Raw genomic sequence first — 60,948 nt, forward strand, 5'->3', positions numbered from 1 at the left:
CTAAACCCTAACAATCTTAAAGTATTAAATTCTCCCTCCTTGATCGTGCATTACCTTTTTCCAAATCTTAATTCTGATTTATGTAATTGGTTTTGGAGAAGAATGATCCTTGATTTTTCGATCATGCGTACCTATTTGTGGAATTCAGATTCACGGTTAGGCTTCACCGTTCGTCTTCACGTTTTGGGTTTGCTCGTGTGATCGACAAAAGAATTCTGCGGGTATTTTTTTTTGTCAACAACTTGATTTGATTGTTTGATTCAAAGAAAACATAAGAAAAACGAAAGTCTCGTGCGTCACGGTTCTGTTCTTTGAAGAGATTGGTTTTGGTGCATTCATAGCATTTCCTTTTGATTAAAGAAAGTTGATTGTTTGATTAAGCAATTAAATAAAAGGACAAAACGATTCTGCAGCGACTCCTTATGTTGTGAGAAAACTCTTCTCAACAGGCTTTTGGCTAATTAAAAACACAAAAGAAGTCTGCAATCAGCTTTTGGCTTTTGCCTCTATTCACAAGAGTGAAAAAAAAACCGTTGTTGATTTGATTGATTATATAAAAATAGAGAAAGGAAGTTTGCATTGGCAGAGAAAACTTTAAGCTTTTGTTTGAAGGATAAAAAGTTACAAGGACTATGCTTTTGATTTTTGACAAAAAAAAAAAAAAAAAAAAAGAAGACAGAGAAGAAGATAGGAAAAAATCTTTTATCAATCTTTTGTCAAAGTCTTTTGACGTCTACACCTGCGTCAGCATCGATACCAGTACTTGTACCAGCCAGCACAAGCATGCACACCGTGAGCACGACACCATTGCACCAATTCATCGTTCCTTCGTCGCTTAATTTCAGGATTCTTCATCTCAGATGTGATTATTACTTGGAGTATTTAATTTTTATTTGAATTTTTTTCTTAAGCATATACACAAATCACATAATAATGGAGAAAACATGTTGTTCCAATCAAGGTTTTAAAACTTGGGTTTTGACAAGGTTTCGATCAGCCAAAAATCTAGTTTGTCTCGATTTTGATCATATCTCGATCAAAACCTGAGATTTTTTCCCAATAATGGGGAAACCAAGGTTTTGACCCTAAAACAAAACTTTTTAGGTCTAATTTTTTGGAGGTTGCATATTATTCATATTTTAAACATAATTACATTCACCAAAAAATCACTGAAAATGATACTTGTGGTTATTGACCCAAGTTAATAACTCACTCGTTGATACGATGCATTTTAGATTGATTTTATATCAATCTTATAATACAAAATCGACATAGAATGCATTTCAAGAATATATAACAAACATAGCCTATATGTACAGACGGTCATGTTGACTTGATGTCTCCTTAGACTAATAACTTGATAAATGAGGAGATGATGTCATACATAATATTCAAATCCCAATTAAATATCTTCTGCATACCATTAGATCAAGGACACCCAAATTGAGAACCAATTTTCTTTTCCAACCGTAAAACCCTAAAACAAATGAAGAAATAATAACTTAACACAACAGAACAGTTTCTTGTTCCGTTTTCTGATAAAATAACGATGTGCACTATGGTATATATAAAACAATATGATGATACTCTTGAAATGGAAGCAGAGAGATACTAGATATCATAAGCCACAAAAGTATATTAGTAGGGGTAACATGGTCAATTCACTATTGTTGACTTATATCACCACATCTATGTAGAACCGAACCCTCAAGAAACTTTCTAGGTTTTATTAATGGGGCCAAAAAAGGAGAAAGAAAGAGAAGTCACAGGTTTGTCTTGAAAACACCATCTTTTTTAATTTTTCTCATAATGGGGTCAAAAAAAGAACAAATTTCTGACTGCAGCGTTGCTGTACGCATCATGCGGTGCAGCAGTATCTATGTGTGCACAGTGGAGTATGTTATGCACACATGGTCGTTGCTGCACCGCACAATGCGCACACCCACACTACAGTTAGAGCAACGGATAAAAATTCCTTATGAAGTCTGATGATGAGCTCTTCTTCTTCTATGGAAATGTTGCCTCTCTTGATATCTAGTCTCAGGTAGTTCAACCATGAACCATTGTAGCCTGCAACTCCTCCCACATCGCTTCAAACCTACAAAACCATGACAATAAGCTTCATATATACATGTAGTGATGAAGATTAAAGAGGTGCAATAGAACAGAACAGAACAGAGAATAGAGAAATTAAACTTGCTTTTTGAGGGAGATTTCTCAATTTCCCTTCTCCATGAGTGTTAATGTAGGTAGTAAGTATTCGATCCTCGCGAACTGACCATGCTCCAAAACATAGGATTGAAGAAGAAGAAGCAAAAATACAGAATAGGAGAAGAAGATGAGGCTGACGTTGGTTTGAATGGGAAAAAGAAAGATAACAAAGTGTATTATGGTTTTGTGGTCTAAAGTAAAGATGCTTGGTCTGTGTATTGCTAAAACCAAGGAAAAAGCATATAAATTGGCCCTGGTTTTGATCGTTTCGAACAAAACCGTTAGTTTCGGTCGAAAGCTAACCGAAATGGTCGAAATCAGGTCGAGTTACAGGATTTTTAAAAGTTCCACTTCACCTCGTCTAGGAACCTGTCGAACCAAAGACAACTCAACGGTTTCGACAGGTTTCGATCGAGTTTACGACACATTCCTACAAGACTCGAGTGGGATTGGTGAAAGAGACACCACTGCTCACGGAGACAAAGTAGAGACAGCCATCGTCCTAGTCAGCGGCGACACTGGTTTCTCATGGCTCCCAACGTTTCAGGTGACCCCGACGTTTTGTGTGCAGAAATCCAAGGACTCCACTGCATCGACGTGGGATGTAGAGAATGACCCTTTAGCACCATTGCCTACCCAAACGGATCAAATTTTGGGTAGTTCCACCAGTCATTAGCAACACTTCTTACGTGAACAGCAGTTGTGGTTACAACACCAAAACAAAATCATAGCCAAGCATGCAAATGTAGTTTGATTGAATCCCACACCATTCAAACAAAATTAAGGATAAAGAAAACATTTATTAAATTTTTAAGCAAATATTAAGCTCGCAGGGCGAAAATTGAAGTACAATCTTGAAGAGATCCTTGGGAAAGAGGACTCTCACAATAGAGTGGGCAAAACACTTACAGAGTAGAAAAAAAGTTGTTGCCATACTTGTAATTTAGCCTGATCCTGATTGTCACTGATCTAATACTGCCTATTCACACTTACAGAGTAGAAAAAAAGTTGTTGCTACGAATTCGGCGTCGTCGGTAAAGCAGATGGATTGGGAACCTGGGGTTTTAGTAGAAACAGGGTTACATTCCTTGACTGTGACCCCATTAATTATTGTGTTTGCAGATTTCTTCATCCATCCGAGCATGTGATCGAAGGATCGGTTCTCCATGATGAGGACTACAATGGTTTTGATGGGTTGTTGAGCGGCAGAAGCAGAAGTGGAAATGGGGGGGCGGGAGGGGGGGGGGGAACGAGTTGCAGGGTTCAGATTTGGGATTTTTCCCCAATTTGAAACCCTAAATTGCCAAGGGCAATTTTGTCAGTTTACATTGTATTTTTAACGTTGTTAGTCATGAACTGACGGAATAGGTGTATTTGTTAACGTTTATAAATCTCAAGGGGATACGTAGAATTATCCAAAACTGGAGGATTAAATTATACTTTTGTTAAACCTCAGGGGTGGTATGTGTAAATTACCCTAAAAAAAGAGTGTCTTATGATTTGGATACAGGGGGATCAACTTGGTCAGTGAGGAGCATGGTTTGAGGAATCAGTATCGAATCGGATTATTTATATCATTATGCATGAAGATTGATACCGATTCTTCAAATCGGTACGAAAAAGTATTAAAATGTTAAAAAAAAATTCAATTTTTTGAAGAATACAGGGGTAAATCTATTCAATCCAAACCAATATGGACCGATCCAAATTAGTATTGATATCAACCAACACCAATACCAATACCGATTACTAAAACCATGATGAGGAGAGGGAATGTGTGTTTGAAAAAAAATGCCCTAAAATGGGGATTTTGCAGAAAAAAAAAAAAAAACAACAAAGAAGAGAAAATAAACACACAAACACACAACACCAAGGATTTACATGGTGTTAGATAGATTGTAATAGGAAGAGAGATTAAAAAAATATTATATTATTTGGATAAAGTGTTTTAGTCCCACATCGGAAAATTACAAGAGTTATAAATGGTATTTATTATATTACCATCTTTACCTTTTGAGTTAAACCGAAAAAGGGAGACATTCTACGGTGTATATGCGAAGACGGCGTAGTCATCCAAGCACGCACGCTTACGCGCGGCGTGGGCAGTGGGCTGTAGAGGCGTTAGTAATAATGCAAGCGATCTGATCTAGTACGTTGATTTTTGGACGTGATTAGATTCGTCGGATTAGAAAATCCTACGAATGACAATCGATCTAATGGTTTAAATACAAAATAAACAGATATGTCTATTCAGAAGAGGTGCTTCACTTCTATAAAATAGAAGTGCAGTGCTCAAACGAAATATCTCTCTCTCTTGCAATCAGTGTCTCTCAAAGAAATTCTGTGTTTCGTTTTTATTGCTTTGTTGAGTCCTAAAGGTGAATTTTGTCGTGTGGCGGCAAATATCTTGTCGATTTGGGTTTTTCCAACACATGAATCATCCCCAAGAAGGTAAGTTACATCCACGGCCGGCGATAAAAACTAGTTTCACTACTTCTCTGAAGAACAATTGCAAATCCTCAAGTCTCACCTTACCCTCACAACGAGATAAGAACACTTTATAAAGAAACCCTAATCCAAAAAAGTACAGAAATGCCCTCAAGAGCCTAAAAAATCCACTCAATCTGGTCCAGACTAGAATTAAACATATGTCGAAAAACATATCGATTCGAAGGTCTCGACGATCTGTATAGAGGTTGGCTCTAATGTATGCACTTTTAGACGTTTCGAGCACATTTTGAAGCCGAAACAGTCCTCCGAAGAACCCCACTATACTTTGTGGATTGAGATCAAGCTTCACCAATAACAATGTGAAAGAATATCTATTATTGACATTCATTATTAATTTTTTCAAACAAAACATTAGATTTGAATATAAAAAATAGGAAAAAGGAATCGCATGACACCATTATATGGATTCCCACGCACGCCTAGCTCGGCAGGCCCGATCGAGCCCGCCCGGTTAAAGCCCGACCCGGACCGGATAGATTCTTAAACGTGTCGGGCTTAAGCCCGACACGTTTAATAATAGGGCGGTCCCGGTGTGGGGTCCTAACCCGTTGGGCGCCTGACCGGACCGACCGTTTTAAAGCCCGACCTAGCTCGCCCAGCAACAACCCGACCTAGCCCGACCCTGTAAGCAAACCACCCTCCATTAATCCATTTAGCCCACCTGATAACCCTCTCTCTTTTCCTATTTAACTCCTTAAAATGATTAGCCCATTAAGCCCAAATTAATGGGCAATTCAATTGATGGGTTTCCTTAACTCAGAAAAATGTTTATATTCTTCTCCATTAAGCTTCTCATTTCATAGAATTAGAACCAGACATATACAAAAAGGGCTGGGGGTGTTCTTGCTCCAAAGAGAAAACAAATAGCAGAACGAACCAAGTACCGTCAATGATGATTGAGCTGATAAGCATAAGCACTTCATAAATTTGAGTTAATTATAATTACAAAAAAAAACAAATCAGTAAATAAAAACTAATAAACATAAGTTCTTCCTTTTTTTTTGTAGAAACTAATAAACATAAGTTCAGGAAAAGATTATGGTTTGAAAAATTGGGTTTGAATTTGGGTCTTGAATGTGTTTTGGTGGAAATCCATTTCTTTTCTCTTTATTTTTTCAAGTAGGAATTTAATTCTGTAAAGGCCCGATTAAGACCCGGGTAAGGCCCGATGAAGAGTTAAACATGCCCACAATTCGGTTAAGACCCAATTAAAGTTCGATTTTAGTACCCGATTAAAGACCTAAACCGACCGAACCTCGATCGAGCCCGACATGACCCGGACCGAATACTTAAATGGTCGGACACGATGTCGCCTGCACAATTGGTGAGGCCAGATTAGGCCCGACCGAGCCCGACCGATTGACACCCCTAGTTGGTTGATATCGATACTGATCTGGATCGATCCATATTGGTTTGGATTGAACAGATTTACCCGTGTATTCTTCAAAAAATCAATTTTTTTTTACATTTTAATATTTTTTTTGTATAAATTTAAGGAATCGGTATCAATCTTCATGCATAGCGATATGAATAATCCGATTCGATACTGATTCTTCAAACCATACTCGTCACTGACCATGTTGGTCACCCTGTATACAAATCATAAGACACTCTTTTTTTATTGCAGGTTCCTTAACTGGATGTAGCCGTGTAGAGGGCTTAATTATGGACCCTTATTTTATTGCAGGTTCTTCCACGAGGACCACAACCTTATTATAAAGTACATAATAATTGAATTCCGTCACGTGTGCACTCAAACCAAAGAAGGAAAAAAAAACGTGGAAATGAAATAGTTTAAAAATCGCTCACAAGAGTTACAGCGACACGGGGATATGGGCTTGGTTCTCTCTCTCTCCGCGGAAACCGCAGAGGACGCCAATCATGAACTAACCACCAAACACTGGACATGGTAGTGAGGGTATTTTCGTCAATACAATACAAGTCTCATGAGCATTTTATTGATTTTTTTTTCTTTGATTTTATGGGCAAAACGTTCATATATTGACAACCACGTGGAGATTTTCTATTAATTATTTAATATTAGATTGTGGGGACCATGCAACTCATTTCCACATGATCAGAATTTTCTATTGAAAAAGCTTTTTAACTTTTGATACAACTCATCCAAGTTTCCTAATAATCCATACCCCATTACTTTGGAAGTAATGAAAACCTCCCCCATCAAAGAACTATGGAAAGAGAAAGGTCTCTTAGAGCATCGATCTCCTCTCTAGTTAGGGAGCTCAGTGGCCAGGGAGTGCCCAAGAAGGCATCAACGGTTGGACTGGAACCATTCATTTGTCATTTGTGATAATATATAATAGTAAATTTGCAAATATGATAGATAGGATCATAGGAATTTGTGAAATAGCTCATGTGGAAAGTTGTGGAGGACACCACATATTGAAAATAGGGAGAGGGTTTCGAGGGAATCTCGTGAATCGATTTCATTTTCTACCAAAAAAAAAAAAAGTGAATCGATTTCATCAATAGGGGTCCATATGATGGTCAGGAAATAGAGAGATCATTGTAGGGACGAAATTTTGCTGCTACACTCTCACAGCCAAGGAAATGGGATCTTAAAGGTTCCTTGGCTGCCAGCCTTGTAGCAGCAAATTTTTTTCCACGAGGGAGTATGTAGAGTATATGAGAGAGCATGAAAACCCCCATTTCTGGTCTTAACTCTTAAATGGGTTATTTGATTTAGTTACTACTTATTACACATCACCTCTTACGACTGAGATACAAACCCGACCACATGATAATCAGTCCAATAAGTCTCCCTCTCTATTTTCGGTTATGGCCTCCTCATATCTAATTTAGGCCGTGTTTGATATGCATTCTTGGAATAGATTCGATCTGGCTCCAAAATCTATCACGAAATAACGAGAAAATAGGGAGTAATTAGGATTCAGAATGTGTTCTAGACCCAGAATTTATTCTAAGACTGCATACTAAACGCAACCTAAGTATAGGTTATCTCCAAGAAAACGACTTCCCTCATGTCAACAGAGCTAATGCAATGGCATATATGAAGTGAGCCTGAAAGTGACAGACCAACTCCGGATCATCTTCCATAGATCCAATCAATGCGATCACACTCAACCCTTAGGGCCTTACTAAAGGCACATCTTATTTTTCCCCCGCCAAGGAAAAATAAAAATAAAAATATCACATGGAGTCTCTAATGGTAGAGCAGTTATATCAATAAACACAAAAATCACTTCTATTCTTAGCATTTTAAAATACCACTAATGATGTATATAAATTAAGGGAGAGGGTTGGCCACGCCGTCTGCTTCAAGTAAGCAAGTGGCCTTGCCCAATGGGAGGGGTGGCGTGGGGTGGTCTTTTCCCATGGGAAGGGGAAATAGATAGACACAATTTTCGATAAATTAATTTCAATCAATCAACTCAAAGGTTTATAACAAACCAGACACTTTATAGCCTATATAAAGGTGTTAATAAAAAAAATTGTACATTCTATAGTAATTTTATTGGATGAAAAAAGATTACCAATTTTATTACATGCTGTTTTAGGATGTTTTCATATGCATACATGCATATCATGTGTCATAACCATGCATAAAGCTCATTTTTGCCCTTAGGAGCATTTTGGTAATTTTACCAAATACGGGCCCAATGTACCATCCAGTAGCCTTATTTGGTATTTTAGTAATTTTAGGATGTTTAATGACATATCAAATGCCTGAAATTACTTGAAAGTGCATGTTCTTGCATTTTTACCATTTTGCCCCTTAAGGGCATTTTGATCATTTTGTGACCGAATCATATTTAGGGCCCTGGAAAGATTTATGTCACTTTATTTGCATGTTTTAACTTTCATAAGCATGTTTTAAGTATAAGCTTGTATTTTCATGCATATTTATATTTTTGCCCTCACAGGGGCATTTTAGTCATTTTTACCACCTTGCATTTCTATAGGATTTTATGTGTTTCTGTTGATTACAAACCTCTCCATTTAATGTTAACTCAAATTGTGAACATTAACTTTACAAAAATTACTTATTAATTTTTTGAATCAAAATATTATATTTTAATTTATAAAATAGGAAAAAGGAATCGCATGACACCATTATATGGATTCTTTCCCACAGCCCTCACAAAATTGTTGACCCCACACTCTCTCTCCTCCATTAAAAAGCCCATCTACTCATTTCAATAGAACATTGAAAAAAGAAAAAACCTCTCTATTTGATGGTTCGAAACTTGAAATGCCCATTGGTGCAAAAATAAACACGGCCTTTGAAGAAACCCGGTGTATTAACATTGATAGGATTTCCTTTTATTCCAGGAAGGGTTGGGCAATAATTTCACATGCTCTTGTGTTTGAACAAAGGAACCAAGCAACATTCTATTTTTGAAAAATTTAATAGCACTAAGGAATTTATTTGAAAACAATTCCATTACCACATTTACTAAGATCCTAAGTCAATTATACTTTTTCAATCACAATTTGGTGCTTAGGTAGACTTCACCATCCCTTATCCCTTTATAAAAATTCAATTCAAATCAAACCTTAACTATTGAAATTATAAGAAATTAAATCTATTACAGAAAATGTAGAAAATTTTTCAATACAATATGAACCATATGGTTGATTTGAATCTTCAAACTTTATGTACTCTTAAAATTTTTATTTTTTTTTGGTTCAGGGTAACCTTAAAATGACTTTTTCCATCCAATGGTTTTTCTTTTCCACATGGATTAAACCAAGTAGGACATTACTCCAAACGCTATAGAGCATGGTTTGAGGTTTTAGTATCGAATCGGCCGATTACATGTAACTGTGTCTTTGGTGTACAGTTCAAGCCATAGACCCAGTGTGGAAAGAAAATTCTTCACTGTATACACCACACAAGGAAGCTATGTGAGGCTCAGGCTCAGCCAAGAGCCAACACTCTATAGCAGGTTTTAGTAATCCATATCGGTATCAACCGCGGATCAATGTGTATCGATTCGTTTTTTTGTTCTTTTTTAGGTAAATTACACGTCATCCCCTGGTTTTCAAACGAAACTCAGATCACCCCCTGATTTTTGTAAAAACTCAAATCACCCTCTGATTTAGACCCAAATATAACAAATTAGTCCTTACTGTTAGTTTTATGTTGTTAAGTGATGATGTCAGCCAGTTAAATAAATTGAAATCCCTAAACTACCCTTGACCAATGTTGAAGATGAAAGAAGGGTAGTATTGTAAATTTAATTCTAATGTTTTAGTACAATGGTAAAATAGTCATTTCACACAAATAACTAACAGCAAACTAACACCGTTACTGTAGAAGAGGTTGATTTTTGTTTTTTCAAAAACCAGGAGGTGACCTGAGGTTCATTTAAAAATCAGGGGGTGATGTGTAATTTATCCATTTTTTTTTGTTCTCTATATTATATAAATGAATGGGATTGGTCCAATTGGACAAAGAGAGAAAGAAGGGAAAATAAATAGAGGAACCTCAATCTCTGTTTCTCCGCTCTGTAGAGGCAAACTGAACTCTCTGACTCTGTGAGCAAAGGACAATCCGAAACCATGGCAATCGAGTGGAACGAATGGGACGTAGAAGAATCATTCAAATACAGCAAGTCCGGCGACACAACCACCGCTCTCGGCGCCATCGACGCACGAGAGCGCCACAAGTTGGCCGAGCGCGAGCGGCGCAAATCAATGCAAGACCTTTTCCTCTCCCTCCACGCTCTCCTCCCACACGCCAAATCAGTCCGAAAGGAACAATCAGCAATCCTTGAAGAGATCATCAAGTACATACCTTTGGCTGTCGCTCGTCTACGATCGCTCCAAAATAAGAAAGACTCGCCTTCCTCTACTTTCCCTAAGGTATCGAAGTCGCCGGCGCCGCCTGTCCAGGCATTGGACCGTCGCTCTGCTTCCTCTGACTCGTCGGAATTCGACATCCAAGTAGCGGCTGAGGCGTCGTCGTGTGTGTCGATTCGGATTAGAGGAGACGGAGTTAATGTGTCATTGACTCATACGAATCCCAAGGGAACTTCACAGGTTCTCCCACTCTCCGTCATAATAGATGAGCTTGAAGCTCATCACCTTGAGATTGTTCGTTCTACACATTGCCGTGATGGGAGCAAGACACTCCATGACACCGATTGCAAGGTCTGCATTGATTTTTTTTTTTTTTTTTTTTTTTTTTAAACTTTTTATCTATGATTTAAATTAGGGGTGTAAATGAATAGCCGAAATCCGTTTCTGTATCATTGTCGGTATCCGTTTAGCACTATCAGAATCCGTCCGAAAGCTAAACGGATGCGGATATGGATAGGCTATAGCTATCCGAAAAGTTATATTTACATGTAAACGGATAGAATATCCGATCCGTATCCGTGTCTGTATCCGTTTAGCACTATCCGAATCTGTCCGATAGCTAATCGGATGCAGATGTGAATATAGCACTATCCGAACCGAATCCGATCCGTTTACAACCCTAATTTAAATCTCTTTCGACCAATATATTTGGTACCCATTATTTAATTTTGGATAAATTATAGATCACCCCCTGGTTTTCAATTGAAATTCAGATCACCCCCTGATCTTTGAAAAAATTCAAACCAGTCCTTAGTTTAGACTCCAAAATGACAAATTAGTCCCCAACGTTAGTTTAATGCTGTTAAGTGATGATATCAGCCAGTTAAATAAATTTAAATTCCTAAACTACCCTTGACAAATGTTGAAGATGAAGGAATGGCAGTATTGTAAATTTAATTCTAATGTTTTAGTATAAGGGTAAAATAGTCCTTTCACACCAATAACTAACAGCAGACTAACACCGTTACTGTAGGGGACATTTGAGTTTTTTCAAAAACCAGGGGATGATCTGAGTTTCGATTAAAAACCAGGGGATGATCTATAATTTACCCTTTAATCTTTGGTTTGCTGAACTGGGTTAGTTTCATTTTATTGTTTTGGTTGCAGATTTGTGATGGGTTGGATAGATCTCCTTCTCTGTTAAAAGCTAGATTAGAGCAATTAGCCGGCAAACTTCTTTGGTTGAGGAAATCATCTTCTTCGCTGAAGAGAAATTTTGACCAGCTGGACTGATTGACTGACCGATCAACTGCCTCACCAATCAACACTTAATCTGCGTCTCGTCTCAGTTATCACTTATTACCCCTTCCCTTCTTCTTTTGTTTTTGCAGTTAATGGTGCCTTTGATTGGGTGTTGGCTCGTTTAACTCCATTTGTTTCAGATTTCTTTTTCTCTTTTTTTTTTGTTTAGTTTTCCTATTTTCCTCCCTGCTAACCCCAATCTTAGACAGAATTGGAAGAAATTTTGTATATGAAATCATGAAAACTACAGCTTTCAATCTTGAAAAGAAGAGCGAGAGAGTTTTGGAATTAAAAGGAATAGCTTTGGCATGCTTGTCCTTCTCTGCTTTTCTTCATATTCCGCTCAAATGAGGAAGGTGATGATGCTCCATTGGCTTATGATTCCTGTAAAAGCTGCAAAAAGTGATGGGATCATTGATGATTAACCGAGAGGAAAAATAATTAAAACTAAAATAATAGAGATTGCGGGGTATCGATCCCCGTACCTCTCGCATGCTAAAAAAGGACTATACAATCTGAGCTACATACCCTAATGTTTTATTAACATTTTTATATTATAATTATTTCTAATTATCATATATGATACAATTCCTTCATTCATCTAAGAGTGTCTACATGACACTTCCATAGGTCTATTCAGAACTTAATACCTTCTTTTATTTGTCCCTTATTTTATTTTCAAAAGTTTTTCAAGATAATTTTTCAGTTGTCTAACTAACAAAATTTTGGCTATTTTTTTTAAAAACCTATTGAAATCGAGAAGAGGAACAAAAAAAAAGAGAGGAGCTTCCCGTTCAATAGAGTTGGAAACTAATTGGCCCTTGTGAGCTATTCTTCCAAGTGGTAGTAACTTTGATCATTTTAACTTTTGAAATAACTTGAAAATTGTTTAGACAAATCACATTTGAATATTATTAGCCCTTTTAATCCCAAATTCCCAATTGGATTGAATTGAAGTTAAGAAAAAAAAATATGGGAGGATATTGGAGGGGTTGTGAGTGTATTGGGCTTGTGAGAGTTATAGACTCTAGCTCCTCTCTCATTTATCTCATTAGTGTTCTAATACTATATTTATTTGGATTGACCAGCTCTCCAGGGAGCCAGCACGCCAGGGGGCATCCAACCGTTGGACTGTACCGCATATATCCCTAGGCATATGCCAAGATGTGTGTAGCATAGCCCAACCCTTGGATGCCTCCTAGGCACTGAGCTCCCTTGAGAGGAGTTGCATCCTATATTATTGAGCAATTCAATGGGCAATTGCACATCGGTTGTAGGCTGATTTATGTTACTAGCTATTGGGAGTTGAGGACCTACTTGCCATGAAGTAGGCGGCCGGAGAGGAATCTCTCCTACAGACTAAGTATCAACAGTACCAATGGAAATGCATAGGAGAGCAAGTCTTATAATATGTTCAATTATGGGATGTTGGATGGTTAGATCTAATATTTGTGAGAGTAAAGTTTCTCACATCGCAATCACAGTATGAGAAATGGTTTTGTTTAGTAAGAAGTCTATATGGTGTCTAAGGAGAGAGTGTGTCAGTACAAATTCACAGCTCATTATGAGAGTGTATGAGAGAGAATCCTCAAGTTGACTATAGGGAATTCTTTGCTTCTTTTTTTTTGATAACTTGACTGTGCAAGCTAATAGCAAAACTTCGAATATTTGCCATGGTGTTTTAACCAAGACTATATATGCCATGTGTGAATTGGCCATGGACCTCCAACAATTCAAACATGCTTGATCAAGACCAAATCGTTTCCATCTAATAGTCATAATGGCCAAATCCAATATCACATGGTGGACAATAAACTTATTTAATCGAGACAACCATTTATATACTTTTGCCTCATACAATAATTAAAAGAATTTAAATATTTCAAAGGATTTAGGGTTTCTTCATCTTATGGAAACAAAAAATTAGTGAAGTAGGAATCTAGAGGTGTGGTGTCACCTTGTAAGTACCTTGAAGTTGATGCTCATGATGATATTGGATGAAAAAAGTCATCTATTTATTAATTTGATATATAATTTTAGGGAAAATGTTGTATGCCCGGAGGCGCAGGCTGCACCCATATGATCTACCTTGTATTAACGAGGATTATTGCCACATGTAAGAGAGTATCTTTGGGTTGAGAAACTTTTTTGATTTTATCTGGGCCTTATTTGATTATATAATATTAACATTTGATTAATTAACATAGCTTTAATTAGTACTTTTAGCTTAGAAAAAGAGTCATTGGATTTGATTCGGTGAGAATAGTTATTAGTTATATATAGAAACCCAACTCCCAAGGTTATGGGGATGGATTATTAGGACACTTGGATGGGCTGTACCAAAAGTTTAAAAGCTTTTTGAATAGAAAATTCTCTCTTTTTTTGGTATATGATTTGAATAGAAAATTCTGATCATGTGGAGATGAGTTACATGGTCCCCACAATCTAATATTAAATAATTAATAGATAACCTCCACGTGGTTGTGGTGTCTTCTACGATTTCCTCAGAGTGAGAGAAAGAGAATTTAGTTCGTCTTCAGAGAGGTGTGGGCCCAAGGTACTATCAGAGGACATCCAATGATTGAGCTATACCGCACATATCTTGATGCATGCCTAAAAATGTGTGCAGCATAGTCCCACAACTGACAGCGCCTTAGGCGTTCCCTGCTCTCTGGAGACGATCCTGATCCTTGAGAATCCAAGCCCATATTCCCGTGTCGCTGTGACTCTTGTGAGTGATTTTCAGATTTTTTTATTTCCACGTTTTTTTTTCCTTCTTCGGTTTGAGTGCACACGTAACGGAATTTAGTTATTATGTACATTATAATAAGGTTGTGGTCCTCGTGGAAGAACCTGCAATAAAATATGGGTCCATAGTTAGGCCCTCTACACGGCTACATCCAGCTAAGGGACCTGCAATAAAAAAAGATTGTCTTATGATTTGTATATAGGGTGACCAACTTGGTCAGTGAGGAGCATGGTTTGAAGAATCAATATCGAATTGGATTATTCATATCGTTATGCATGAAGATTGATATCGATTCCTCAAATCGGTACAAAAAAGTATTAAAATGTACCAATAAAAAAAAAATCGATTTTTTTGAAGAATATAGGGGTAAATCTATTCAATCCAAACCAATATGGACTGATCCAGATTAGTATCGATATCAACCAACACCAATATCAATACCAATTACTAAAACCGTGACGAGGAGAGGGAATGTGTGTTAGAAAAACAACACCCAAAAATGGGGATTTTAGAAGAGAAAATAAACACAAACACACAACACCAACGATTTACATGGTTCACCCCCAAGAAGGTAAGTTACATCCACGACCAGCGATAGAAATTAGTTTCACTATTTCTCTGAAGAACAATTACAAATCCTCAAGTCTCACCTTATCATAACAACGAGATAATAACACTTTATAAAGAAGCTATAACCCAGAAAAGTACAAAAATGCCTTCACGAGCCCAAAAAACCCACCCAGTCTGGTTCGGACTAGAACTAAACATATATCGAAAAACATATCGATTCAAAGGTCTCGACGATCTCTATAGGCGTCGACTCTAATGTATGCATTTTTAGACGTTGCGAGCACATTTCGAAGCCGAAACGATCATTCGAAGTACCCCACTGTACTTTCTGAACTGAGATCAAACTTCACCAATAACAATGTGAAAGAATATCTACTATTGGCATTGGATAAATCATTTTCCCTTAAATGTATGATGTTGAAAATTTTTAAAAAAAATGCCAATAGTACTATTCTTACAACATATTTTTATAATTATATATATGATAATAAAAAAATTAAAATGTTTCTAATTATTAACAATTCAAATTGTTAACATTAACTTTACAAAAATTAATTATTAATTTTTCCAACCAAAATATTTAGATTTGAATATAAAAAATAGGAAAAAAGAATCGCATGACACCATTATATGGATTCCTTCGCATGCCCCTCACAAAATTGTTGATCCCACACTCTCTCTCCTCCATTAAAATACCCCTCTACTTTTTTCAATAGAACATTGAAAAAAAGAAAAAGTATCTCTATTTGATGGTTCGAAACTTGGAATGCCCATTGGTGCAAAAATAAACACGGTCTTTGAGGAAACCCTCTCCTATAAAAATATAGGTTAAGAAATCACTTGCTTGATCGTGTATATTTGAAAACAGTTCCATTACCACATTTAATAAGATTCTAAGTCAATTATACTTTTTCAATCACAATTTGGTGCTTAGGTAATCTGCCCCATCCCTTATCCCTTTATAAAAATTCAATTCAAATCAAACCTTAACTATTGAAATTATAAGAAATTAGATCAATTACAGAAATTGTAAAAAAAAATTCAATACAATATGAACCATATGGTTGAATTGAATCTTCAAACTTGATGTACCCTTAAAATTTTATTTATTTTTTGGTTGAGGATAACCTTAAAATGACATTTTTCCATCCAATGGTTTTTATTTTCCACATAGATTAAACCAAGTAGGACATTACTCCAAACTCTATAGAGCATGGTTTGAGGAATTAGTATCGAATCGGCCGATTGAATGTTTAAAAAAAAAAAAAAATGAACCGATACACATCGATCCGTGGTCGATACCGATATGGATTACTAAAGCCTGCTATAGAGTGCTGGCTCATGGCTGAGCCACACATAGCTTCCTTGTGTGGTGTATACAGTGAAGAATTTCATCCTCCGCCTGTGGATGTTCAGCCTATAGTGGAGGACATTCTGGGGCTCACATCCTATCTCGTCCATTGATCCCCGTACCTCTCGCATGCTAAGCGAGCGCTCTACCATCTAAGCTACATCCCCTTATCTTTTCTTGGCATTTTTATAGTATAATTATTTTTAATTATCATATATGATACAACTCTTTCATTCGTATAAGAGTGTCTAAATGGCACTTTCATAGGTGTATTCAGAACTTGATACTTTTTTTTAATTGTCCCTTGTATTATTTTAAAAAAAATTTCAAAATAATTTTTTAGTTTGTCTAACTAGCAAAATTTTTGTTAATTTTTTTAAAAAACTATTGAAATCAAGAAGAGGAAAAAAAAAAAAAAAAAAGAGGTTCCCGTTCTATAGAGTTGGAAAGTAATTGGCCCTTCTGAGCTATAATTCTATGTGGTAGTAACTTTCATCATTTTAACTTTTGAAATTTGTTTAGACAAATCACATTTTAATATTATTAGCCCTTTTAATAATATTCCCAATTGGATAGAATTGAAGTTAAGAAAAAAAAATATGAGAGGATATTGGAGGGGTTGTGAGTGTATTGGGCTTGCAAGAGTTATAGACTCTAGCTCCTCTCTCATATATCTCATTAGTGTTCTAATACAATATTTATTGGGATTGAGCTCCTCTCCAGGGAGCCCAGTACGCCCAGGAGGAATCCAGCCGTTGGGCTGTGCCGCACACATCCCTAGGCATGCGTCGAGATGTGTGTAGCACAACCCAACCCTTGGATGCCCCCTGGGCATTGAGCTCCCTAGAGAGGAGTTGGATCCTATATTATTGTGCAATTCAATGGGCAATTGCACATCGGTTGCAGGCTGATTTATGTTACTAGCTGTTGGGAGTTGAGGACCTACTTGCCATGAAGTAGGCGGCCGGAGAGGGATCTCTCCTATGGACTAAGTATCACTAGTACTAATGGATATGAATAGGGGAGCAAGTCTCATAATATGTTCAATTATGGGATGTCGGATGGTTAGATCTAATATTTGTTAAGGTAAAGTTTCTCAAATCGTGGATGTGAGAAATTTCATGTCACACCAATCACGGTATGAAAAATGGTTTTCTTTAGTAAGGAATTTACATAGTGTCTGAGGAGAGAGTGTGTCAATACAAATCCACAGCTCATTATGAGAGAGTATGAGAAAGAATCCTCAAGTTGACTGTAGGGAATTCTTTGTTTTTTTTTTTTTTTTTCTTTTTTGGTAAGCTAACAGCAAAACTTCAATTATTTGCCATAGTTTTTTAACCAAGACTATATATGGCATGTGTGAATTGGCCATGGATCCCCAACGATTCAAACATACTTTGATCCAGACCAAATCTTTTCCATCTAATAGTCATAATGGCCAAATCCGGTATCACATGGTGGAAAATAAACTTATCTAATCGAGACAACCATTAGTATACTTTTGCCTCATACAATAATTAAAAGAATTTAAATATTTCAAAGGATTTAGGGTTTCTTCTTCACCAGGAAAAAAATAAGTGAAGTGGGAATCTAGAGGTGTGGTGTCACCTTGTTAGTACCTTGAAATTGATGCTCATGATGATATTGGATGAAAACAATCATCTATTTATTAATTTGATATATAATCTTAGGGAAAATGTTGTATGCACGGGGCGTTGGCTGTGCCCATATGATCCACCTTGTATTAACAAGGATTATTGCCACATGTAAAAGAGTGGTTTTGGGTTGAAAACTTTTTTGAATTTATCTATGCCTTATTTGATTATATAATATTAACATTTGATTAATTATGCCAAGCTTTGTCACACCCCAAATCATCCCCTGGGAGGATTAGTTAAGTGATCCGAATTACACATTTGCAATTTGTCAAATCTCACGGATCTAGAAGCAGTTACTTCATTTACAGACACACATATCCACCATAGTACATAATGTAAAACTCAGAGTGCTGTGGAAAAACTATATTTACATTGAGACATTTAGAAAGAGTAGTACAGAAAAGGAAAATATATACAGTATTGTGCTTATTCATTCCCTCTCTTACTCCCATAGAAATAGTTGTACCTACATCTACCATATACAGCTCTTACACAAAGGAATATATACCAGACATGGTAACCCGAGCCCCAAAAAGAAAATTTTAGAATAAAACGAAAAAAAACTCCGACAAAAACAAAAGGAGTCCCCAAAGACAAAAAGAGTCAGTAGCAACACCCTTCATGGGTCATCCTCAGCCGTCACAGAAAACACTCGCACCAATGGTATGACCTCCGTCCGGGTGCATACCAATACAATCATAATCACCATAGCTCCCCTCCGGGTGATAAGTCTCTCCGCTACAGTAACATCCACTTGTAGAATCATCTAACAGAAAAACATATATAACAAAGTATGAGCTCCACCGAGCCCGTGAATGAAATACATCATCATGCATGCACATGCAATCATAACCATATGAATCCTACATGAGGTGCAGTTCATTTTATTTATTAGCCACCTAACATTACAACTAAGGCGAGTTAGTGCTATTACAATCCCCAATACATGTATCCCTGGTGCGGGCTTTTTACCCCTTCCCGCGATACATCCATTGAGTTGTCGGAGAAGATCGATCAGCTCTGCATCAGTCACCAAGGTCAGCTCGACCAGCCCTCTGGGATTAACCTGTGAGACATCCATCTATTTTCTCATATCATATTTCTTTTCTGGCTTATAGCCCATAATCACCTTTTCGGTGCAATATCATTTCTTTTTTTTTTTTTTCTTTTTCTCTTTCATATGGTCACTCTCACAGGCATCCAACACCTTAATCCCTGTTGGCAAGGGTGCATAACACGGGTGATGAAACTCCAGTCCAATGCATCTATATGACATCATATGAGTCGGGTGGTGTCAACCGCATCCCATTCTACGGGCTACCACAGGCCTCATTTCCAAGCCGACTACGGTATCTAATCTAACAATTCACATACAACATTCAATGTCCATTCACAGATTTCAGCAGTCAACATATCTTTGTTTCGGAATTCACAATTGATGAGTTAAGTAAACAACATAATATTATTATATAATAATTCATTTCAGCGTATTAGTTATGTTACACTTACATGCACTGTGTAATTTCACTCACCTTGTTCTGGTCCTACTGGTTCAGTTGTTGGTTCAGTTCCGGCCGATGTCTGGCTATGCACCTCGAGCACGGGATCAATTCCTAATTTATTAGATCAAAAAGGTGTGTCAATTTATGTTCAAAGCTGTTTTGATAACCTAGTGTTGGTCTAGGCTTACTGGTCTAACTCTGTGTTTATTCCGATGTTACTTGGAATTCTTCGGGCTTTGTACTGAGCTTTCAGGTCTATGCCCTGGTGCATCATCCTGAGATGTGGAATTAAATTCTGATTTGATACATAGCAATATGGTCAGTTGTACATGGTCTAGATAGTCCTATAAAACAGTACTCAGACCAGCAATTCAACTGAACCATTCCTGGCATGGTTACCTGGCCCTGTGGGACCCACTTTTAGCTTAGAAAAAGAGTCATATTATGAGGATTTGATTCGGAGAGCATATTTATTAGTTATATATAGAAAACCAACTTCCAAGGTAATGGGGATGGATTATTAGGAAACTTGGATGAGCTGTACCAAAAGTTTAAAAGCTTTTTGAATAGAAAATTCTATTTTTTTTGGGTATGATTTGAATAGAAAATTCTGATCATGTGGAAATGAGTTACATGATCCCCACAATTTAATATTAAATAATTAATAAAAAACCTCCACGTGGTTGTGGTGTCTTCTACGTTTCAGTGGAGAGAGAGAGAGAGAGAGAAAGAATTTAGCTCTTCTCTAGGGAGGCATGCACCCAAGGTGCTGCCAGGGACATCCAACGGTTGAGCTGTACCGCACACATTTTGATGTACATATAAAGATGCGTGCAGCACAGCCCAATGGCTGACAGAGCCCTAAGCATTCCCTGCTCCCAGGAGACGACCCTGATTGTTGGGAACCCAAGCCCATATTCCCGTGTCGCTGTAACTCTTGTGAGCGATTGTCAAACTATTTCATTTCCATGTGTTTTTTGTCCTCCTTTGGGCTGAGTGCACACGTGACGGAATTCAGTTATTATGTACATTATAATAAGGTTGTGGTCCTCGTGGAAGAACCTGCAATAAAATATTGGTCCATAGTTAAGCCCTCTACACGGCTACATCCAGCTAAGGAACCTGCAATAAAAAAAGGGTGTCTTATGATTTGTATACAGGGTGACCAACTTGGCCAGTGAGGACCATGGTTTGAGGAATCAGTATCGAATAGGATTATTCATGTCGTTATGCAGTTATGCATGAGGATTGATACTGATTCTTCAAATTGGTACGAAAAAGTATTAAAATGTAAAAAGAAAAAATTGATTTTTTGAATAATACAGGGGTAAATCTATTAAATCCAAATCAATATGGACCGATCCAGATCAGTATCAATATCAACCAACATCAATACCAATACCAATACCAATTACTAAAACCGTGATGAGGAGAGGGAATGTGTGTTAGAAAAACAACGCCCAGAAATGGGGATTTTGCAGGAAAAAAAAACGAAAAAGAATAGAAAATAAGCACACTAACACACAACACCAAGGATTTACATGGTTCACCCCCAAGAAGGTAAGTTACATCCACGACCGGCGATAGAAACTAGTTTCACTATTTCTCCGAAGAACAATTACAAATCCTCAAGTCTCACCTTACCCTCACAACGAGATAATAACACTTTATAAAGAAACCCTAACCTAGAAAAGTACAGAAATGCCCTTAGGAGCCCAAAAAACCCACCCAGTCTGGTTCGGACTAGAACTAAACATATGTCCAAGAACATATCGATTCGAAGGCCTCAACGATCTCTATAGGGGTCGACTCTAATGTATGCACTTTTAGACGTTTCGAGCACATTTCGAGGCCAAAACGGTCCTCCGAAGAACCCCACTGTACTTTCTGGACTGAGATCAAGCTTCACCAATAACAATGTGAAAGAATATCTACTATTGGCATTGGATAAATCATTTTCCCTTAAATGTATAATGTTGAAAATTTTTTTAAAAAAAATGCCAATAGTACTATTCTTACAACATATTTTTATAATTATATATATGATAATAAAAAAATTAAAATATTTCTAATTATTAACAATTCAAATTGTTAACATTAACTTTACAAAAATTAATTATTAATTTTTCCAACCAAAATATTTAGATTTGAATATAAAAAATAGGAAAAAGGAATCGCATGACACCATTATATGGATTCCTTCTGCATGCCTCTCACAAAATTGTTGACCCCACACTCTCTCTCCTCCATTAAAAAGCCCCTCTACTTTTTTCAATAGAACATTTAAAAAAAGAAAAAGTATCTCTATTGATGGTTCGAAACTTGGAATGCCCATTGATGCAAAAATAAACACGGCCTTTGAGGAGACCCTGTCCTATAAAAATATAGGGTAAGAGATCGTTTGCTTGGTCGTGTAGCCCCCCTACCAATGCAAGGGACAATGTATGCATGCACAAGTGTATTAACATTGATAGGATTTCTTTTTATTCCAGTAAGAGTTGACAATAATTTCACATGCTCTTATGTTTAAACAAAGGAACCAAGCAACATTATTTTTTTGAAAAATATAATAGCATTAAGGAATATATTTGAAAACAGTTCCATTACCACATTTAATAAGATTCTAAGTCAATTATACTTTTTCAATCACAATTTGGTGCTTAGGTAATCTGCACCATCCCTTATCCCTTTATAAAAATTCAATTCAAATCAAACCTTAACTATTGAAATTATAAGAAATTAGATCAATTACAGAAAATGTAAAAAAAATTTCAATACAATATGAACCATATGGTTGAATTGAATCTTCAAACTTGATGTACCCTTAAAATTTTATTTATTTTTTGGTTGAGGATAACCTTAAAATGACTTTTTTCCATCCAATGGTTTTTATTTTCCACATAGATTAAACCAAGTAGGACATTACTCCAAACTCTATAGAGCATGGTTTGAGGAATTAGTATCGAATCGGCCGATTGAATGTTTAAAAAAAATAAAAAATGAACCGATACACATCGATCCGTGGTCGATACCGATATGGATTACTAAAACCTGCTATAGAGTGCTGGCTCATGGCTGAGCCACACATAGCTTCCTTGTGTGGTGTATACAATGAAGAATTTCATCCTCCGCCTATGGATGTTCAGCCTATAGTGGAGGACATTCGGGAGCTCACATCCCAACTCAGATCATGTAATTTCCACTTCATTTCTAGGGAGGCAAATTGTGTTGCCGATACCCTAGCTAAGAAGGCCTTGTCAATATCGTGTAAGACAACATGGCCTATTTCCACTCCGTGACTTAGGAAAGATGTTCATGTCCCAGCCACGAGTCCTTCACGATCTGATGAATAAGCATATCTTCACCCAAAATATCAAAAAAAATACAGTGAAGAACAATTTTTCCACACTGGGTCTATCGCTCGAACTGTACATCAAAGACACAGTTTTTATTTTTTCTTTGTGTACTATATAAATGTATGGGATTGGTCCGATTGGACAAAGAGAGAAACAAGAGCAAATAAATAGAGGAACCGAACCTCAATCTCTGTCTCTTCGCTCTGTCCGCTCTGTAGAGGCAAACTGAACTCTGTGACTCTGTGAACAAAGGACAATCCGAAACGAATGGGACGCAGAAGGATCGTTCAAATACATCAACGACACAACCACCGCTCTCGGCGCCATCGACGCACGAGAGCGCCACAAGTTGGCCGAACGCGAGCGGCGCAAATCAATGCGAGAGCTCTTCCTCTCCCTCCACGCTCTCCTCCCACACGCCAAATCAGTCCGAAAGGAACAATCAGCAATCCTTGAAGAGATCATCAAGTACATACCTTTGGCTGTCGCTCGTCTCCGATCGCTCCAAAATAAGAAAGATTCGCCTTCCTCTACTTCCTCTAAGGTATCGAAGTCGCCGGCGCCGCCTGTCGAGGCATCGAACCGTCACTCTGCTTCCTCTGACTCGTCGGAATTCGACATCCGAGTCGCGGCTGAGGCTTCGTCGTTTGTGTCGATTCGGATTAGAGGAGACCGAGTTAATGTGTCATTGACTTATACGAATCCCAAGGGGACTTCACAGGTTCTCCCACTCTCCGTCATAATAGATGAGCTTGAAGCTCATCACCTTGAGATTGTTCGTTCTACACATTGCCGTGATGGGAGCAAGACACTCCATCACACCGATTGCAAGGTCTGCATTGGTTTTTTGTTTTTTGAACTCTTTATCTGTGATTTAAATCTCTTTCGACCAATGTATTTGATACCCATTATTTAATTTTTGGTTTGCTGAACTGGGTTAGTTTCATTTTATTGTTTTGGTTGCAGATTTGTGATGGGTTGGATAGATCTCCTTCTCTGTTTAAAGCTAGATTACAGCAATTAGCCGGCAAACTTCTTTGGTTGAAGAAATCATCTTCTTCGCTGAAGAGAAATTTTGATCAGTTGGACTGATTGACTAACCGATCAACTGCCTCACCAATCAACACTTAATCTCCGTCTCGTCTTAGTTCTCACTTATTACCCCTTCCCTTCTTCTTTTTGGGCAGTTCATGCCATTGATTGGGTGTTGGCTCGTTTAACTCCATTTGTTTCAGATTTCTTTTTCTCGTTTTTTTGGTGTAGTTTTCCTATTTTCTTCCCTGCTGACTCCTTTCTTAGACAGAACTACGATAAATTTTGTAAATGAAATCATGAAAACTACAACTTTCAATCTTGAATGGAAGAGTGAGAGAGTTTTGGAATTAAAAGGAATAGGTTTGGCATGCTTTTCCTTCTCTGCTTTTCTTCATATTCCGCTCAAATGAGGAAGGTGATGATGCTCCATTGGCTTATGATTCCTTAAAAACTGCAAAAAGTGAAGGGATCATTGATGATTGACCAAGAGGAAAAAGAATTATAAAATAAATAAATGGAGATGCGGGGCATCGATCCCCGTACCTCTCGCTCTACCATCTGAGCTACATCCCCTTATTTCTTGTTGTCATTTTTATATTATAATTATTTCTAATCAACATATGTACAACTCCTTCATTCATCTAAGAGTGTCTAAATGACACTTCCACAGGTGCATTCAGAACTTGATATCGTTTTTTTAATTGTCTTTTGTTTCATTTTCAAAAGTGTTTCAAGATAATTTTTTAATTTTGTCTAACTAACAAAATTTTTGTTAATGTTTTTAAAAAACTATTGAAATCAAGAAGAGGAAAAAAAAAAAGAGCTTCCCGTTCGATAGAATTGGAAAGTAATTGGCCTTTGTGAGCTATTCTTCCATGTGATAGTAACTTTCATCATTTTAACTTTTGAAAATTGTTTAGACAAATCACATTTTAATATTATTAGCCCTTTTAATCTCAAATTCCCAATTGGATAGAATTGAAGTTAAGGGAAAAAAAATACGAGAAGATATTGGAGGGGTTGTGAGTGTATTGGGCTTGCAAGAGTTATAGACTCTAGCTTCTCTCTCATTTATCTCATCAGTGTTTTAATACAATATTTATTGGGATTGAGCTCCTCTCCAGGGTGCCCAGCACGCCCAGGGGGCATCCAACCGTTGGGCTGTGCTGCACACATCCCTAGGCATGCGCTGAGATGTGTGCAGCATAGCCTAACCCTTGGATGCCCCCTGGGTACTGAGCTCCCTGGAGAGGAGTTGGATCCTATATTATTGTGCAATTCAATGGGAAATTGCACATCGGTTGCAGGATGATTTATGTTACTAGCTGTTGGGAGTTGAGGACCTACTTGCCATGAAGTAGGCGGCCGGAGAGGGATCTCCTATGGACTAAGTATCAATAGTACTAATGGAAATGAATAGGGGAGCAAGTCTCATAATATGTTCGATCATGGGATGTTAGGTGGTTAGATCTAATATTTGTGGGGGTAAAGTTTCTCACATCGTCGATGTGAGGAATTTCATGTCACACCAATCATAGTATGAAAAATGGTTTTGTTTAGTAAGGAATTTATATAGTGTTTGAGGAAAGAGTGTGTCAGTACAAATCCACAGCTCATTATGAGAGAGTATGAGAAAGAATCCTCACGTTGACAGTAAGGAATTCTATGTTTTAAAAAAAAAATACATGACTATGCAAGCTAGTAGCAAAACTTGAATATTTGTCATAGTTTTTTAACTAAGACTATATATGCCATGTGTAAATTGGCCATGGACCCCCAACAATTCAAACATGCTTGATCGAGACCATAGTTAGTAAATCTGTATAATACGCGGATCCGAACGTCTTAATGAAAAACATCCAGTATGCCGTATAAGTCATCAGATACGGGGAAAAATGCGGATTTTAAGGTCTGACATATTATACACGAATAAAATACATATTATACACATATAATACGTTTAATTATATATACCCAAAAAAAAAGATAAAATCAATCTTAAACATTAAACCGATCTAATACTAACCGTTGGATTTTATCTTTAATGTTACCAAACCAGCAAACCTTCGTCTCTTCTCTTCTCTAGCAGAAAACCAAAGACCAAACTCAGCGACTGATTCTCCTTCTCCATTCTTCTCTGTCTCTTCTTCCAGCAAGGCAGCGACTGTGCTTCTTGTGTTCTTCAGGCCGGCGATTGCAGCGGCAGTTTCCTTAAGTTATTTTTCTGAAACCCTTTTTCTCCATTCTTCTCCATCTCTTTGCTCTCGGCTTAAATTTTTAAAGGTTTTCGAATTCTAACGATTGGTTGCTGCTTGCATTTTCTTCAACGATTGAACTAAAGCCCCACCGTCGGGACTCAAATCTGTTGGTTACTGCCTGCGTTTTCTTCAACCAACCTGAAATCTAGAAGGCTGAAACTACTTCGTTAAATTTCCCGATTGGTCACTTGAGGATCCCTCCCTCGCCAACTTTCTCTTGTGGCCATTACATTCCTGTAAGAATCTCTTTCATTTCATTCAATTGTGCATGTAATTTATCTCTAGTTCTCTAAGATGGGGAATGTGGTCAGTGAATCACAATTTCTTTTTATTTGTTTTTCCTCCCTCTTCTTGACTGCCATAAATATAAAAATCTCTTTCTTTTTTATTTTTTTTTTAGTGTAGATTTGCTGCTACTACTCTAACAGGCTTGGTTCTCTCGGTTGCTAATACAAGAAGATCGAAGATATCGCCGAAACCCCCTTGTATATCTTCTCTTGTCAGTTCTTATGTTGCTTGTGACAATTTAATAGATTAGAAAATTGTTTATTATGATATTTTGTACAATTTTTATCTATGGCTTTTGAATTGAAATCTTGTCTTGTGTTTTTTATTTAACATTTTTCTCTTGTATACAAAAGCTTATGTATACAATCTTAAGCAATATTCATTAAGATTGTAATGTGGTAGTCTATCTAATTCCTTTCAATCATTCTTTTTGATTGGTCATTTTAGGTTCTACAATAAAGCTTGTAATGAATCTAGGCTTGTTAACCAATCAAACTATATATTTAGGCACATCAGTAAATGCTATTATTGTGTTTATTAGGTGTACAAGTCTGCTGCATCGTGAATATATGCCCGTAATTTTGCTCTTGGATTTTTACAAAATAATCGTATTAAACATGTATTGTATTATTATCGTAGCGTTTTATTAAGACGGATTTTAAAAAAAATTATTATTACCGTACAGTCCATTTGACTATCGTCCGTATCTGTTCCCATATTATTGTCGTTCCCAAACTTACTAACTATGATCGAGACCAAATCTTTTCCATCAAATAGTCATAATGGCCAAATCAGGTATCACGTGGTGGAAAATAAACTTATCTAATCGAGACAACCATTTATATACTTTTGCCTCATATAATAATTAAAAAAATTAAATAATTCAAAGGATATAGGGTTTCTTCCTCTTATGGAACAAAATAAGTGAAGCGGGAATCTAGAGGTGTAGTGTCAATTGCTTTTTAAGTCCTTGTTAGTACCTTGAAGTTGATGCTCATGATGATGTTGGATGAAAACAGTCATCTATATCTCTAAAACATATAAGATATTTCTTTTGGTAAAGTTTTTTTTTTTGGGTGAAGTTTTTGGTAAAGTGAAACATATAAAATATGAAGAAGATTGCTTTGATATCTGGACCAGCATGTAGTTGGAATCAACCCCAAATGGGCAAGGGGATATTTCCTCCTGAAGATGCCAATGTATAATCCATAAAACAAGCACGTGAAAAGTACTATTCTCTCTCAATTATTATTAAAAGGGAGAAGGTTCTCTGACCAAGCAGGATATTCTCCAATCTCTCACATAAATATTATTTATTCATTTATTGAAGGAAAAAGAATAACAATAAAAAAAAAAGATATGAGGAGTCCTAGTGTATGACTTAGGCTCAGAGCGCCTTTTCCCTTAAAAAAAAAGGTTTTCTTTTCGTCTCCAACACACATACACTAAGGGAGATATACCCACAATATTTATATTTTTAAAATAAAATTAAAAAAAATTAGGACAAGATTTCTCTATGGGGGAACGTGGCCCCTATACACGCTGGGACCAATGAAAACGTGAGCAGAAGCATCATGGGGAAAGAATTTCCACCTTTCATTGGGGGCAGGGAAATCATTTCACCCACCCCACCCCACCCCACCCACTATGTTTGGGCATGGGCAGTAGCAGTACATTCCCCCAGAGGAAACTTTTCTCCAAAAAATTATTAGGCAAAGTTTGAAATCCACGCTATTGCTTGCCCCTACACTAGTGGGGGGGCAATGAGAACGTGTGCAAGGGCATCAACATGGATAGGATTTTTTATGTCACTGAGGGGAGCCGTAATTTTGTTTGCTCTTGTGTCTATCTGAATGCAGGCTCCACGCAACCTCGCAGGGATTGAGTTCGCTATCTGACTATGTAGCATACGCTAGCACCTCTCACAATAGGAGGCAAATATGTCATTCCATAAGAGGGAGGAGAGACCTTTTGGGATTGGTGTGTGGTTGTGTGATTACACTTTCATCAAAAAAATAAGAGGGAGGAGAGAGATAGAAAAAGGAAGGCACTAGAGTATGTTATGTAGCCTGGCAACATTCTTTTCCTATCTACTTATTCTACAATATATAAGAATAGCTAGGGACGGACATGCTGAGGATTAATATCTTATGTTTTGGGGTTTGGATTGTGAGTTATTTCTGAAGAACTGTTACATTGGTAGAAATAGGGATTATTAGGGTTTATAGGGAATTCTTTGAGGTGTGAGGAAGAGAACTTGTAACCCATTTCTCAATTGGTAATAAAGACGCTCTCATTTCAACATGGACATAGGCATCATGTCAAATCATGTATATATTTGTGTTGATTGTGTGGTTAATCTTTCTTTTGTTTTGATTTGTTTTCTACGACGTGCATAAGTTTCAATTTCTACAAAACATCCCCACGTTTTGCGTAGTCTCCAGTTTCCTATACCTAGAAGAAATTAGGGGAAAGTTTTCATACACGCTTGTGTAAGCCGTGTATGTGAGAGGGTGGAAGTTTCAAGGCATTAATTAATGGGGGAGGATTTAGAATTTTTCTCCTCTTAGGTTCCCTGCCCGGTCAAGTTCGTAGGTTCCTCTCATAGGGAGGGCGAAAATGACGACCTCACCCCACCCAGGCAGTGTGTTCGAGCAGGGGGTGAGGTCGTCATTTTCGGCCCCCTATGTAGGAACCCACGAACCTGATCAGACAGAGAACCTGAGAAGAGTTAGATCCGGGGATTTATGACTATTCCGACCCTTTGTGAGAGGAGACACGACCGTACATGCTTACACGGCCATGTATGAAAACTTCCCCCTAAAATTAATTGGCAAACTTTATGCATTTATCGTCTTTGTATTAATAAGAAGATATGCCCTGATGAGGTAAAGAGTATGTGTTTTTTTGCTTTTTTGGTGAAAAAAGAGTGTGTGTTCTATGAATAAATGAAAAGTCATTTTTATGGTCGGTTGTACTTATATTCATAATTTAATGGTTATTATATTATATGTGGACCGAGTGATTTTATTTTTTATTTTTTTTTGGTAGGAGGACCGTGTGATTACTCACACCAAAATGGTGATGATCATTGTTCAAGAAGCATCTCAAGAGATAACCTAGCTGACAAGGAAGTGGGACAATACAAGGCCGTGGGAGATTTTCCTGATCATATTCAATATTTATGGCAACACTGATCTATGTGCATTTCTAAAGCAAGATAGACATTTAGTAGGAGTAGCAAGATAGACACCGCTGATAATGTTAATAACCTCTTCCTTTTGGGATCTCTAATGCCATTTCCAAAGTTCAACTTAGACACATGGAGAAGGGTTGTTTTCATCTTCAAAATTTAAAAAAGTTAGCTTCCCACCTCAGACATAGCCAAAGAATATTTGAGGCGGTGACAAGAAAGAAAGAAAGGCTACCCCACCTCTTCACACTTGAATGGCAGAAAAAAAATATAATACAGAAACCCACCCAAGTCCCAAGGAAAAAATTTGTAAAACGGCAGTGACATCCCAGGTGTTGCCACTTCGAATAAGCTCAGAAACCCACCCAAGTCCCGAGGAAAAAATTTTGTACAACAAACAAAAAACTCCTGAGGCAACTAACCACTATAATTAAACTCTGTCAAGAGACTCAAGAATCAAGACTACCAACCCTCACTTTCTGTTTATTTATTTATTTTCCTGTATCTGAAAAGATGACTGAGACTCTCTAGGTTTAACTTCACACCATTCCAATATCGTGTGCAAAGGCAGATGAGAGTGGGTAGGATTGGCTGTGTAATGCCTAATGAATAATAATGATTCAGGGGCAGCCAGATTGGAGCTAATTTCAGATTTTCAGGAATCCATTTTTTGAAGTTTGAGATTGTTGGGAAAGGGGTTTGCAGTGAGACTCGTGAGAGTAAGGTTGTAGTCATTTCTCTAAAAATATCCTGATCAGGTTGGTTAGGCCTCAGACATCTTTGTTTCAAGTATAGCTATTGACTTTACCATCCATCTTTTTTACATTAATATGAAGATCATATCATGGTCAGCTGTCCTTGTTTTCACAATTTCATGATTTTATAGTTAGTGCATCATGAATCCCAATTCAGTTGAGTTTGAGGCAACAAAGCAGGAAACGCATTACTTGTGACAGAGTGATGATGTTATTCTAGTGAGGTTTGGCTTCATGCCTGTAAATTAATGGTCCATGCTCCTCTGTTGAGCAAGATTATAGGTATCAGTGTTCATGAGCTCTATCCATTGGATATTCTGTTAGGGTTTCACATGAGAGCAATAACCCGACGTAAAGCTTATAAGGACTTGAAAACTCTTTCTTTAACGGCTAACTTTTAAGGATGAATTCTAACCAAGTCCCCAACAAGTGGTATCGGTTTCTACATACCCTTCCGCATGAAGGAGGGGAGGGGTGATTGTTGGGTGGGAGATCAATAATACCCAATGTGGGGCAGGATGAGTGGTATCCTCACTTAAATGCGTCCACTATCTCTGAAAAAATTCATCTCAGCCTTTTCCCAACTACTGGAACTTCTTCCACCTTTCTGCTCTCTATCTAGGGCCATATTTTGGAAAGTTTGGCAAAAGCTGGAACCAATAAATTTTGAGGATTCATATTTCAAAGCATTTGACACCAGGATCTGGACCCCTAGTGCACTGCAAGAAACTAATTATGCCAAACAAAAGGTTTTTCTTTTAAGGGTGACCACACCAACCTTATTCACATTCAGCATTTTTTTAACCAGACACAAAGTAATGTGATGTATTGATGGTTAGGGCATCAAATTTTATTGGTCTCAAGGGCATTATTGACTGGTAGGGCCCATCCACATGCTCATACTCAAAATGTACAAAAGACATGGTTCATGGTCGTAAGGATTTATCAGAGAACCATTAGAGAGTTTACTGAAAGATGATGCATGATAAAAAAAATTTTCATCCATAATCCATTGTTAAGTTGCTTACAAAATTCTATTTTATAATTCATCTTCAGGCTTCAGCTATAGAGAGAAATTTTATGTTAAATTAAAGTATCAATTTCAGATGCTATATCATGATCTAGACAACATTAAAGCGTAATCAATCTTTCCTGCAAATGAACACAGAGCTAAGAGTAATGATATTTCTAAAATCTATCACAAAAATTGGAAGAAATTTCCTCAGAACTGCATCTAATTTTAGAGTATGCAGGACATCAAAATTTATACAGATGATGAGCATTACCAATAAAGGTGTGCGAGATTGTGCAGTGAAGCCTTTTCTTACATTTTAATGGGCATTGTTCTAAAGACAAAATATATATTAGGTTTTCTTTTCTTTTCTTTTCTTTTTTTGGCTGGGGGGAGGGGGGAGGGGGGAGGGAGGACAAAATACATATCCACTTCAGAGTAATCATAACTGGCGTTGCATTTATGTATATCAGTGCGAATAAACGTGACTAATTCAACTTCACAAAATTCAAAGAAAATTTTTTAAGTGATAGTAGGACTTAAGGTAACTCTATCATCGTCATTGTAACAATTCTTTATGAACTGATTCCAGTTTCCATGCATTTTGATCCTCCGTACACATGCTGGCATCCAAGGTTGATTTTATACTGAACACTAATCCTTTGTGCATCTAGTATATTTCTTAGACACACTTATTAGCATCAAGTAGTATATTATCAGTTAGTTTCCACTCAACACAAATCCTCTGAGTGGTGGTTGTATAGATATGGCCTCGAATCCCAGCAGCCACACTATGGTTATACATTCTCCCATTCATGTTGGAGGGGGGGGGGGGGACACATTGGATTTTCAATTTCATGAATGATATGAAAAGCTTATAGGCTTTCTTAGGATATCATCCCCCTATGAAAAGTCAATAGCTCCACAGCTAGGAAATCACTCCAACCACTCAAGCATGATAGATTTCCATACAGAAATTGGTTTCTCAACAATTCCTTCATTGAATGTCAACAATCTCAATTATGTCACAAACCATCAGATTGTTCAATCAAGGAATACTAGTGCACAGAATCAATTCCTCACCCCCCCCCCCAAAAAAAAACAAAGTAAATAGTCATTCAACATCTTGATAACTAATGCTCTAACCAGGGACATGCCTCGAAATTTCAAAAACATTATATCATATTCTAATGTCAAGAGTTACTAATAGGCATTGTGATATTACATATCCTAATCGGCAAGCAATCTGCTGTCACAATACCAAAAGGGTATAGTGGTTCAATTTTTGCTACAACAAAAACCCACAGATTAAATTTTCAGTGCATGTCTGAAATGGTGGTCGCCGTGCTCATCTAATGCTGGATTTGAAAGTTCTTAGATGGTGTGCTCAAAATTCACTAATTTGAATCTAATTAATATACAGGGTTCTTACAGATGGGAAGAACCCAGATCAAGAATGTAATCTCTTCCTCCCCTCTCCTCCCCCCCCCCCCCCAAAAAAAAAAAAAACCCAAAAACAAAAAGAGAAAAAAGGAAATGAACATGGAACCCTTGAATCAAGGGTTCAGCAAACAGAATCACCTGACACATAGTCTAGATTAGATATTACATACTATAAAATACAAGTATGAAGATTATTTATTTGACATATTTTCAAAAAGTTCTCTAACAAAGAACTAGTCATCAAAAAACCTTAGTTTGAAATTGTGGAGATTATGAAGAATGTACAAGGAGGCAGATGACAAAAAAATACACACAGAGTAACTAAGCAGATCCATTCCAGTAGCTATTGTCACCATCTTGCTCCTCTCTAACATCTTTACGAGAAGAATCATGACAATAACATGTCCCACTTTTGTCTTCAGTTCATCAAGTGAGCTGATCTTCATCCATTTAGGTCTCTCCTACAGACGAATAGCAAGAATCATAGTCAAGTTTTAATGTTCTTCACACTAAGCTTGGTTTGAACCCACAAACTCATGGTTGCAGTGAACACCATTAAGCTGAGTGAGAGGTACACGCAAGACCATAATTGAACTTGTGTTAGTGGGCTTTACTAATGTTGTAGTTGTTATCGAAATAGTTTAGCTACAGGTATATCAAAAGCCTGCCGACGAATGTTCAGTACTTTAGTAATATAGACTAATTGAAAGATTTTGAGTCATCCTCACAGCATCCCAATTAAATTATAGATGCACATCTAATTCTAAAACTAGTATATTTTCAGTCTTGGGAATAAAAGGACCTAGGTTCATTATCCTAAATCAGATTCCTCCATGCTGCACATGTTAACTACCAACACAATGATCTGGACAATGAAATAGAGGGGGCATCCCTTTGATACGATGTCCCAATTTTTCATTCAACAGATAAAACAAGTCTGACGGCAAAAGAATCAGATCAAAATTTGGCAAGAGAAAAAAAAAGTAATGTTTCAGAAAATATGTTGACAAAATCAGAATTCCCATATGTACACTCAGTCTGACTTCTAAATTACATCCTATTGAAGTGACCAGAAAAATACAACAACAACAAACTCAGCCTTATCCCAACTTAATGGGGTCAGATCCAAACAAAACAAAGTAGGGAAAACTGATGCCTAAACAAAAAAGGAGAATGAATAGATAGGAAAAAAGAGAGATGGGAAATGAGATGAGAAATGAAAATTGGAAAATGACAAATGAAAGATGTAAAATAAAAAGAAAAATTAAAAAGGAAAGAGGCACATCCTAGCAAATCAGGAGAATCTCAGCTAAATGGGGTCTGCTACATGGATCCTTGCCCTCCAATAGGCTCTATCCGGGGTCATACTTGGTACAAGGCCTAGACTATGCATGTCCTTCCTTACAATTTCTCCTATGGTCATTTTAGGCCTGCCCCTAGCTCTTTTAGCTCCTTCAATCGGGATCATATCACTCCTCCTTACTGGGGCATCCCTAAATCTCCGTTAAACATGATCATACCACCTCAAACGATTCTCTCAGAGCTTGTCATTGATCGGGACAACTCCTAAGTCAGCTCTAATATAATCACTCCTCACTTTATCCTTCCTAGTTTATTTGCACATCCATCTTAACATCCTCATCGCTACTACACAGCTTCTCAATATGACATATTTTACTGCCCAACATTCTGCCCCATATATCACATCCGGTCGTACAACAGTCCTATAGAACTTTCTTTTAAGCTTTAAAGGAATACGCCAGTCACACAGCACTCCAGACACACCTCTCCACTTCATCCATCCCACTTTAATCCTCTGTGAAACATCATTCTCTATGTGACCATTTTTATTCATGATTGACCCCAAATATCTAAAATAGTCACTTTACGGTAACTCTCTTTCCTCAATTCACACCATGTCAATAACCACCATAGTATGACTAAAATTACACATCATATACTCTGTCTTCGTTCTACTAATCTTAAAGCCTCTTATTTCCAAGGTTGATCTTCGTAGCTCTAGTTTAACGTTAATCCTTGATTTTGTCTCACCCACCAAAATGATATCGTCGACAAAGAGCATACACCACGGGACCTTGTCTTGAATGCTCTTGGTTAGGTCATCCATGATAAGCGCAAATACGTAAGGGCTTAAAACTAATCCCTGATGTAACTCAATCGTAATTAGGAATTCCTTACCTTGACCTCTCATAGATCTCACACTAGTCACCACACTCTCATACATATCTTTAATTACATTCGCATATTTACTCGACAACCCTCTCTTCATTAGAACACGCCGGATTAAATCTTTAAAGGCTTGGTCATAGGCTTTTTCCAGGTCAATAAGGATCATATGGAGATCCTTCTTACCATCTCTATATCTTTCTGTGAGCCTCCTCAATAAGTAGATAGCTTTTGTCGTGGATCTACTTGACATAAAGCTAAATTGGTTCACCGAGATATGAGTGTCTCTTCTCAAACAGGCTTCAATAACCTTCTCCTAAAGTTTCATAGTGTGACATTAACTTTATGCATCTATAGTTATTGCAGCTTTGGATATCACCTTTACTTTTGTAGATCGGGACTACGATGCTTCTTCTCCATTCATCTGGCATCTTCCTTGTGTTCATAATCTTGTATAAGGGGCATTTGTGAACGTTTTGTATGGATTTGGGATCTATAACATCTTTCTATGCATATAAATTAGCTGGCTTAAGTATTAAATGAATCCAGTGGTTGACAACCACTGATTGTGGAATTCCTGGAAATTATGGAGATGTAATGCTACGTGACATCTTTAGTGATTAAAAGAGACTTATTATTCATTAATTTTGATGTAATGGGAACTTCAACCTGAGAAGCACATATAAGAGAAAGTTAAACATCAAGTACCAACAACAAAAGGAGAGGTGATGTTGGTTCATCTAGCACTATACATATTTGGAGTTCAGTTCAGCACTTCAGATGAATTTTACCTACCTTCAAAGTAAACATCCCGAACAAGGAAGATCCCTTGAGAGCACGGTCATTTGTGGGGGGTACATCAGGAGGTACATTACTGATAAATAGTCCATACAAGCCCATACCAAATATTAACATGACAGTACCAGCAAGATAAACATCTGCATTAAGATAAAATGTTAAACCTCTTTTACTCTAATAGAAATCAGATATCATATGTAACAGAACATGGAGTTCATAAAGCTTTTGTCCCCTTAGTGTTGAAATGAGTTAGAAGGTTTTTCTTGAACCAAAAGACAAATTCTGCATGCCACAGGAAGCAGGATGTCTTAAATATACAAAACATACTGCAGAAATATTAAAAAAAAAAAATCAGTAGATGTACGTATTAGGTTTGTTAAGATACGTACTACGATACATTAGTGGTAAGTGGTTGTCAAGATAAGGGGGATTGTCCCTGTCGTATTATGAGTTAGTTTAGTTAGTAGTTGAGTCTTAGATTAAGTCTAGTGTGAGTCTAATTTTATTTCCTATTGTAACTGTGCTTTGACTCTTAGGAGAATCCTACTAAGAGTCTGTTTACTCTTCTATAAATAGAACAGAGCATCACCATGGTAGACTAAGCTGAGTCAATCGTGGTTCAGCACATCCTCTTTCCTATCGGTTCTCTTCTTCTTCACAGGTCCTGATTGTCAAGGTTTGGTTTCTCTACAAGAGTAATTGTAGACTATGAACATACTACTTAGAATATTTTCATCCAAAGTACCAAGATGCCATTGGGATTCTCTCTAATTTTCTTTTATTTTTTGAAAAGCCTCTATACTTTTCTTATTGGCAACTAGAGAAACATGCAAGGTATCAGTCCTAACAAAAGGCAAAACAAGCAAAAACCATACAAATCTATAGGTTTCCAAAAGAATTTATCTTCAATTGTCTTAAGATGCTCAAACAATTTGGGCATGTTTAGAATAACTTCTCCAAAGTGGTTCTGAGGGGTTTTTGATTCTCTTGGGCATTTATGGTCTTATAGGGAAACCCAAAACCCAAAACCCTAACCCCCACGCAATTACAATTCTACCCCCGTACATGTAATTGACCCAAAACCCGTCCCAATTACAAATATGTGGACCCACAAAATACAAGACACACCCAACCCCAACAATTTTACCCCTAGCTTTGTCAGTTCACATAAGAATATGATCTTGAGCTTGTTAGATAGGTTATTCAATAACCTTTCTATCCCTACCAAGATCAATGTGCTTTGACATTTCAAAGTGAGACCACAAGTAGAACGATAGACTTGAAACTTGAATCCACTGGATCAATTTGCAGCACATCAATGAAGAAAATATTCAGTAACCATCTAGTGTTTTATCTACTAGTTGAATTCGGATGTCAACAGCTAAGAGAAAAGGAACTCATCATGAAGGGAACTTTAAGAGTCTAACCAATAGCTTCAACTAATTGTAGAACCATCTGTCCTGTATGAATCCCTTTGAGACATCCTGTCCAGTATACCCTGTAGGCCTCAAAAATGTAAACACAACCCTGCACAGAACAGATACCAGCTCAAATCAGGAGAAACAATTATGTAGAAAATCAGCATGCCTAGATGATCAAACAATTACCAATATGGTTTCACCAATTACATGCAAGGTGGATGATACTAAGATATTTTAATCTTTGATGTCAGAAAATGTAGTGGTACAAGGAAAATTACATTCAAAAAGCACAACAAGGAACCCGCCAATGAACCTCCAACAGCCAGAAGCGCCAAGAAACGGAAGTCAAAAATTACCTGCTCAATAAAAGCACAAACATGAAAAAACTTTTACAAGAATTGAATACTGCTATAAGAAAAGCACAAATCCCTGGAAAAGGGAAAGAAAATACATTTCCAAATTACCTTCTCAATGGAAGATTCCGCGGAGGGAACGAGGCGAATAACTGGGTTGCTGTTGGGATTGGAAATCGTATTATTGAAGCTTGGATCCGGCGGCCGAGAGGGTCCGAGCAAGGGCTTCTTGGTTACAGGGGTTGAAGACGAAGTAACGCTTTTGGCAGGGGAGCAGTCAGGGAACGATGAGGAGGAGGAGGAGGAGCTAAGGGCATCAACCTGAAGCGAGAAGCGCCTATGAATTCGCGGAGTGTGATGGAGTGACGCGACGGAGACTGATGGGAGAGCAGCTGATACCGAAGTGAACAGAGCCATCATCATCGAGAGTGTGAGAAGTAGAAGAAGAAGATTTTTGGCAAGTAAGAGATCCATTGAGGGCTGAAGAGACTAGAGAGAAAGGCTACTAGGTGGCGCTGTGTGTGTGACTGTGAGGTGGTGCGGACCCTACCTTTCTCCATCATTTTTGTGGCAGGTAGCGGGAAAAAGTCCCTCCAATACCTTTCCTTTCCCAGGCCACTTGGGTTTTAAAAATCGGAATCGGATTCGGATCGGATCAGAATTGATCTGAAATTATCCAGAATACAAACATAGAAAGTCGACTTGAACCTACAATCAGGAGGAATCATTTTGATCCACCGATCCAATCCGATTTAAAATGGGTGGGTTTCACACACCAACATATAAGCCAGTAAGCCACTATTCTTTTTCTTCCATATCCAATTTGAGGATTTAAAAAAAAAAAAAAGGTTTAAATACACGTACCCCTGTAATGCACCCAATAATCCTCGTATCCCTAAGCTTCTGATAAATCCATGTACCACCCCTCAATATTCCATGTATCACCCTTGTTTTATCCCCCTAATGCCATTTAAGTCCACACCAGGCATTAAATGCTAAAAAGTTACCAAACTACTTTTCTTTTATCTTTTCTAAATTTTGAAAAAACTTAATTTCCCTTATCTATTTACTAAATTTTGAAAAGACCAAAATACCCTCATCTTCCTCAAATCATCACCTTCTTTTACGATGTAAATACCCACCATCACCACCGCCGCCAACCACCATTAACACCATCACCATCGTGAAACCCCACCTCCAACTCCTCCATCTTTACCAATTCCACCGCCGAATTCCCCTCGCTTGCCTATTCCTCCACCAACACCGCCACCCTTACCAAATGTAAAAGCATTCCCTAATAATCACTTTTGTTCACTGTATTACTTGAGCAAATGATGATAAGAAGAACCTGCCTGATTATCGTTGTCAAGAGAAGAAGGGGCCTCATATAACCCTTTTCCAACTCTCCCTCTGCATCCCACATTTCATTGGCCAGTCCTCGCATCTTCTTGCTCAGGAGCTGTAAATGAATCAGTTGTAAAACATCTCCAAATTAGGCCCCCTCTTTCATCAGGAAGAGGTTCACCTCTGTCACAGTGTACTTGATCTTACATTCACGGCCATATTCATCATCAACAGGATTATCATCTTGTTCTACCCGTAATATCTCAATGGCATCTCCACCTTCCAGACGAAACTCAAACCAATCAAGCCCTTCGAATTCGTGAACATAGTCTATATCTTGATTTAGCAATTTGATGGTGGCGACCGCTACGGAGGTGTCGGATAGAGGTGTCGAAAGGGATCGAGATTTCAGATTGGGATTGGTGAAGAACAAGTTAAGAAGGGGGAGGAGTGGAGCCAATGGAGGACATAAATCTGTGACTTCCTGTAGTTCAGTTGTAGTAGAACAGGTAGAATTGAAAATATGGAAGAGAGCGGAGTTACAGAGAATAACAACAAACACTTGGTGGATAGGTTTTGTGAGTTCACATCGTCTTCAAGAGAAGAGGCTTCTTTCTTCTTGGAGAGCCACAACTGGAATACCTAGGTTGAAAATAACAACCTCAGTTTCAACGACGAAGACGACAACAACAACAACAACGACGATTTAGATTCTCATCCTTCTCGTCCGCTTCCAACTCCGTCTCCGTTGATCCCACCTCCCCATTTTCAATCGATCACGGCGGCCATGTTTTCTGGAGACAAGAATCCCTCGAAGCCCTCAAAGCCCTCTGCCAGTCACACCGGAGGCATCCGTACGCTCTCTGATCTGAACCGTGCTGGTCCCGGCTCTGACGATGACTCCGATGGTCCTCAGGAGTATTACACTGGTGGCGAAAAGAGGTACCACCGACCTTAATCCTTTACCCCTATTTGAGGCAAAAAATCTGTGTTTCTTTTTGTTTTTTGAGAAAGTGTTTGTCAAAAAATTCAGGTTTACTGGCTGCCTGAATTTCATTGGTAAGGGTGGTGGTGTTGATGGAGGAATAGCAAGGGAGGGGGACTCGGTGGTGGAATCGGTAAAGGTGGAGGAGTTGGAGGTGGTGCTGGAGGTGGGGCTTCACGGTGGTGATGGTGTTAGTGGTGGGTGGTGGTGGAGGATGGTGTTAATGGTGGGTGGCGGCGGTGGTGGTGGTGGGTATTTACACTGTAAAAAAAAGATGATTTGGGGAAGACGAGGGCATTTTGGTTTTTTCAAAATTTAGCAAATATGTCAGGACAATTAGGTTTTTTCAAAATTTAGAAAAGATAGAAGAAAAGGTAGTTTCGTAATTTTTTAACATTTAATACCTAGTGTGGACTTAAATGGCATTAGAGGGGTAAAACAGGGGTGATATGTGGAATATTGAAGGGTGATACGTGGACTTATCAGAAGCTTAGGGGGTACGAGGAATATTGGTTGCATTACAGGGGGTACACATATTTAACCCATAAAAAAAGAGGAAAATGTTCACGTACCTCTCCTTCCTGTATCACGTAATTATAAAAACATCCCTTAGTTTTAGAAAACTTTGCATGCCCCCTAGGTTCTTAAAAGTTAACACATGCTTTCATTCCATTAGTTAGGAGTTAGGATTAACAGTGTTAAAATCAAAGGGTAAAGTGACAAAAATGTCCTGGCAAGAAAAAAAAACTATAACTCATCTTCCCCAAATTATTTAAGGTTTTAAAAAATCTAATTCATCTTCCATTTTTTTAAACCCTAAACAATTAAAGATAGATGAGTTGTAGGTTTTTTTTTTTTCTTAGAAGGGCATTTTTTGACACTTTACCCCTTGATTTTAACACTGTTAGAAGGAGATCCTTGACAATTGTCATCAACATTCAACACTCACTGAATTTTTTTGTTTTTTTACCAATCTAACGGTGCCCCTAATGGGACTTTAACAATTATTAGAAAGATTGAAGGAAAAGGGAAGGGGGGGTGAGGGGGTGAAAGAGGTGGAACTAAGGCACAAGGTCAAGATAAGAGAATCAAACATGTAACCTTCTCGCACTCTACTCTATGGTTTAAAAGGTGTTAGGTCGTCGGTTTTGTCCTCACTTCTATTATAAGATTCAAATTTTTGATATATTTATCATTATTATGAATCATTACATCAATACGGTATCGACCTTGGCCAAATAATTCCATATTTTAAAACCATACTCTAATAGGCACGGTTGTAGGAATCGATATCAGATTATGCACATTTTTTTTTCCAAGAAAATACAATTAGTTGTTTTTTTTTTTTGGGGGGGGGGGGGGGGGTGGGACGGGGGCTAAGAGATTTTATTAAGGATAACATGAGAAACTCATAGCTGAGATGAACAAAGATCTCGGAACCATGGATCGGAAATAGGTCACACCATCCTATACGTCACCGATAAGACCCTCCTTGCCAAGGAGTTAGCCAAGTTGTTAATCTCCCTTCGAACATAGGTGATAATACCACTAGTAAAATAGTTTGACCGATGCTTGATATCCTCCAAAATAGATCTCAGATATGGAGGGGAAGTAGCTACTCCGTTCTGCAGGTAAGAAACTACATTCGTGCAATCTGACTCAAGTGACAACTTCTCAAAATCTTCAGATAGTGCATGTCAGAGAGCACTACGAATGGTCATGGCCTTACCTGCTGCCACAATAGAGAATTTCTCTGGAATTGACACAACAAGGGGAAGAGTACCTTTAGAATCCCGACAGATCAATCCCAAACCGCCGGTTGATGTATTTGGAATTAGACTTGCATCACACTTGATCTTAATTGTACCTGGTTTTGGAGCAATCATCCAGTAATGCTTGGTGTATGGGAGGGCTGAGAAGAATACTGTAAAGCCGGTGGAGATAAGGAAACCATGAACTCCAAGAATTCTTTGTTTGAGGCAGCAATAACATCTTCAGGTAACCAGTTTTTGCAACAAAACACTTGATCATTTCTAGCCTTCCACAATGTCCAACAGATGAAAGAAGCATGACAAGAGAAATCTCGTCGAATCCTCTTATCATGAGAAACAAAACTCCAACTATTAATCCACCGTCATAGAGTAGGTTTATCATTTGTTGGTAGAGAATAGAGATACCCCCAAGGAGCACACAAACCATGTTGCACGAGTGAAGTCACAACCCAACAGTATATGAGAGATTGTTTCATGCTTCCCACAACGTACACAACCCCAGTCTACATTAACAATCTGTTTACAATGGGCATTAGCAGTCGCCACTCTATTAGCACATGATCTCCACAAAAACCGTTGGATTTTTGGCAAAGTGTTTATGTTCCAAATTTGTTTCCAAACATCCACTGGAATATCCGACCAAGTGTGACTTCTTGATGTTAATGCTGTAAGAGAGCTTTCATCAATATAACTGGATGCAACAAGGTGGTAGGCACTTTTCACCAAATATTGGCCATTTTTTTATGCCATCTATTCTAGTTTATCACCATTGGGAAATAATGAAAGATGAATCTTCAAAGTATTATCCACATCTGATGGTATAAATAATGAGTGAAGAAGATTAGTATTCCATGTCCTGTTGTCATGATCAAACAAATCTTTCACTTTGGAAATATTAGGAGAAGAAGGGCATGGTGTACTCACCCTAAAACTCTTATTTGTAGGAATCCACCCATCATTCTAAATGTCAACAGAAGCATCATCTCCAATACGCCAACATAGACCCCTTTTAAGAACATCTAAACCCTCCATAATACTCCTCTAGCCCCAACTCGGTTGGTTCCTAGCTTTTGCATGTAGGAAATGTGTATGTGGCTAATAAATGGACTTCAAGAAACGAACCAATAAACTAGTCTCATCAGACCAAAGGCGCTAAACAATTTTAGGCAACAATGCTTTGTTGTGAAAAGAAGGATCACAAAAATCAAGTCCACCCCTCTCTTTCGACTGGCATAGACGGTCCCAAGAGATCCAATGCATTTTTTATTTACCATCCTTCTTCCCCTAAAAGAAATTTGATGAAACTTGACGAAGATGTTTATGATAGGAAGCCAGCAATTTAAAATGCAAACAAACAAAATTTGACATTGATAAAACAACCGACTTACAATTAGTAGTTTTCAATCCACACTTTTTCGAACTTGATATTGTTGAAGATTCAAACATCAAAAATGTATCCCAACCAAATAAAACGGAGTTAGGTGGCCAGCCAATCTTGACTTAATTGATTCCCTTAAAGCGGCGGCTAAGGTCGGTGGGGTCTTTGATGGAACGAACCAAAGGAAAAAAAGAAGAATGCACCAAAATGCTAATGGTTGTTTCTTGTTGTAAGTGAATGCAACGAAAAGATCCGAACATTATTTGTATTCACCTACTAAATACTCTCTTTTTTTGGGGGTGGGGGGACATTGTCTGCATGGGAGCACAAGGGCCACACGTGTATGACAACCAATGAAAACATGCAATGTGACATATTGAGGGCAGAAGTTCTGCTATTCATGGGGACGGGGCGATCATTTTGACCCCCACTGTATCTGGGCGTGGCCCCTGCGTCCCATTTTTTATGATCACCAAGTAAGTACTTGACTTAGTTGACTTGAACAACTCTTCATCACCACAATACAAAACTCTTGACTGGGGGTTGGACTCGTATCCAACGAACAAATATTCTATTTAGCTCTTTTCCCTTTGTTCCTTGTTTGGTAACCAGTAAAAAAAATTGTTTTTTCTGTTGAGATTTGAGAATTGAGTTACGCGATTACCGCAAATAACAAAATTAAGATATGCCTATAAATCTGCACTACTTGATTTGGTAGGATAAATCGACGAATACCTTGATTTACGTCTCGTCGAATTACTGTGGTGTGAGGTAGACTCTGGTTCGCCTCCGGTACAAACTACAAATCCGCTTCTACTTATACACAATTCGGTAATCCCTACCTTATCTGACTATTTGCTTCTTTAAAATCAGTAGGTATAGACAAAGAAACCAAAGGAATCAGAGAAAATGAGCGGTGCTGGGAAGATAGTGTGTGTCACAGGGGCTTCTGGGTACATCGCTTCATGGCTGGTGAAGCTTCTCCTCGAAAAAGGTTACACTGTTAAAGCTTCTGTTCGCGATCCAAGTTAGTATATCTTCTCTATTCTATTTCTTTATACACTTTTAAGCTTCATTTTCCCTGTTTCTTTGATTCTCTTTTGTCTCTGTTCCTTTTGAAAGTAAGGTGTGATTTTGGATTGTTTATTAGAGTCTTCGTTTAGTTCTATTTCGAGCCTTTTGTCTTGAATTATAGTGTGCATAAATCTGGGGTTTTTGCCTTATAATCTCAAATCCACAATTCAACCCTTTTGTTTGTGTATTGAGGTTCTTAAGTTACATCCACTCATTAAAAAACTCGTTGAGATCTCGACCTGGTCGCGACGAAATCTCGTACGAGTTCTCAAACTTACATAGTTTTGATCGAGTTTACCGAAATTTCGGCGAGATCTTGAAAATCTCGGATGTCTTGACCTGCTCGAGAAGAAATTACTTTCATTCTTCTCGAACACTATGACATGACATTCATATGTCATGTAGACGGAGGAGAATGCATGTTGGCCCCATTAAACCATGAGTGGACTCGATCCAGCACGTCATAGTTCATATGAGTAGACGGTCACATACTCACAATATTGTATTGTTGGGACATGGAAGACTAGGGTGTCTATGACATATGTATTGTTCACTGTACTTCGGTGTCTATGTAATATGCATTGTTCATTGTATTTTGTAGTTTCTACTTTAAGTCTTCAAGTATTTCTTAAATAATTATTCAATATTATGTGTCTTCATCCATTATTGCATAATTTACATAGTTTACTTGCCAATTTTGTTTCATAGCACCCAAACAATGTGTGGAATAGGCAATATTACATAAGGGTTTGCGTTTATTGCCAACCAAGGGTGCAAATCCAAAACACCAAAATTGCCGTTGTTGTTTTTTTTTTTTTTTTTTTTTAAATCAATTTGAAGATTTAAATATGTTTATTAAGCCTAAAACAAACTTCCCTTAAAGTTTCGGAGTCAACTATGGCCATTTGCCCACCGGCCCACTGGAAAAAAAAAAACAGTGTCTCGCTGAGTTCTTGAGATGTCGGTTATCTCGACCTGGTCAAGATGAATTTTTGAACCTTAAAGGACCGCTGACTCAGTGCTGGTACTTTCATGGATGGGACTCCACTCTACACTTAATTCTTATCCTTGTATAGGCATAAATCACCTCCAAAACTTTGATGGTTTTAATCTGAGCCCTCACCACCTCTCTTGCGGTCAGAGAAGAATGAAATTTTTTAGCTTCTAAGGTCCATGGTCCCCAACATTAAGAATCATTTCCTTCTACACTATTGTCTCTCATCCATTTTAGTCCATTGATATGATGGATTGGGTTTCTCTCAACCAATTGTTTTTGTGAAGTACTGTAATTGCAAATGGGTATCTCAACAAATTAGCTTAAAGGACAGCAAAGACATTGATTTAATGCTGGGTAACTTAAAGGACGGCTGCCCTTTACACTCAGTTCCCATTCTTGTATTGTCATTAAACATCCTGGAGATTGGAGACTTCGAAAATTGTAATCAGAGCCATTGTGATGCCTCATACGATCAAGAAAGCATTTAGTTATACAACACCCCCCCCCCCACCCCAAAAAAAAAAAAAAGAGGAAGCTTTGTTGCTAAGGTGCACGTTTGACTGGATGAATAAGTGAATCTAATCCTTTTGATATGATGGATAGTATCAGAGCCATGGCTTTTCCCGATGGGCCAAGTAGTAGCCAAGCATAGGCAGGAAAGCAACTTGAGGCTGAGTTGAAATAAAGAAAGACAAGCTGGAAGGGCGTGGCATTGGACATCAGGCAATTGCCATCAGACTGGAATGCCTTGCTAAATCGGAGTTGAAGATTGTCAGTTTTTTATGACTGATAAGGCAAAATTTGATGACTTTTAACCCTTTAGTTTTTAGATGAATGCAAGGCCCTTCATTGTTCCACAACATATTGATTTCTTTTCCTTCACTTTCCTTTTTATTTTACTTTCTTTGTTCAGGCCTACTAATCTTATGGATCCTGTTAATATATTTTGTTTTAGTGTACCAAAATTATGTTGACATCACATGGATTTTCACTGTTGTATTTGTTTGTTCTCTTCTGTGTACTTGATGGGCATTTTGTTTCTCATTAATATTATTCAAGGTGATTGTTGACCTCTTTTTTTAATTTCTATATTATCATTTTCAAAGTTATTGTCATGTTCTAAGTTCCAGGGCATGTTTAAGGATGAAGAAAAATAAGTGTCATTCGAACATCATTATGCTTTGTCATCATGACAGTTGGGTTTTACACTTTTGATGCAATTAACAAATTACATGTCTTATTCTTTGACAGGTTAAGAATACTTACTTTCTTGTTGTTCTATACTTCTATACATTATAATCAGTTCATATGCTGTCACAGATGATCCAAAGAAGACTGAACATTTACTTGCTCTTGATGGGGCCAAGGAAAGACTTCAGTTAGTCAAAGCAAACTTATTGGAAGAAGGGTCATTTGATTCTATAGTTGATGGATGTGAATGCGTTTTTCATACAGCATCTCCCTTTTATAATGCAGTCAAGGATCCACAGGTTCATTTTGCATCTGTTGACTTAGTTTTAATTACTATTTTTTTACTCAGCTGTAAGGTTGTCAAGGTTTTACTTTTATGATGTTCTAATAGCTTGGTTTATTGTTATTATCAATGTTGCGGCATCTTACAGAACTTTCAAAATGCCAGAACCCAACAGACCCATAATTGGCAGACATACTTTTTATTTTTGGGTACTATATTGGTACACATACCTGGAATTGGCATAAAATGAGCAGTTAAGGCCTTCATTGGGCGCCGTGACAACTAGGGCTTTCATGCTCTACATATACTAGTGCTTACAAATTTGCTTTCTTTCTTACATAAAAACAAGACTTTAATCATTAGGGCTATAGGGTTGAGCTTGCATCATGGAAGGGGGATAACGTGGGGAACAGGTTGACAGTTTTTGGGCTGCAAACTCATCTGCCACATGCCAGATTTGGTTTTAAACAGGCTTACTGTTTTGATGAATTAGCTGACTTGTAGAGGCTGAGTTTGTAGCCCAAAAAGTCTCCTCCTGTTCCTCAAGTTATTCCCTTTCCATGCTGAAGGTTTGAGCCTTTATCCCTGTGCCAAATAGCAAGAATATAGCCGCCTTTTCAATCCTATATATATTGAATGTATGCATGTATTGGTGAGTACAGAATCACATGCACAGAAGCTCACCCACATGCATAGGTATATATATATAAAAACATCTAAGTACATGTAGTATTTGTAGTGGAATGCATGAATCTTTTTCTTTTCTTGTTCACCCTGCTCTTTCTGTCTCTCTTTTTGTGGTTTGGGGGGGGGGGGGGTTGGAGCCAGACTCTTTGAGACTTTAGATTCTGATTCTTCCATACATGTCCTTTCAAACCCCTGCTGTCCAAGTCCATGAAGCAGTGATAAACATGGACTGGGGCTTAGTAGCTAGGCTAAGAAAGGAGTTTTATGTTGTAAGAGGATGATGTCTATACTTTGGACTTTGTTGTTGGTTTCAAAGAATGCATAATGAAGGGAAAAGTCAGATAGGTGAATAGAATTATGTATCTTGGGATCATTAATTTTGGATTCTGTACCTGCCTAAATCATCCAAGTGACAGATCACTGCTAGCTACCATTCTTCAAAATAAACGCTCTTTTTGTTACCCAATTTACAACTATTTCAATCAACTGACTTCATCATAAGTATAATGGTGTTGGTGCTGGAAAGCGACTATTATAAAATCCTGGCTACACCTGGACTGTCTAAACCGCAGATTATGAACTAGTCTAGACTTCTTGGGCTTCTACTATGTGTTCCAACTACTTCCAATTGCCATTTAGAGCACAAATAACAACCTGTAGTTAGGTAAAACTTTCCTAAAAACTTGATTCAATTTAGAATCTAAATAGAACTGAGCTGAATTGCACCTTATGCCCATAACTTAAATTAAACAACCATGAGATGTTTAAAAATTGGCCCAATTTGGGCTGAACAACTGAGACCAAAATTTCAGGTGAACTTGTGAGTCCTAAAACCCATATTGTGAGTGACCAAAAGAGATTGGACTGTCTGTGAACTGTCGCATGGGCCATCTTTGGGTAAATTCTGGTTTACATCTCTGTGTCTTCCTCAGTTTTATGATATGTTTTTTTACTTTGTCGGAAATTTAAGTTTAACTAGCTTCTGAGTACTACCTGTTGGAACCTTGTAAATGATTCTCTGTGGCATCTCAATGACTCAACTTACCTTGTATTTCCGTAGTGCTCTCATTCTTGTGCATTTACACTCATAGATGATATATTGATGTTTTAATTCAATATTAAACATTTTTACTGATTTGGTTAGTGCCCATTCTCTTTTTAAATCTGCATTACAGGCAGAATTAATTGACCCTGCATTAAAGGGAACTCTTAATGTGCTTGGATCCTGTGCAAAATTTCCATCTGTTAAAAGAGTGGTTGTGACATCCTCTGTAGCTGCAGTTGCATTCAATGGGAAACCTCGAACTCCAGAAGTGGTAGTTGATGAGACTTGGTTTTCAAATCCAGAGTTTTGCAAGGAATCTAAGGTGTTTATAATTGTGCAATCTTTGTCTACCTCAGATTATATAGGTCTTAAATGTTTTGAGTTGGCTCTGTGTATTTCTTAATTTTTCTCTTGAATCTTCTGGTCCATTTTATTTTGTTTGGTGAGATCCTTTAGCACTTTGTCAAGGCACAATGTATTTTGGGCTGATAATTTCAAATTGTAAAGTTATTGTACTGGATAATTACTAATTTATCGGTTTGATATGCCTAATGAGTTTCTTGTCCTCTCGTAGCTTTGGTATGTACTTTCCAAGACCTTGGCTGAGGAAGCTGCCTGGAAATTTGCAAAAGAGAAAGGGATGGACATAGTTACAATAAACCCTGCAATGGTGATCGGTCCTCTTTTACAGCCAACACTTAATACCAGTGCTGAAGCAATTCTGAAATTAGTAAATGGTATGGTAACTTATTATTGAAGTTTTCTTTTTCCTCCCTCCCTCTTTCCCGTGTCTCACGTTCTGTCCCTTCATGGTGCATAGACTCCCTTCAGTACCTCCCAAATAACAGGTATAAAAGGGGAAGGAGAGTTTCATATGTCTATATTTCCGCTTTTGAATGTCGATATGAATGAGAATGGTATTCTCCCAGTTGGTCAACTCTTTAGTAAAGACCTAAAGGGCGTATCCAGTGCACGAGGCTCCTGCCACTGCGGGGTCTGGGGGAGGGTCATAATGTACGCAGCCTTACCCCTGCTTTCGCAGAGAGGCTGTTTCCAGACTCAAACCCATGACCACCTGGTCACAGTGGAGCAACCTTTACCGTTGCACCAAGGCCCGCCCTCTTTTACTAATCCATCATATTTATTTTTCCTTTTAAGACCTTTGGAAACCATTTTGTTTTTCTTTTCTTAGAACTAAAAGAAATTTATCTGTCACTTTTTGAATTTTTTTTTCGAGATCTTTTAAAATGGATTTTAAAAAAGATGGTCATTTTTTAGGATAACCAAAAGGAAGTTTCTTCTCTTTGTGGATTGACACCCTTAAATATCCTTGGAGACTAGCTAACTTAATTGAGCAAACTATGGATCTGTCAAAAGTGGAAGGTTCCCATATGGGCCATCTCGGTATAGATGGTAATGAGGTTGCTGTGTCGTCATATGAGTTTGTACAAAGGTACTTCCTCTATATAGCGGAATGACTGCTTGTAGCATTTGGGAAAATCAATACATTTAGTTTTTGGAACACTAATATTTCAAAATAAACTCATATAAGAAACATTTCACCTTTAGGCCATATTATATGTGCTAGTACATAACTTTTTTCTTTTGTACAAATTTTAGATACATATAATTTCATTTACTGTTGAATTTTTTTCATCAGATCTCCTTTCTCTTCTTGGCCGGACATTTGCTTCCTTTCTATAGACAACTCTTTAATTTTGATTATAGTTATTATCTATGGTTGTGTTAGTATATTTTCTTTGGAACGCGTAATTCCTAAGCAGCATGAATTCTATTATTTGAAGTTAAGAATCCTGTTGAAGGTTCAACTGATTCCATAAACATTCAGCAGAATGTTTTATGTAATCAGGTTTGGTAGCCTTTTCTGGAGAACTGGCTTCCTTTGTTTGTTTAGAAAGTAAAAGGAATATTAACTCTACAACCTTGTGTTTCTTTTTTATATACCTTTCCTGTGATATAATAAGTGCCAAATTTTTATCTGCTGCAGGAGCAGAAACATTTCCCAATTCAACAATGGGATGGGTTAACGTCAAAGATGTTGCTATTGCACATATTCTGGCATTTGAGAATCCTTCAGCCAATGGAAGATACGTTTTAGTTGAGAAAGTTGCTCATTGTTCAGAGGTTCTGAAGAGTCTCCATGAACTTTTTCCAACTTTGCACCTTCCGGAAAAGTAAGTTTGCAAGACGATATGTATAAATAATTGATTTAATTATCTGAAATAAATATGATGTTATTCAAGATACTTGTGATAATTTATTGGATCGCTTTTTTCTTCTTCTTTTTATTTATCAAGTAACTGTTTTTATTTGTATGTGTACATTGTGAATCTTATGTATGAACTGACTGACATTGGATATTCTACTTCTTTTTATCACAAATTATTTTCATAGTACGGAATGTTTTGTAGGCAGTTCCCTCTTTTATATTCCTCAGATGTCCACTGTCTTGTGTTGGAGACATGTTGAGTGGACAGCCTTTTGGAAACAGCAGTGCATTTATTGCAAAGAGATGCTCTAAATGTGTCCCTTTCCTTAGACTATGATTTAGTGTGGTTCGAGTTTGATGTTCCCTTTCTGTCTTTTGAATCTGGTAGATGTTTTCCTTTTAGTTAGTTACGAAGATATACTATTATATACCTAGATATATTCGTATTGCCCTTAGTGTTTATTTGCCATTGACTTGCTCTTAACCTTTACAATGTAATACATCTAAGATAAATAGGCAAGAGCACCAAAAATTACAATTACATAAACATTATCCAGGTCACAGACAGTGCGAAAGTTAGGGATCATTTCTTCTTTGAGCATGAACTAGGAAGTACTATCTATGATCGAATTATTACTTTTTTGTTTTTACCTTTTGAGTTACTAACTGGTTGGGCTATTATGCATGGTGTGATACTATTATATGTAACTGTGGTGGTAGGGAATTTTGTACTGTGGTGGTAGAGAAAATGTCCAGGTTTAAATCATAGCTGCAAGAGAATTGAAGAGTGTCTTTTGTGGCTTTCAAGATGCAATGAATGATAATACAGCTGCTGGTTATGGCAATATGGCCAAGTAATTCCTCCAGGATGAAACATCTTCAACATTAAATAAAAAATGGCAGCAAACGTTTCTTTCACAAATCATCTTCCTCTTACCAACTTTCTTCCAAGCTGTTCACAACTCCCATCCTTCGAATCTGAGGGTCCAAATGAAAGCTGAGCAGAAGAAAGGGGAAACATGCATAAGATTTCATCACCTGAAATGCAGTTCTGGTGAGGGACATTGGGAAGGCTTTACCTGATAAGTCTAAACATCCACTTCTACCAGTGGATGAGACCAAAAGACTCATCAGGGTGGAATTTGAAGTCTATTCTACATTTTGGGTGATATTATATATATTATGCAATTGGCATTAGCCAGATCATTGAGTAATCTAGAGGGTGAGAAAGTTATTGTGATAGTGCCAATATCAATAATGACATGACAGTTGCATAGAACCTGTAGGTCAGGTCTATGTCACCATAATTTGCCGTGTTTGTCATGTTCAGACAATGAGGACCATCATTAGATGGCCCAACCTGAAAGAATGCATGGTCAAAAAATCAGCAAGTCCAGAATTCATTTTTGGAGCTTCCATTGAACCCTTTTTCACCCCTGGTTTGCCTAGTTTGATTTCCTTTAGAATGCACAGCTGTGAGCTCTGAAAGACTTGCGACACTAAGAAGAAGAAGAAATATAAGTAAGACCCTATTTCTCCATTCCCTTGTGCTTTTGAGTTTTGAGGCCCAAATAGTCGAAGCATAAACCATCCATTTCTAATATACAACTACAGATTTACATATGGAGTAGCTTAAGGTCTAAAGCTAGTTTGATTCAATGGTCAGGTTAAAGAATTGTTTTTTTTTTTGGGTTATAATCTTGAGTCTAGTGTCCTCTCTAAGGATGGTTGCGAATTGAATGGCTAAGATTCTTGTGGACCATCCACATTCAGCAGGAAGTGCAGTTGACTGCTTTATAGTATATTTCTGTTCCATCTTTAACCCCTTTGTTGTCTTCTGCTACTTTTATTTATTATTATGTTTTTGTTGTTTGGGGGGGGGGGGGGGGTTTGGTTAGAAAACGAATACCTAAAACGATGCAGGAAACGAATGAAATCACAAACAAACAATCACACAATGCAAGGATTTACGCGGTTTGGCAAGATTGCCTACGTCCACAATGAGATGAGATCTGCTTCACTATCAATGGAGAATAGGGTTTCAGCCGCTCGTTCTCACTCCTCTCTCAGATTACAGAGAATTAACTCACTACAATTCATAGCAACATTATATATGTATACTTTACAGAAACACCCATTAACCTTAAAAAAAATTCCCCGGGGGCTGCTGCCCCTGAACCCTCACATGGAACCCCAGTTCGTCGAGGTCTAGTAACAAAAATAACATCAAAGGTGGGCCAATTCCTCAGGGCCTCGAGGCCTCAGGCTCTTCGGAATCAGCCCACAAACCCAAGACGGATTACAAGACATCGTATCCCCAACAGGGGGTTCGTGGTGGTGATTGTTACTAACACGGTAGTCTGTAATGGCCTTACACCCTTCAGAATCAGCCCGCAAACCCAAGTGACGGAATGCAAGACATCATATCCCTAACAGGGGGTTGGTGGTGGGGATTGTTACTAACACGGAAGTCTGTAATAACTACTGCTGAGATAATAGTACCTTTTCTCTCTTCTGAAGTATGTTCCTGATATTAGTCCTTACTCCTCAGTGGCTAGAGAATTGATCTTTGCTCTTTTGTTTTTCACCTAGCAAAACAAACAAAAGGCTCATTCTGATATTAGTCCTCACTCCGAAGTTGAATGTTTTTTGTTGCTTAAGCAAACCATTTTTGGGAATCAACGGTTCCTTGGAAGTACCAATCTCCCTATTACTAATGACAATACTGCTTTTAATTTTTGACAGGTGTGCAGATGACAAGCCTTACATGCCAACTTATCAAGTATCCCAGGAGAGAGCAAAGAGCTTGGGCATAAATTTTATTCCTTTTGAGGTCAGTCTGAAGGAAACTGTTGAGAGCTTGAAGGAGAAAGGCTTTTTCTAGTCCTTGAGGCTTGGTCAATATAAGTGATGCAAATAATAAAGAAAACTAGAGGGGACTTGTCAAACACTGGGTTGCTCTGCACTTAATTTGTCGGTTCTTTCAGGATCTTATTTATAAATCTCGTTTTTAAGATTTTACTTGTTAACAGTGACAGGATAATCTTTGGTTGGTATTGGCACATAAATATAGAGCTTTTGATCATGTGAATGTGTTTACCTTTTGCATCACAAGATTCTTTTCCCCCTCCCCTCCCCACTTCCCCCCTTCCCCCCTTTTTTTGTGGGGTACTTAAAATATCATGTGCTAGTTGCTGCATGGGGATCAGGAAACTGGATGGAAATGGAATTGCTGATCTACATGATTGGTAGCTAAACTGGATTCAAGTAGAGCTGGAGAACATTCTTGGAAGGGATGGGGGTTTATCCGGTGGAGAGAGATTCTTGCCACCATAGGAAAATTCCTTTGCAGTAGCTATAGATGAAATCTATGGAAATGAAAAGGGTCGTTACAGGGTGGTCCTTGTGTATTCCTACCTTTCCAAGAATCACTCTAGTTCGTGCATCCACATTGAATAGTATAACCGGATACGCATAGAAGCAGTTTCGTGGGGATTTCATGTAGTAATTCAATTCAGAAGAGGCATTCTACAAGCCAAAACACATTGCCTTAAGTCACATTTTCATGTGTTAAGCCTTACCTAGTGCACAAGGCTCCCGTGTTTAGTAGGGTCTGGGGAGGGTCAAATGTATGCAGCCTTACCCCTGTGTTTCCAGAGAGGTTATTTCCAGTACTTGAACCCATGACCAAGCGTTCAGTAAGTGAGCACTTGACCAGCGCGCCAAGCACAACCTTCCACTATGGGGTAAATCAGCTGGTTAATAATATTGAAAACTGAAACAGAGAAGGCTGAGTGCAAACCAATGCAGTGTGTGACCAAAGCTCCTTGTGCAAATCATTTATATGAGCTTGCACCACTGTGCTTGCATATTACCTGCTTCTGTACAAATTCCTAAATCCTAATTGTTTTGGTTTTTGAAGGGTTCAGACTCTTTTCCAAACCAAGACTCTTTTGAAAATCGCAACCTGTGGATGGGGAGATTTAAACCTCATTTCAAGGTTTCTCCTTACATACCATAATCAATCTGGAATTCCAAGTTCTAATTGGAGTTCCGATACCAGGGTTGTTGAGCCGACACCGGATAATCCGGTTCCTATTCCGATTGTGGAAATATTCAGTAACAATGTTCGATTGTAGCCCAATGGGCGCCCAATTGAGACCGACTGGCACCACCCGTTTATGGCCCGATTGCAGCCTACCCTGAACTCAATACAAATTGTAGGCTGCTAGCAATTTCTCAAAACACTGAATCGGGGTTCAAATCGGTAAGAATCGGTCCTCAGATCTAAAAACTCAGTGATTCTTAGGTTTTTTTATAGGAATAGGCCAATATTGGGATCAGAATCAGGATCTCGGTGATTCACCGATCCAACGGCATTTCCATTTCTGGACTCAGGATTGGGGAGTGGGGAGTGGGGAGTTGGGAGTTAAAACTTAAAACCAATTTTGGTCGGAAGCTGTGAAGGTGAAGTTGAAGGTGTCGCTGTGATGGGAGTTCTGTTCTTCATTTCCTTCTCTTCCCAAACACAGATGTTATGTATAACACTTGACAGGTAGACCCCAACGCTGTTCCTCTAATCCATGCATGATTTCGACCATATTGCTATTGTCTTGTTTCTAATTTTGGGTTGATGATACATGTCGACATTACCGTATAACTGTAGCTACGCGTTCCCTCCCTACAGACAAATTTCAACATCAGAGCAAGATTCTAGTACACTTGTGCCATTTATCATTTCTCCCTACTCTCACCATTTCCCTGCCCAGAATCAACTACCCAAGGAGACCAAAGGAACCAAGCAATCAGAGGAAGAATGAGTACTCCGGGGAAGACCGTGTGCGTCACAGGTGCTTCTGGGTTCATTGCTTCGTGGCTGGTGAAGCTTCTGCTCGCCAAAGGATACACTGTTAATGCTTCTGTTCGCGACCCAAGTCAGTATTGTATCTTCTTAACTCTCTCTTTCTCTCTCTTAATTCCTGTCCCCTGTATGCTCTGTTGTATCTACTCCACTTTGAGGTTCGATTCTGGGTTACTTGTTTCAGTCTTCAGTTAGTATTATTTGGTACCATTATTTTGATTTAGAGGTTACCCATTTGAGGTTTTGACCGTATCAACTCAAATCCTCCCTTAAATTTGAGTTCTAACTTCCAAGGTTCTTTAGTTCCAGGAGATCAGATAATAACTTGTCGTGGTAATGCTTACTCTGAAACATGCAGTGAAGTCTTACACATTTACTCTTGCAAATGGGTTGATTGGAAATGTCATCTGTGACAAGAGTATGCTGGTGTGGTCCTCATTGACATCAGTGTTGTTGCATACACGGTTTTAAAATGCGTCATGTCATGTGAAGGTTGGCCATCACTTATATCCATAGTTCATAGCCTAAGCACTGCCGATGTAGGATTAAATTCCATGGCACAATAGATTTTACTGTTTCTTTTTTTTCTTATGCACATAGAACATACCATTCTCATCTGAGTACTTCAAGGCATTATTAGGCTTAGCACTTACAACATAATGAAAATTTTGTTTGTCTTACTCATTACAGGCTAAGGATGTCTATCTACTCATTGTTTTATTAAATTAATTTCTGTTCACATACTGTCACAGATGATCCAAAGAAAACAGAACATTTACTTGCCCTTGATGGGGCGAAGGAAAGACTTCACTTATTTAAAGCAGACTTACTGGAAGAAGGATCATTTGATTGTGTAGTTGATGGGTGCGAAGGAGTTTTTCACACAGCATCTCCCTTTAATCAAACAGTCAAGGATCCACAGGTTCATCCCTGTTACATCCATCGAGATAGTTTTAACTGCTATTTTTCGTTTTATAATTTTGTTTAGCCTTGAAGCTTTCACAGCTTTACTTTCCAATAAAGCTTTACTTTACTACTATGATAAACGCTCATTCTCTGTTCTATTTTGTATTTCAGGCTGAATTAATTGATCCTGCAGTAAAGGGAACTCTAAATATTCTTGGATCCTGTGCAAAAACTCCATCTGTTAAAAGAGTTGTTATCACATCCTCTATAGCTGCAGCTTTATTCACTGGAAAACCTCTAACGCCAGATGTGGTAGTTGACGAGACTTGGTTTTCAGATCCAAATATTTGCAAGGAGTTGAAGGTGTGTATATTTTTGCAGTCTTGTTAGTTTTTGGTGTTTAAGCCCTTTACATTATAGAGTTGGCTCTGTGAAATGTCTTACTTAGGCTTTTGAATCTTCTGTTGTGCTCATATTTTTTGGGAAAGGGATTGATGCGCTGCCCGCTTATATTGGCTTCTTGCATGTCAAGCCAATAGCAGGTAGCGAAATGATATATTTAATGATGTGAGAGAAGGGAGGCCCACATATTTAATGAGGAGATAGAGGGGTGAGAGGAGAGAGACTGTGAGAGGGATGTACACACTGACGGTGCGTACTTCCTTTTCCCATATTTTTTTTTTGCACTAATTTTTTTATCTTTTCATCATAAGAAAACTTATTTTTGAGCTAATAGCCCAGAATGAAATTGTTACCATGGGGCAGATTACTAATTTATTGATCCAATATATCTAACAAGCTTTTGTCCCTCTTATAGATGTGGTATGTACTTTCGAAGACCTTGGCTGAGGAAGCTGCATGGAAATTTGCAAAGGAGAAAGGGATGGACATGGTTACGATAAATCCTGGAATGGTGATTGGTCCTCTTTAACAGCCAACCCTTAATACGAGTTCTGAAGCAATTCTGAACTTAATAAATGGTATACTCACCTACTGTTAAAATTCTTTTCTCTCCCTTCACCCCCACATCCTTTTGTTTCCTCTCGTGCACCCCTCTCCCCCATCCTGGTGAGTAAACATTATACCCCAGTACATCCCAAATAATAGGTAATTTTCCTAGAATGCCTTCCATGAACATGGACATGAATGAGAATGGTATTCTTCAGGGTATTGAAAAGCGGAAAATTATCTCCTCCAGTTCCCTGCCTGACCCAGTTCCCCAGTCCCTCTAAAGGGGGGGTGGATCCCACCTGGGCAGGGGTAGGGTGGTCATTGTGCCCCCCTCCCCCCTCTTGTTAAGGGGACTGGGGAACTGGGCCGGGCAGGGAACTGGAGGGGATAAAGATCCTTGAAAAGCTGCTTCAAAATATAACATTGATAGCCGGCCAATTGTCTTTCTCTGGGTGAGCCCTTTAAAAAACAAATATTCTTTGGTTTCTGTTGTATGTTTTTGTTGACACTCATAATCCCCAAGTGGCTGCGAGCATAAAGTCTATTACTTGAATACAGTAAAAGTTTCACACTGATTCCATAACATTTTGTTCAATATTGTAAACAATTTAGTGACTCTTTTAAGAGAATACATTTTATATGATTATTAGAAAGTAAAATGAAAATGTATTGTACAAGTATGTATTTATTATGATAAATGTCATTTTTGTCATATTAATGCCAAGGTTTTTTCTGCAGGAGCACAGACATTCCCCAATGCAACATTGGGATGGGTTAATGTTAAAGATGTTGCAGATGCACATATACTTGCATTTGAGATTCCTTCAGCCAATGGAAGATATCTTTTAGTCGAGAGAGTTGTTCATTATTCACAGATGGTGAAAACTTTGCATGAACTTTATCCAACTTTAAACCTTCCAAAAAAGTAAGTTTTGAAAACCAAAATGTCTAGTGTTTATATATCAACTGAAATAAATAGGAGACATTTGATTAAAAGTTCTATTAATTTATTGGATCCATTTTTTATTGGTGGTTCAATGATTCATTCTATCAAGTAAATTATGTTTTCTTTGTAATTTTACATTTTTTTTTCTAATTTTAATATATGAACTGAGATTTGATATTCAACTTCCTGTAATCACAAATCACATTTCACTTTGGTTTGTTGGACACAATCTCCCTGTAGATTTCTCACTTGTCCTACCATGCTGTGTCAAACATGTATGTTCTCTCTGAAGACATGTTTCCAGTTTGATGTTTCCTTTGTGTCCTTAATTTCTTTTTTATTTTTTAATGCAGATAAATATTTGTAACATTTACCCTTTGTTAAGTTATGTGTTTGTAATATACTGCAGGGGTATTATTGTCAGTCCCTGCAGTAGTCATTAGTTTATATCTATTGTGTTTCTAGTTGTTATAATCAGTATGTTAGTGAGTCCCCTATTAGTTCTCTACTTCAGCAAGGACTGTAGAGTCCTTGCTGTATTGTAATTAATTAATGACATATATACAATGGGGATTGATCCTGCCAGAATTTCACAAATGCAAGCTCTGAACTCATGTATATAGTCAAACCACTCCCAAAAATCATCCCTCATTTCATTAGCATCTTGAAATCAATGAGCCTATCACTTCTGCAAGACTAGGTAACTACTTTCATGGAGGGATTTTTTCCTGTTCAGGGAAGATGGGAAGAAAGATCTCATATCTTCATTCCCTCTTTTTGAGGTTGAAATATTTAAATTATGAACACATCATTTATTACCTAAATTTTACAGGTTTGGACATTTTAAAGATGGGAGTAGCATAAGGTTTGGTCAGTACTCAATGATCAGGGTCACTAGAAGTTCTAGAACACGTAACCATTTCCAAGATACACGACGTTTCCTCTCCTCAGAAAAATGTCCATGATAATGGTCCTCAATAGATAGAGTTTAAAAGATTTTCTTGTGTCAGTTGCTTTTCACCTTAAAGAACATGCTAAAAAGTTCCCTTGGACATACTGCTATGTAAGAAATTATGTTCTCATTATTCAGGAGAACTTTTGAATGCTTTTTTGTTGTTTCAGAAACCCAAATTTGGGATTTAACTTAATCTCTATAACTGATCCCTTTACTCTAAAAGATAAAATATTGACTTTTCATTCTTGACAGGTGCGCAAGTGACAAGCCTTATGTGCCAACCTACCAAGTTTCCCAGGAGAAAGCAAAAAGGTTGGGCATCAATTTCATTCCCCTGGAGGTGAGCCTGAAGGAAGCTGTCGAAAGCTTGAAGGATAAAGGCTTTTTTAGTTCCCAAAGCTTGTTGTAACTTGTAAGTCAAAAATAAGAAAATAAAATAAAATAGTAGTGGAGACTTGTAAACCTCTGGTTGCTTTAAACTTCATCTTTCTTAGTGTTACAGGATCTGAGTTTCTGTTTTGTCTGGAAGATTGTGCAATAAAATGTCAAAAGAATATTCTGTGTTCAGTTTTGACCCTTAAATATAAGGTTCCAGAGTAAAGGATTTGTTGCAATAACATCCTGCAGCTAGCCCCGCTGATCCACCTGAATGCTAGCAAAGGGCTGTAAAGTCCTACAGCAGTCCCCACAATTTTATTGCCAGAGACTTGTTTTTTTACTACAATTTTTGTTTTACTTCTGGGCAATTTACATCGAAACAGAAACGAATTTTTATCACCTGCGGTTCCCCTGCCCAGTACGGTTCTCTAGTGCCTCTAATAAAAGGGGGTGGATCCCACCCGGGCAGTGTGTTCGGTCAGGGGGTGGAATGGTCATTTCAGCCCCCCCTATGAGAGGAACCGCACAACCGTACCGATCAGCGAACCTCAGGGGATAAAGGTCCAACAGAAACAGGCAAGCAGCCTAAACTAAATTGTAGAAGATTGGAAATTGATATTCTTGAAGGGATGTGGTTTATCTGGTGGGCAGATTCTCACTTTCGCCTATAGGGACATTCTTGTGCAGTAGCTATAGATGGCACCTATGAAAATGAAAAAAAGGTCATAATAAAGTGTTACTTGTGGAAGATTCCTGCTCATATCTTTTAAGAATGACCATTCACAGCATTGGAAAACGACATAGTCCAGATTAGCAGGCACATCAAATTTTAGAGGGTGGACCTTGGTGCAATGGTAAGGTTACTCCATTGGGTTCGAGTCTTTGGAAACAGTCTCTTCGTGACAAGGGGGGTAAAGCTGCGTACATTATGATCCTCCCCAGACCCAGCAGTAGCGGGAGCCCCGTGCACTGGATATGCTCTTAATCAAATTTTAGAGCCTAATCCAATCAAATATCAATATGTGTATCGGCATACATATCTGTGTATGTCTATGTACATGTATTGACACTCCGATCACTATTGGATTTCTCTTGATTTCCAATCTTTTGTTAAGTTACTAAAAGCAAATCCCATGTCTACAAGCCTACCCCTGCAAACTTATCAGACCTTCCAATAGGCACGAGGTAAGCAGCAAGGTTAAGGCATAAGCATCTGCAGGACCCA

The 60,948-nt window shown here is 37.9% G+C and overlaps 4 protein-coding genes and 1 pseudogene across 5 annotated transcripts; 4 read left to right on the forward strand and 1 right to left on the reverse strand.

Moving 5' to 3' along the window:
- The first annotated feature begins 10,168 nt into the window (after positions 1-10,168).
- On the forward strand, positions 10,169-11,876 carry LOC122641539 (protein IRON-RELATED TRANSCRIPTION FACTOR 2-like). The gene is made up of 2 exons (XM_043834803.1): positions 10,169-10,860; positions 11,677-11,876. The coding sequence occupies exons 1-2, from the start codon at positions 10,270-10,272 to the stop codon at positions 11,800-11,802; spliced, it is 717 nt and encodes a 238-aa protein (XP_043690738.1). The 5' UTR covers positions 10,169-10,269; the 3' UTR covers positions 11,803-11,876.
- Positions 11,877-22,712: 10,836 nt separating this feature from the next.
- Positions 22,713-24,089, forward strand: LOC122643785 (protein IRON-RELATED TRANSCRIPTION FACTOR 2-like). Its single transcript, XM_043837369.1, has 3 exons — positions 22,713-22,936; positions 23,250-23,829; positions 23,964-24,089. The coding sequence occupies exons 1-3, from the start codon at positions 22,713-22,715 to the stop codon at positions 24,087-24,089; spliced, it is 930 nt and encodes a 309-aa protein (XP_043693304.1).
- Positions 24,090-33,104: 9,015 nt separating this feature from the next.
- On the reverse strand, positions 33,105-38,225 carry LOC122641893. The gene is made up of 5 exons (XM_043835211.1): positions 37,852-38,225; positions 37,666-37,743; positions 37,394-37,493; positions 35,964-36,106; positions 33,105-33,442 (listed from the first exon to the last, which is right to left on the reverse strand). Exons 1-5 carry the CDS (start codon positions 38,212-38,214, stop codon positions 33,215-33,217), a joined length of 912 nt encoding a protein of 303 aa, XP_043691146.1. The 5' UTR covers positions 38,215-38,225; the 3' UTR covers positions 33,105-33,214.
- LOC122641891 (phenylacetaldehyde reductase-like) lies at positions 36,267-53,655 on the forward strand. 2 transcript variants are annotated; one of them, XM_043835209.1, is made up of 7 exons: positions 36,267-36,271; positions 44,102-44,246; positions 46,611-46,780; positions 48,627-48,818; positions 49,071-49,233; positions 50,505-50,691; positions 53,472-53,655. In XM_043835209.1, the coding sequence occupies exons 2-7, from the start codon at positions 44,129-44,131 to the stop codon at positions 53,608-53,610; spliced, it is 969 nt and encodes a 322-aa protein (XP_043691144.1). In that variant the 5' UTR covers positions 36,267-36,271; positions 44,102-44,128; the 3' UTR covers positions 53,611-53,655. The 2 variants fall into 2 exon arrangements, with proteins under 2 accessions (XP_043691144.1, XP_043691145.1); XM_043835210.1 differs by lacking the exon at positions 36,267-36,271 and adding an exon at positions 43,985-43,990.
- Positions 53,656-55,456: 1,801 nt separating this feature from the next.
- Positions 55,457-59,860, forward strand: LOC122641890 (annotated as a pseudogene).
- The last annotated feature ends 1,088 nt before the right edge of the window (positions 59,861-60,948 follow it).

Source organism: Telopea speciosissima, chromosome 10, assembly GCF_018873765.1.
Source record: "Telopea speciosissima isolate NSW1024214 ecotype Mountain lineage chromosome 10, Tspe_v1, whole genome shotgun sequence".
Lineage (NCBI taxonomy): Eukaryota > Viridiplantae > Streptophyta > Magnoliopsida > Proteales > Proteaceae > Telopea > Telopea speciosissima.

Excerpts from the sequence above, each read along its gene's own strand:
- LOC122641539 (XM_043834803.1), top strand. The coding sequence starts at position 10,270 with ATGGCAATCGAGTGGAACGAATGGGACGTAGAAGAATCATTCAAATAC. Across the intron at positions 10,861-11,676 it reads TCCATGACACCGATTGCAAG|ATTTGTGATGGGTTGGATAG; the intron begins GTCTGCATTGAT and ends TTTTGGTTGCAG.
- LOC122643785 (XM_043837369.1), top strand. The coding sequence starts at position 22,713 with ATGGCTGAGCCACACATAGCTTCCTTGTGTGGTGTATACAATGAAGAA. Across the intron at positions 22,937-23,249 it reads ACATGGCCTATTTCCACTCC|GACAATCCGAAACGAATGGG; the intron begins GTGACTTAGGAA and ends CTGTGAACAAAG. Across the intron at positions 23,830-23,963 it reads TCCATCACACCGATTGCAAG|ATTTGTGATGGGTTGGATAG; the intron begins GTCTGCATTGGT and ends TTTTGGTTGCAG.
- LOC122641893 (XM_043835211.1), bottom strand. The coding sequence starts at position 38,214 with ATGGATCTCTTACTTGCCAAAAATCTTCTTCTTCTACTTCTCACACTC. Across the intron at positions 37,494-37,665 it reads CCTTGTTGTGCTTTTTGAAT|GGTTGTGTTTACATTTTTGA; the intron begins GTAATTTTCCTT and ends TGTTCTGTGCAG. Across the intron at positions 36,107-37,393 it reads ACAATTAGTTGAAGCTATTG|ATGTTTATCTTGCTGGTACT; the intron begins GTTAGACTCTTA and ends ATCTTAATGCAG.
- LOC122641891 (XM_043835209.1), top strand. The coding sequence starts at position 44,129 with ATGAGCGGTGCTGGGAAGATAGTGTGTGTCACAGGGGCTTCTGGGTAC. Across the intron at positions 46,781-48,626 it reads ATGCAGTCAAGGATCCACAG|GCAGAATTAATTGACCCTGC; the intron begins GTTCATTTTGCA and ends TCTGCATTACAG. Across the intron at positions 49,234-50,504 it reads AATTCTGAAATTAGTAAATG|GAGCAGAAACATTTCCCAAT; the intron begins GTATGGTAACTT and ends TATCTGCTGCAG.